The 72089-nt window shown below is 44.9% G+C and overlaps 1 protein-coding gene across 1 annotated transcript; it reads right to left on the reverse strand.

The window, feature by feature from the left end:
- Window positions 1–770: 770 nt before the first annotated feature.
- Window positions 771–36982, reverse strand: LOC126195762 (uncharacterized). Its single transcript, XM_049934389.1, has 3 exons — window positions 36856–36982; window positions 1069–1410; window positions 771–964 (listed from the first exon to the last, which is right to left on the reverse strand). Exons 1-3 carry the CDS (start codon window positions 36980–36982, stop codon window positions 771–773), a joined length of 663 nt encoding a protein of 220 aa, XP_049790346.1.
- Window positions 36983–72089: the final 35107 nt, after the last annotated feature.

Raw genomic sequence — 72089 nt, forward strand, 5'->3', positions numbered from 1 at the left:
TAATGTGTCGATACATTCGAAAAAAAGCCAGAGCTCAGAAATTCATGTGATGTGTGTTAATGCTGTCACATGGGTACCAAATATGACTAAAATTATGCTCATAGCTATTCGAAGAAATCTGAACGTATTTCGAAGCAAAAAAGGGTGATGACGCTTTTTCAGCCCTCCTGCTTCGCGCCCTCCTGTTATTGATCACGGGAAGGAGTGGGGGGTGACACTGCCTCACGGTTGAATAAAACGCCAATTGGAACACATCAGACCCCCAGCGCGCCAACTCCCCTTTTGTGGCGGCCTTCGTAGCGACAACACTTCGCTGTAGAAACGGCCTACGAAGTCACCGCCACACTTTTAATAGCGGGCCGACCGGTCCGCTGGAACAGTGAACAGAAAGATGATAACCCAAACACTCGGATTAAATGAAAGTCGGTACTTATCTTTATTAATGACGATACAGAACACAGTGGTGAACATGGTCTACAGAAATCTGTCTAGTTCGAGTCGGTGCGGCTAGGTCAGCGTCGGCTGACGACAAACAATAACTCTGCTGCGATGAACACACAACTGACTAGCAGGTACACAATTCGGTGGCGAGTATACAACTGAGCGGCGAATCCAGAACTGTCCTAGCGCTCGCGACTCCAGCGCTTAAGAAGCCAGAAGCCAGCGGTGGCGCGCGCAGACTTGCGGCGATTTCCTGTATCGCTGGCGCTTATGCGGACGGCGTCCGGACTTTGATGCTGCCAAACTTTTGGCAGCGGTCGCGGGTGGCATTACTGGCTAGGATATAACACTCCTCCCCCGCAAATCGCCGCACCGTCGCTGAATAATGACGTGGCGAGCGTCGACGGCGGGGGAGGGGTCTGGCCGCAGGCGTAGCAGAAGAGACCGGGGCGGAGACTGTTGTCGGTGGCAGTCCCCGGTCCGCACCCCAGCATTGGCTGCGCGGGGCCTCGGGAAACACCGACTGAAAACCGAGGTCAGGGTGCACGCCTGTGACCACGGGCGCAGCTTCTGGTACTGGACGCGACGGGGCGTCGGGACCCACGAAGAGAGGCAGCGTCTCCTGACGCTGTGTCGACGGCTGCTGAGTGGGCGCCGGACAAGGCGCTGCGGTGTCAGACTCCTTGGGGGTGCCCAAGGAAAGCGGCTGCAGTACAGGCTGCACAGCCACCGCTTGGGAAGGCGGCCCGGCTGAGGGGTCGACGTCCATCTGCTCCGAAGGCGGTGGCGACTGAAGAGGGACCGCAGGCGCCGGAGCGACCACCCGGGGCGCTCCCGTATGAAGCTGCGCGGGAGGCATCAACGGGACGGGCTGTCGGCGTGGTAGCGGCGACGGCTGCTGCTGCTGCTGCTGCCCTGGGGGCGGCAGCGAAGTCGGAAGGCGCGGCTGGAACCCGCCGCGGACCAAATCTGTGGACAAAGAACGAGCGGCAGAATCCGGGCGGCCAGCGCGGCGCAACTGGTTCTGATGCCTCCTGTGCACCCCAGTAGCACCTTGAACAGTATAAAAACCGCGACCCTGGACACTTATCACGGTACCACGTTCCCAACGACGGCGACCGTGATAAACTCTGAAAAAAACGGCGTCGTTGCGCTGAAAACGCGTGCGATGCTCAGAAGCGGCGGGTCGATCCGGGGGGTGCAACAACCGTAGTAGGGTGCGATGACGACGGCCGTGGAGAAGCTCCGCAGGCGAAGGGCCGTCGCGTGGCGTGGTCCGGTACGACGACAGGAACGTGATGAGAGCCTGCTGACGAGAGTGCGTAGCACGAAGGCGGTCCATATGATCCTTGAATGTGCGTACAAAACGTTCCGCTGCACCATTCGATTGAGGGTGGAACGGCGGAGTAAGAACATGGCGAATGCCATTGGCAGAACAAAAACTTTCAAATTCAGCAGAGGTAAATTGTGGACCATTGTCAGACACTAAAACTTCTGGAAGACCCTCAATACAAAAAATTGAAGTCAACGCCTGTATAGTTTGTGCAGACGTTGTAGACTGCATGGGCACAACAAACGGAAAATTACTAAATGCATCTATCACGATGAGCCAACGAGAATTCCAATATGGGCCAGCGAAATCAATATGTACTCGCTGCCAGGGACCGGCAGGGCGTGCCCACTCAAAATAGCGTTGACGCGGAGCAGCTTGGTGTTCGGCACACGTCGAACAATCTGTAGACATCTGCGTAATATGCTTATCAATGCCGATCCATGTACAATGACGGCGGGCAAGCTGCTTGGTGCGGACCACTCCCCAATGACCTTGATGCAACAAGTCGAGGACCTTGGATTGGAGCACTTGGGGAACCACTACACGAAGCTGGTCATGCTCGGTGCGTAACAGCAAAACTCCGTGCGAAACAGACAACAGATGACGTTGCGGAAAATAGCGACGAACCACAGGATCCGATATGTCCTTTGCCTTGGACGGCCAACCACGTTGAACAAAACGTAATAGTAAACTCAGATGAGGATCCGTAGCTGTCTCGCGTGCCACCTGACGATAATCAATCGGAAAATCCCGGAGGGATTGATGCTCATCGGCGTCAATCTGATGGCAAGAGTCGTCAGAGGAATCGAAGACCTCATCCGCAGCAATCGGCAATCGAGAAAGCGCGTCAGCGTTTGCATGCTGAGCTGTAGGGCGATACAGTATCTCATACTGGTGTTGTGATAACAAAAGAGCCCAACGTTGTAGTCTCTGAGCTGTCCGCTGAGGAACTGGTTTAGACGGATGAAACAGCGACGTCAGAGGCTTGTGATCTGTTACTAAATAGAATGGTCTACCATAGAGGTAGTGATGGAATTTTGTGACACCGAACACAATAGCCAACGCTTCCTTGTCCAATTGGCTATAATTACACTGAGATTTGTTTAGCAATTTAGAGGCGAACGCAATAGGACGTTCGGTGTTACCGACTCGGTGAGACAACACAGCACCGAGGCCGAAAGAAGAGGCATCACAAGCTAACACCAGAGGCTTGTTAGGGTCGTAATGGACCAGACAACGATCATTCAATAAAGCCTCTTTAAGCTGCTGAAAGGCTGATTGGCAATCAGCTGACCACACAAACGGAACATTCTTACGGCGGAGACGATGCAACGGTGCAGCAATCTGTGATGCATTAGGTATAAACCTAATATAATACGTCAATTTGCCAAGAACTGCTTGCAATTCATGCAGATTGCGAGGGGCGGGCAAATCACGAATAGCTGCTAAATGTGACTGGGAGGGATGAATGCCTTGAGCATTAATAACATGTCCCAGATACTCCAACTCCGTAAGGAAAAATGAACATTTATCGATGTTGCAACGTAGGCCTGCCTGAGACAACACTGTAAACAAACACTCCAAATTACGGAAATGTTCAGCACGCGTCCGACCGGACACAACAATATCGTCTAAATAGTTGCAACACGATGGCACATTAGCCAGAAGTTGTGACAAAAAACGCTGAAAAACAGCTGGAGCTGACGCACAACCAAAAGGCAAACGCAGAAAACGGAACAACCCCAACGACGTGTTTATGACAAAATACTGTTGTGATTGCTCGTCGAGGGGCAATTGCAAATATGCTTCACGGAGATCAATTTTGGAAAAGAAACGAGCTTCCCCTAACTTATCCATCAGCTCGTCCGGTCTAGGCAAAGGAAAAGAATCAATGACAGTCTGAGGATTAACTGTCGACTTAAAATCAGCACACAAACGTAACTTGCCAGACGGTTTCTTTATAATAACTAAGGGAGAAGCCCACTGGCTCGCTGAAACGGGTTGAATAACACCGTCGTTTTGCCAACGACGAAGTTCATCTTCTACAGGTGCCCGGAGGGCGTGAGGCACTGGACGAGCACGACAAAATCGAGGCTGAGCATTATCTTTTAACGTAATATGAGCGGCAAAGTTCGCAGCACAACCGAGTTCGTCTTTAAATATGTCACTGTATCGTTTACACAGATCGGTTATGCTGTCTTGAGGAACAACAACAGAATTAAGTTTCAACACATTGTCTTGGATAGACAGGCCAAACAAGTCAAAACAGTCTAATCCGAAAATGTTTACACTGTCTGTAGCGCGGAGCACTGTGAATGAAACTGTTTTTGTGTTGCCCCGGAATGTGGTTGGCACGCTACATACACCTAACACAGGAATTTGTTCTCCACTATAAGTAGCCAAAGAATGTTTTGCCGCTGAAAGTTTAGGGCGGCCGATAGCCGCATACGCAGCACTATTTATGAGAGTCACAGACGCACCAGTGTCTAATTGAAAATTGAAGGTCTTATCCTGGATGCGTAGCTTCACAAATAGTTTATTACACTGTCTCTAGATCGGTGCAGCGGAGGCGGAAGACACAAAATCAGCGCGTTTAGCGCGTGTTCGCTGCTTACGACAACTCGTGGGTTGGGCGGGTGGAACAACAACTCCCGCTTCACTTGCAGTCTGTACATTACTTTTTACAGCGTTTGAATTACGTTTGGGTCGCATAGCAGAGGGCTGGGTGGGTGGCTTATTGCGAACAAGTTTATTACCCACACGAACCGTGGAAGAGTCTTTAAACGCGACCTTCTGGGCGGGCTGGCTTTGAAGAACATGAATATCCATGGGCTGGGCAGCACTAGAATTGTTCTTGCGTTTACGCAAACAAACAGTCTGGATGTGTCCTTTCCTTTGACAAAAGTGACAAACCGCGTTTCTTAACGGGCAACGTTCACGAGGATGAGCAAGAACACACTTAGGGCAAGACTTAACTCTATCATTTTGCACACGCGGCTGACGAATGTGTTTAACATGACGCGGCCGGCTAGTGTTTACAGTCTGACTCTGCCGGTGGGGCCGCGGGCGTGACATAACTTGCTTAGCACAGGCAATTTGAGAAATACATGGCTGATCTAACTCACACTCAGCATAGTCAAAAGTATCTTGCGCTTCAATAATGTTCATCACAGTCTCTAATGACGGGTCAGGCAACTTTAAGATAGCAGCACGAATACGAGAATCTGCAATGTTTTGAGTAATAGCGTCTCGTAACATGACATCACTGTAGGAAGCTCCACACACACAATTAAATCGGCACTGACGTGTGAGGCCCCGTAAATCTGTTAACCACTGCTTATTAGATTGATGTGGCAGTTTCTTTAATCTGAAGAACTTGAATCTGGCCGCTGCCACATGAACTCGCGACTCGAAATACTCAGCAAGCTTTGTAACAACAACGTCATAATCTAAAGCTTCTGGCTTGGATTCCGGGAACAACTTACAAAGTAGTCTATAGACTTCCACGCCTGCAGTGGAAATTAAATAAAGCTGCCGCTCATTACCTGTGATTTTGTAGACTGACATGTGCGCCTGCAACTGCGCGAAATATTCTTGCCATTCTTCTCGTGATGCCTCAAAAGCACGAAAAGGCGGTGCTGCCTGTGCTTGTTCCTTGTGTGGTGGTGGATTAGCCGCTTGTTTGGCGATTGCTTCCACCAGACTTTGTATTTGCTGACTCTGTAACAAGATCAACTGTTGTAATTCGGCAGATATGGTGAACACAAATTAAACCAGCCCCCAAAATTCTATCTCAAGAAACAAGTTAAACCAGCCCTGCACACGAGTTCGGAAGTCCTCGTCGCCAGTTTTGTGGCGGCCTTCGTAGCGACAACACTTCGCTGTAGAAACGGCCTACGAAGTCACCGCCACACTTTTAATAGCGGGCCGACCGGTCCGCTGGAACAGTGAACAGAAAGATGATAACCCAAACACTCGGATTAAATGAAAGTCGGTACTTATCTATATTAATGACGATACAGAACACAGTGGTGAACATGGTCTACAGAAATCTGTCTAGTTCGAGTCGGTGCGGCTAGGTCAGCGTCGGCTGACGACAAACAATAACTCTGCTGCGATGAACACACAACTGACTAGCAGGTACACAATTCGGTGGCGAGTCTACAACTGAGCGGCGAATCCAGAACTGTCCTAGCGCTCGCGACTCCAGCGCTTAAGAAGCCAGAAGCCAGCGGTGGCGCGCGCAGACTTGCGGCGATTTCCTGTATCGCTGGCGCTTATGCGGACGGCGTCCGGACTTTGATGCTGCCAACCTTTTGGCAGCGGTCGCGGGTGGCATTACTGGCTAGGATATAACATCCCCCATCCGTAATTCTGAGTATTTCAAAAATGTAACTGTACAGAGAAAACCCGTTGTACAGGTGTAGACCCCCGCAGGCAGGCTACACCTATACACTAGCACCTGCTAGCAGACATGCCAGATCTGCAGTGTGTCAGGGAGCTGCCTGAGAGCAAGTGCTTAGGACTCCATTACAGGTTGTATCTGTGAGTCACAGAAATTCTCTCTAGATAATTTTGTAATTGGAATTGATCGTCTGATGAATGTACTAGACGGTAAATTACAGCGTCATCTACGAACAATCTAATGGGGCTGCTCAGATTATTTATGTAAATCAGGATCAGCACAGGGCCTATGACACTACCTTGCGGAACGCCAGATATCACTTCTGTTCTACTCGTTGATTTACTATCACTACGAACTGCGACCTCCCTGAGAAGAAATCACGAATCCAGTCACACAACTGAGACGATACTCCATATGCACGCAATAGTCTCTTGTGAGGAACGGTATCAAAAGCCTTCTGGAAATCTAGGAATATGGAATCGATCTGAGATCCCTTGTCGACAGCACTCATTAATTCATGGGAATAAAGAGCTAGCTGTGTTGCACAAGAACGATATTTTCTGAATCCGTGATGGTTATGTATCAATAAGTCATTTTCTTCAAAGTGATCCATAATGTTCGAGTACAGTAAATGCTCCAGAATCCTGCTGCAGATTGAGGTCAGTGTCATGGGTCTGTAATTCAATAGGTTACTTCTATTTCCTTTCTTGAATATTGGTGTGACCTGTGCTACTTTCCAGTCTTTATGAACAGACCTTTAGTAAATAAGGGGTTGTATATGATTGCTAAGGAAGGCGCTATTGTGTCTGCATACTCTGAAAGGAACCTGATTAATATACCATCTGGATCGGACGACTTGCATTTCTTAAGTGATTTAAGTTTTTTCGCAACACCTAAGATATCTCCTTTTATGTCAACCATGCTAACAGCTGTTCTGGTTTCGAATTATGGAATTTCGTGAAGAAATTACGGAAAACTGTATTTAGTAACTCCGCTTTAGTGGCGTCAAGATCGGTATCATTTCCATCGCTATCGCGCAGTGACGGTATTGACATGTTTTTTTGCCACTGGTGTACTTTCCATTCGACCAGATTCTCTGTGGGTTTTCTACCATCTTTTGAGAGAATGTTTCATTGTGGAAACTATTAAAAGCATCTCCCATTGACGTACGCAGTAAGTTTCGAAATTCCTTGAAACTTAGCCAGTCCTGTGGATTTTGTGTTCTTCTGAATTTGGCATGCTTTTTTCGTTGCTTCTGCAACAGTGTTCTGACGTGTTTTGTGTACCATGGTGGATCAGCCACTTCTCTTATTAACTTACGTTTTATCAATGTATCTATTGCTGTCGATACTGTATCATTGAATTTGAGCCACATCTGGTCTACACTTACATAATTAGCTTGGAGGGAATGGAGACTCTCTCTTTGGAAGGCACCAAGCGAATTTTTATCTGCTGTTTTAAATAGATATAATTTGCGTTTATTTTTTCTGGAAACAAAAAAGAGACAATCTTCATTTTAGTTCACTTCTTAAAGGAAACGACAGACTTCAGAGAAACAAGACGAAATACATTTTCTTAACAATATTGCAGGCTCTGTCTCTCGTTATATTAAACCTAATATTCTTTAAACGTATTCCTTAGCCCGGCACAACTATAAAAACATCAGCTTAGAACGACTGTGAAGAGTGAATAACACAATGTCTTCGTTGGCCTATTTCTATGAAATACCGAGAAGCTGTGAGTTCCGCGTCTCATACCCCTTTGTTTTGAGTTACACCACCACTCTGATCAGCGTTCTGGGTGCTGCATTACCCGATCTCGAAGCTGTGTGGCGCCTCGGGCGTTCTTAGACGTGATCGTGGAACTTTTTTTTTCCAAAACTGTTAGTGAAAGGATTTTTTCCAACTGACCGCGCTTTTCGTATCAGGCAGTTCGAAATTAATATTTTCCACTTTAGCAGCGATGAAACAAACGTATGTAACTGCACCGTTATAGTACCAGTTCCTTTCGACCAGCCCATATCCAGCGAGAGTAGACGGAAGTTTGGTACTGGCGCCAAATCGATTATGCGTATATCAGGAGAATATGAAACCTGCATTATAACATTAACAGATCGTTAACAACTTTGCTACCATCACCTAGCTGTTAAAGACAAATGACTGTTAGTATACTTTACCATACTTACTTCTTTTGCCATTATATGAGTATTTATCAATCTTTCGTTTTTGAGGATGTGATATCGGAATATATGTGTTCACTGATGTTAACCAATGTGGGGTGTTTATATGTTGTACTATCTGAGTACCTGGCATTGCCCAGGTACGTGTTTATTTCAATCTTGAATTAGTCCAGCCCGTCCTTCTCCCTCTCTTGTCCATTGCCTCCTTCACCCCCCTCTTTCTCCACCTCTTTACCCCCTCTCTCTGTTTGCCTCCTCCAACCCCAGTTCCCTGTCCTCCTTCTTCTGCCCCTCTCTGTCCTTCGCCTCCCTGTCGATCTGCCCCTCCCTCTGTCTCTGTATACCTGCCCCTAGAACCATTTGCTCACCTGTCCATTTACTTCTACTCTCTCTCCGTCTATATCCACACCCCGTCTCCCTGCCAATCTCCCAAATCCACTCTCCCTGCACATTTCCACCTTTTTCTTTCTTTTCCCATTTCTTTCTCTCCCCTCTCTCTGTCCGTTTGCCGTTCCCCTTCTGTCTGTCTATATTCTCCTCCTCCCATTTCGTTCCGCCTTATCACCTTTACCCCACCTATAATTAGGTGCTGGTCCGCCCTCTACAGTGTTTCTTTACGTATCGCTCCAGGGATTAAGCATGAATTTTTTACCCATGATATTGTATTTCCAGTGTACGCACATGTAAAATATATTTCACATCTATTTAATACACTATGTGATCAAAAGTATCCGGACACACCCAAAAACGTTCGTTTTTCACATTAGGTGCATTGTGCTGCCACCTACTGCCAGGTACTCCATATCAGCGCCCTCAGTAGTCATTAGACATCGTTAGAGACAAGAATGGGGCGTTCCGTGGAACTCACCGATTTCGTACATGATCAGGCGATTGGGTCTCACTTGTGTCATTTCTGAATAAGTGGGATTTCCACACCTCTAAACATCCCTAGGCCCAGTGTTTACGATGTGATAGTGAAGCGAAACCGTGAAGGCACACATGCAACATAAAAGCGTACGGGCCGACCTCGTCTGTTTACTGACAGAGACTGCCGACTGTTGAAGAGGGTCGAAATGTGTGATATGCAGACATCTGTCCAGACAGTCACACAGGAATTCCAAACTGCATCAGGATCCACTGCAAGTACTATGACCGTCAGGTGAGAAAACTTTAATTTCCTTGTCGCGCAGCTGCTCATAAGCCACACATCACACCGGTAAATGTCAAACGACGCCTCGCCTGGTGTAAAGAGCTTAAAAACTGGGGGATTGAACAGTGGACTAACGTTGTGCGGAGTGACGAATCACCGTACACAACGTGACGATCCCATGGCAGGGTGTGGATATGGAGAATGACCAGTGAACGTCACCTGCCAGCGTGTGTACTGCCAACAGTAAAATTCAGAGGTGGTGTTATGGTGTAGTCGTGTTTTTCATGGAGGGGGCTTGCAACCGTTGTTGTTTTGCATGGCACTATCACAACACAGGCCTACATTAATGTTTTAAGCACTTTCTTGCTTCCCACTGTTGAAGAGCAATTCGGGGACAGCGACTGCATCTTTCAACACGATCGAGCATAATGTACGGCCTGTGGCGGAGTTGTTACACGACAATAACATCCCTGTAATGGACTGGCCTGCACAGAGTCCTGACCTGAATCCTACAGAACATCTTTGTGATGTTTTGGAACGCCGACTTCGTGCCAAGCCTTGCCGACCGACATCGATACCTCTCCTCAGTGTAGAACTCCGTGAAGAATGGGCTGCCATTCCCCAAGAAACCTTCCAGTACCTGATTGAACTTATGTCTGCGAAAGTGGGAGATGTCATCAAGGCTACAGGTGGGCCAACACTATACTGAATTCCAATATTACCGAGGGCGCCTCGAACTTGTAAGTCTTTTTCAGCCAGGTGTTCGGATACTTTTGATCAGCTAGTGTATATTGCAAACTTATTTGTACACATATTTCATCTGTACATCTAGCAAATTTCGCGCCACTGTTTCATTTTCACAGAGCTCAGTGCGTATGACGTTGTAAATCCTGAACTGTGGGTCGTACACTGATACAATATAGCAGGTCATCCAGTGGCGTAACTTGATACTGACTACGAAAGGTGTCGTGAATACAGCTGGCGTGTCTTGAAAGCTTTCAGGCGCCGACACCACACTGCAACACATCACTGTCGGGCGTGTTGCCAGCTCCGCCCCTGCGTCTGCACGACGTTTCGGTACCGCCATTTGCAGCGCGACCTGCCGAGGGCTTTCGCGTACACCGGACCAAACCAGAGAGGGCGTGTAAATCAGCAAGACAGATCGCTCCTGCCACGAACCTTTTGCTGCATCCGTCAATATCTCGAACAGCCAATCAGAAGGTGAAGTACCTCCGCCGTACGCGTATTTAGGATCGTCCCCACGCCGATTACGGCAGTTCCGACGCAGCCAGTGAAAAGTTGAGGTCTGCTATGGCTCCAGTGCCGCTTCGATCGCACGCCAACTTCGACGCCAAGAGACCTCGGAAATACGCTTGCGGGCCTGTTGGTATTCTGTCAAACTCGTTTAGCAAGACTGTAAAAACTGTGACCTCGTACAGATCGTAACTTACATCTTAGTTTGTTCCAATGTTCTCCACTCAAAGAGAGCGTTGACTCAAACGTTTGGTAGTTAGACAAGCAGAGAACGCTGACTGTAGAAACTTCTATTGTGTTGTCTCCTTGACCAAGATTTCTATTCCAAGTACTTACGTTTAGTTCTGAACTTATTTTCCTGTTAGGTACTAGTTACGAAGTTTATTACTTGTTTTGACAGTCAATGAAGACCCTTTATGTCCTTATATATAGAGGATAAACTATATGCTCGTGTGTTTTTTGAGGAAGTCAAATATATTTCAAGAGTTAGTAGTACAGAATAATAAACTGAAGCGTCATACGCGATGCGGCTGTTTTTTACTCATCTCAGTTTTTATGACGTTATATATCCTGAACTATATGTCATACAGTCACATATTTTTGTAGGTACGTTCAACAGTATACGGAGATTCTCCTTGAGAAATGTGTCGTAAATACAGTTTGTAAGCCGGCCGTAGTGGCCGTGCGGTTCTAGGCGCTACAGTCTGGAACCGAGGAACCGCTATGGTCGCAGGTTCGAATCCTGCCTCGGGCATGGATGTGTGTGATGTCCTCAGGTTAGTTAGGTTTAATTAGTTCTAAGTTCTAGGGGACTGATGACCTCAGAAATTAAGTCCCATAGTGCTCAGAGCCATTTGAACCGTTTTGAACAGTTTGTAAAGAAATAATAAATTAAAATGTCATGCTTCATGAGGCGTTTTTACTGCATGAACAGCAAAAATGTAGTAAGCTATAACCTTTTTTCCTTCATCGTTGAAATTATGTGTAAAGTTTGTTGCAAGTCACTAACTGCTCTCATTCTCACATACTGTGTGATTAAAGTAAGGGTACTGGCGCTTCGTGGGCTACAATGCTTCATCACCCCAAAATCCATCCCATAGGAAGATAGTTGGTCCCCCCCCCCCCCACCCCATTCCCCACCATCAACAATGTGTGATTTGCGTACCAAGTTTAGTTGAAATCAGTCCGGTTGTTTAGGAGGAGATGAACAACATACATACATACATACGTACGTACATACATTATGATATATGTAAATGCATTTTATAATAGCCGCGACGGTTAGGTCCGCGCGGTGTGAGGGGCCCCCGCCCCCCCTCCCCCTTTCGGAGGTTCGAGTCCTCTCTCGAGCGTGGGTGTGTGTGTTGTACTTAGCGTAAGTTAGTCTAAGGTAGATTAAGTAGTATGTAAGCCTACGGACCGATGACCTCAGCAGTTTGGTCCCATAGGACCTTACCACAAATCTCCAAAATTTTATAATATGTATGGACTTTATGAAACAAATGTGAGATTCGCCGTCGTCTGCCATTATGTTTACGTATCTGACCAATCGGAATAAAACAAAATATTTCACCTTGCTGAAAGGCCCGAAACAAAATTCGAATTTTAAATATGTCAGCTGCACTATTACAAGTCCTTCTGTTTACTTTCGGGAACTCACCTTCTTGTAGCCTTCCCAGAGTCACGTGTAACTTCAATTACTTTTTCAGTCATCTTTGCGCAGTTATATGATGATTTTGGCTTATTTTACAGCGATATTCATAAGTTTTTCGCAATTTATATTTCTTGTGATTCAGTTTATTATTTGTGAACGTGAATTTTACAGTAACTTTGGTATCGAAACTGATTTTTTTACCTTTCAAGTGGCAAATATTACTTTATTGCGATCTGAGTTAAGTTATTCAGGAACATTCACTGTCAAAATTTTATAATTTAATTTAGCATGCAGTTTTCTAGTGATAGAATCTTAATAGGAATGTTGTTTGTCGCGTAGACTTGAAATAACTCCCCTTTCTTACATAATAATCCCGACTACGAGGCTTCGAATTGAATCTCACGGGAGGCAGTTGGGTTACAGCTGACATACCGTTTTAATTTGCGGTGAACGAAATTTGTGTCCAGTGTACCTAATGTTATGTTACAGCTGTTTTGTAAGTGATAAACCCTTACGTTACTACTACGTTAGGTGACACCAGTTAAGGGAAACTGTCGACTCCACAAATAATTCAGAATGCTTTATTACTGATGACGTGTTTCAACAGCTAAGACTGGCATCTTCTGAAATTATAAAATGCTGCTACCCGCCCAAGTCCATTATGAGTGTATCACACGTGCCATACTTACGTTATACTGGATAGTATGTAGCACATTACACACAGGTTTGGAAAAATTAAAACAAGTTAGACGCAAATAGAAACAATATAGCAAAAAAGCACCTCGCGTAACTGTATTGTTTTTCTGACAAACCTGGTTATATTTTCAACAACCGTGTACAGAATGTACTACATACTATCCACTATAATGTCAACAATAATGTTAATTGATGGAACCGGTCATCCGTAATGAATGCGTTCTTCAAAGTACGTAGAGATTGCGCCTTCCCGTCTCTGATTATCAGAAATTACAATTCGACTAAGAACTTGGTATGCTTGCCGGGTTTCTAATTTTCAGAGTTTCAGTCAATAGGACAGTCATGAAAAGTCCACGATTCTCTGTTCCTACATTTTTGTTCTGAACTAATATTGCCCTAAAAACAAATTAAAAATATTTGAGTTTCTCCAGCAGTAACAAAGGTTTATCGGAGACTGTCCTCAGTTATCAGATCAATTCTAAAACAGTAAATCCTTCCAGAATTTTCCGAATGAGGAATGCCCTCCCGTGCATTCTAGATCCTGCTGAGATCTGAATGAAAGAAGTGAGAGTTCAAGAATGGTCTGTGCTGCCCACCTGAGCCGGGAATAGATCTGTCAATAATTCTATGTGGAAGATATTAATGGGTACAGTGAAAAACATTATTCAGCAGGTAATAGTGTAAGAATATGGAAATATATTATCTCTAAATGTGAATATATTGATATCTATTTCTTGCATTTCAAAGATCTTGGGTGCTGGACGTTGTTACTTACCTCTGCTACAGTCTTGAGAGTTACCAGGTGTACCGGTATGAAATGAGCGTTAAGATACAAATGTGTCGATAAGGAACATTTGTTGTGAACGAGCCTTAATTTTTTTTTTGTTTGGTTGGTATGACATATGTCAATGATACCTAGTATACATCAAGTCATGGAACAAACAACATCATATGTTTTCATCGTGTTAACAATCTCGAATTTTGTACCAGAAAGTGATGATTTGCGGAAAGCATTAATTTTTTGTTTTCATTTGAAAAAAAGTGGTGCAGAGTCTCATCGAATGCTTGTCGAGGCTTCTATCAGAAGCAACATGCAAAAGATGGTTTCAACGGTTCAGAAATTATGATTTTTATGTAAGAATTGAAGAACGTGGAAGATCACCAAAAAAGTTCAAAGACGCCGAATTGGAAGCAATATTGGAGGAAAACGATACTTTGAGCCAGAAGCAAATGGCAGCAATGCTAAATGTTGCACAACAAACAATTTCTGACCGTTTGAAAGCTATGGGAAAGATCCAAATGTGTGGAAAATGGGTGCCACATTAATTGAATGAAAGAGCGATGGGAAGCCGAAAAACCATTAGTCAAATTTTGCATCAAAGACATGAAAGAAAATCAATTTTGCATCGAATTGTTACTGGCAATGAAAAATGGATTTATTTTAAGAATCCTAGACGGATAAATCATGGGTTAATCCGGGACAACCATCAACATCGACTGCAAAACCAGATCGATTCGGCAAGAAGACAATGCTCTGTGTGGGGTTGGAGCAGAAAGGTGTGGTGTATCATGAGCTTCTAAAACCCGGTGAAACTGTGAATACTAATCGATACAGACAACAAATTATCAATTTGAACTGTGCATTGATCGAAAAAACACCAGAATGGGCCAGAAGACATGGCAAAGTATTTTTTTTTTTTTACACGACAATGCACCTGGACACAAAGCAAAACTGGTTCAGGATACAATCATAACACTAGGCTGGTAGCTGCTACCCCACCCGCCGTATTCACCAGACTTGGCCCCTTCCGACTACCATTTGTTTTCATCAATGGGACACGCACTGGCTAAGGAACACTTCGATTCCTACGAAGAAGTCGAAAATTGGTTTGCTTCAAAAGACATTTCTATTGACATGGTGTCCACAAATTGCCAGAAAGGTGATCAAATTGTATAGAAAGCAATGGTCAGTACTTTGAATAAAATGTTTTTACTTTTCAATACAAAATTAGTGTTTCAATTTAACAAAAAAACTCTCATATCATACCGGCACACCTGGTACACTGATATAGAAAGTACAACAGTACATAGCACTCTGTAAATGGATTATATACCCTATCAACTTATAAGCTTGTTTAAAATATCCATATTTGTTTACCTGTGCTATTATATATGAGTGACGAAGGTTCTGATAAGCAATTATACTGCGGATAATTGTGACTTTCTAGTAGAATCTGCTGGCTATGGATGAGTATGGACAGCTACTACTTGTTATCAGCATCGTTAGCCTCCCTGTTTTATCTTTTATTGCAACTGTCATCCTATCGTTGGTTTGTTATACACTTACATAAAGTGGACAAAATAAAATTGGCCAAAAAGTGCATTCAGCTGTTAGGATATCATTAAAAGTTCTTCGTGAACCAACTGAAAGTGATTCTTTGAAAATAATAGTTCTTCCATACACAACCGTGAGTTTTATTGACGTGAAAAATTTATAGTTACTTATGAGACGCTGATAAATCGATATTTCACAGAACTCATTTCAAACAGTATGTAAATCGTAAACATATTATTATATAAAAAAAATGTTGTTTAAAACTTTCAGGCCAAGGTCAACAGAATACAGTTTTACGCTGTGTTACACACACACACACACACACACACACACACACACACACACACACACGTTAATGTGATTCTTCTAAATTTTTTTTGCATAGAGCGGTTGTCTTTTTTATGGATATATGTGATCTACACATATTCTAATGTAAGCTAATATGTGGTCTCTTATATTGCGTACTGCAAAAACCCATCTCCATTTTGTGATTTCTTACTTTATCTATTTTTCTTGTGTTTTCTTTTCCATTTCTATTCTTTCCTTTTCTTGTGCACATTATTGTTTCTAAAGAAATCTACTTTCTTTGCATGTAGTATTAATAACGTTGGTTGAGTAATTGTACTCCCTATTCTCATTTTAGCCAATTACATTATAAACCTTTAGTGTCATTCTCATTTTTACCAACCTTTAGTGGTCAGGCTGGGTGTTGATAACAGCCCAGTCATTCTTAACGATGTGTTATGGATGATCTTTGGTACCTCTCTAGAAAATAATTTGCGAGCTTCGGGTAAAAATAGAATGTACTGTGGAAGCCAGAGTCCCACAGAATACTCAATGTGGGCGACCATTTACGTTACTGTCAGCTGAGAAAGCTTAGAGTTCTATTCCGAAACGTCTCCTTGTTTGTGTGGTTAATTCAGCAATAGATTCAGGCAGAAGAGGGAACAGTGCAAGAGGTATTACATGAATGATTTAAAGGTGACGGAGATGGAGGAAAGCAAATGGACAGTTGTGAAGTTCTCTCTCATCAGAGCCACACGGAAACCAAGAGTGAAGACAACTAGTATCACAAGTAGGTACAGCAGATAATCAAAGCACACGTTATGTCTTTGTTGGAAAGGGTAAGATTATCAAATGGATGAAAAATTGCCTTACTCGCGAGGTTAGAGCTCGAAGTGTAGACTATGGAATTCACTTTCCTTGTGTGAAAGCTGCCCAAAAGCTGGTAAAACTGCTGTAGACTGTTTCTCACGAATTATAAATGATATAATCATGAAGGCAATCTTAATGTGCTAGAACATAACTTTGCATCATACTTCACAAGAGACCATGATTCCAGATCAACTAGTTCCGAGGAAATTAAATCTCTTCTTTGTCTGATGACATTTTCAAGGCATTAATGAGCAGGATACCAAAATCTGGAAGACTTTCGGGATATAAATAGCTCTGAAATTGCAATATTTCGTGGAACAACGTGTTTGCGGAGCTTCCGTATCTCATTTCGGTGTCTGAGATTCGGTGGTAGTCTAGAAAGACTGCAGCGTAGTGAGCTTCATCACCTAGCTGCATTCAGAGAAGTTTTTGAATTATTTTTGTCGAGCTCTGACAGTAATTATACTTTGTCTGAATAAACAACGGTGGGGGAACTACTGGTGGCATGGAGCGTGTCCCAGACATTTCAGCTTAAATTGAAACAGATAGTGGTGGGTCCACAACTGATAATGAGATGAGGAACCAGTAACCGAAAATACATATTTATTATGTTATGTGTATAATGGAGATACACAACGTACATCGCACATCAAGAACCTAGCTCATAGTACACACACCAAAGAAAGTATTGCATCACCCCAGTTCCCAGAACTCCTGAAGACAGAAGTTGACTGTGGATATTGCATCACAGATAGTCCCTTTGACCGTTCAGAGATGTCACTAAACCTGCCCAAAGATGTAAACAACCATGCATGACCAGCGCCTATTAGACGGAGGGGCTCCGACAGGCGACCAGTTCCAGTCATTCCACGAGGAAGGAGGTACACCACTCGTGTTGTCTGTAGTTCAACCATGCCTAGACGATCAATATAGCGGTTAGATCCCATCCGCATTGTTACTTTGTGCCAGAAAGGACTCTGAACAAGGGAACCGTCCAGGCGTCTCGGAGTGAACCAAAGCGATGTTGTTCGGATATGGAGGAGATAGAGAGACACAGGAACTGTGTATGATATGCCTCGCACAGACCGCCCAAGCGCTACTACTGCAGTGGATGACCGCTACCTTCGGATTATGGCTAGGAGGAACCCTGACAGCAACGCCACCATGTTGAATACTGCTTTTCGTGCAGCCACAGGACGTCGTGTTGCGACCCAAGCTGTGCGCAATAGGCTGCCTGATGCGCAGCATCATTCACGACGTCCATGGCGAGGTCCATCTTTGCAACCACGACACCATGCAGCGCGGTACAGTTCCACCCAACAACTTGCCGAATGGTCCGCCCAGGATTGGCATCACGTTCTATTCACCGATGAGTGTCGCATATATTTTCAACCTGACAATCGTAGGAGACGTGTTTGGAGGCGACCCGTTCAGGCTAAACGCCTTACACACACTGTCCAGCGAGTGCAGCAAGGTGGAGGTTCCGTGTTGTTTTGGGGTGGCATTATGTGCGACCGACGTACGCCGCTGGTGGTCATGGAAGGCGCCGTAACCGCTGCACGATACGTGAATGCCATCCTCCGACCGATAGTGCAACCACATCGGCAGCATATTAGCGAGGCATTCGTCTTCATGGACGACAGTTCGTGACCCAATCTTGCGCATCGTCTGAATAACTTCCTTCAGGATAACGACGTCGCTCGACTAGAGTGGCCAGCATGTTCTCCAGACATGAACCCTATCGAACATCCCGGGATTGATTGAAAAGCACTCTTTATGGATGACGTAACCCATCGACCCCATTGGGGGATCTACGCCGAATCGCCGTTGAGGAATGGGACAATCTGGACCCGCAGTGCCTTGATGAACTTGTGGATAGTACGCCAGGACGAATACAGGCATGCATCAGTGCAAGAGGAGAGTGCGGCAGAACATCAGCCTCGTTGCCATGCAAGCATTTAGACTGGCGGTAGTAACATTGAACAGTTAGTGACAGTTACGTTGTTGTGGAGTACGCTGTGTATGTTCGTAACACAATAAATATGCATTTCAGACCATTGGTTCCATATCTCCATATAATCGATTGCGAATTCATTGTCCCCTGTTTCAATTTGATGGTTGGTTGGTTGGTTGACTCGTGGGAGGGGACCAAGCAGCGAGGTCATCGGTCCCGTCAGATAGGGGAAGGATGGGGAAGGAAGTCGGCCGCGCCCTTTCACAGGAATCATCCCGGCATTAACTTGAAGGGATTTAGGGAAATCACGGAAAACCTAAATCAGGATGGCCCGACGCGAGTTTGGTAAGTCGTCCTCCCGACTGCGTGTCCAGTGTGCTGAGCTCTGCATCAACTCGTTCAGTTTCAGCCTATATAGAGGTTAATGCGTGGGGAATAATTAAGACCAATACGACTACACATTGGCACAGGACTAGTGAGGAATTGCGCAAACCACTCCTAAGGATGGGCCTCACAGCCCACGACCCATGCATGTGTCAATGTTAACACCACGTTATCGGCAACCGACTGAAATGGACAAGTGCCCGTCGGAACTGGACGTTTGCGCCGTGGCAAAGCGTTTCAGTATATACCACGCAAGTCAGCTCTTTTTGTAACACAACCGCTATCTTCCAGTATTTACGCGCGTATTTTACGTGTAAAAGTAGAGTAATAATTAACCTCTGTATCTCGAAAACATATAAAGATATGAAGAACATTTTGAAGACTGTTGGAGATTGGGCTCTAAAGAAAATATCTTAAAAATTTCAGCTACTTGCTGAGCACAGCCGTCTTTGAATTCTCTGTTGGATTCTGGTCTGATGATGACGGCGAAAATATAATTAAAAGTCCCTTTTCTGAGGAACCGCCCATGAACTAATGATGCCTACATAAGACCCATCAAGCCAAGCCAACCGTAGACTACACCAAAGGGAAAAAGGATCAACCGATTTGCTCCATTTACCTGAGGAAGTGTACATAATTTGGTCCTCTACCATAGAATATTAATACTAAAACGATCCTTTATTTGGTATAGAAATGGTCCCTAGCCCATGGGCTATCCAAAACACTGAACCCTATATGTTTATTACCATCAGAGGACGAGGTATGAGCACTAGAAAATCTGTTTCTTATACGCGGCGTTCTGCAACATATACTGAGAGCCAAACAAACTGGTAAACTTGCCTAATATCGTGTAGGGTCACCCAAGCACGCAGAAGTGCCGCAACACGTAGGGACTGGACTCGACTAATGTCTGAAGTAGAGCTGCAGGAAACTGATACCATGAATCCTGCAGGGCTGTTCCGTAAATCCGAGTACGACGGGGTGGATTTCTCTTCTGAACATCAAGAGATATGCTGAATAATGCTTTGTCTGGGGAGTTTGGTGGCCAGTGGAAGTGTTTAAACTCACAATAATGTTCCTGAAGCCACTCCGTAGGAGTTATGGACGTATGGACGTCGCATTGTCATTCTGGCATTGCCCAAGTCCGTCGGAATGCACAATGGACATGAATCGATGCGGGTGACGAAACAGGATGCTTACGTACGTGTCACCTGTCAGAGTCGTATTTAGACGTACCAGGGGTCCCATATCACCCCAACTGCACACACCTTACACCATTACAGAGCCTCCACCACCTTGAACATGGATTCATGAGGTTGTCTCCATACCTGTAGAGGTCCATCCGCTGGATACAAATTTAAACGAGATTAGTCCGACCAGACAACACCTTTCCAGTCATCAGCAGTCCAATGTCGGTGTGTGACATAAAGCGTAAGCATTGAAATCTGCTACAATTTGCGGAAGGGTCGCATTTCTGCCACGTTGAAAGATTCTCTTCAGTCGTCCTTGGTCCCGTTCTTGCAGGAACTTTTTCCGGCAGCAGCGATGCCACAGATTTGATGTTTTACCGGTTTCTTGATATTCACGGTATACTCGTGAAATGGTCGCACGGGTAAATTCCTACTTCATCGCTAACTTGGAGACGCTGTGTCCCATCGCTCGTGCGCCGACTATAACACCACGTTCAAACTCACTTAAATCTTGATAACCTGGCGTTGTAGCAGCAGTAAGCGATCTAACAACTGTGCCAGACATTTATTGTCTTTTATAGGCTTTGGTGACCGCAGCGCCGTGTTCTGCGTCTTTACATAACTCTGTATTTCAATACGCATGCCTATACCAGTTTTTTTGGCGCTGCTGTGTATTAGACACGCGTGCTGTCGCATGCATACCGATAAAGCTCCATTACTTAGGTGTGTAGGTTAAGAAATAATGTTTCACCAAGTAAAATGTCGGTAATTGTTCTAAATGCTTAGAAAACTGGATCTATGCTGTAAGATAAGACGTACTATATTTACAAGAATCAAAAGGAAATTAGTACACTCAGTAAAGGGGCACAGAATAAGAAATCTGCTTCTATACTGGTGAGACTGTACAAGCAGGAAGCGATGAAGGAAATAAGTGGAAGGTTCAGGAGTTGAAATAGAACTCAGGGTGGAAGGACGTTAATGCTGGTAACATTACTACCGACCCTGAAACGGAGGAAAAACTACGAAACATGTTTAATGCCATGAATTGTTCCTTCACGACAGATTGTGGCCCGACAGTAAAGCAAAGAAAGTCGATAGCGTTGAGTAGCAGCAGAAATGAGGTTACCGACAGAAATTACAACCAGTACTGGAAACAAAGGTCTAGAGAATTTGAATGAATTCTTTTGTCGTGGAAGCAAATTAATGCATGGTGGACGAAGGAAGAAAGATACGAGAAGCAGAATGGCATAGGCAAAGAGACATACATCGACGAAAGAAGTCTGCTGGCATCAAATATAAATATTAACTTGAGATAAGGCTCCACATCCGTAGCACCTCATCGTATAGAGGTGAATCTTGGCATCTGGGGAAGCCGGAAATGAAGAAGATCGGAACGTTGTGGACGTGGTACAACAGAAGGATGCTGTACATTTGATGAACTGAAAAGAAATTAGCGTATCCTCCAAAAAGTTGCCTAAGAAAGGAAAAATCGCATGAAACTAAGTAGTAAAAGCAGTAGGATGATTCGGAAAAATGAGGAAATGACACCAGAGATTCTAGAGGGAGCCGTAAAGGGAAATCAGAGGACAGAATATTTAATTACGCTATTGAGACTGTTTAGTGTAAGTATACGTCTGACCAGGGAAGACTGACAAAAAAGAGGAAGTCGTGACAACATGCTCCACACTAAACATAACAATTAATTCATTTTCTGGAGACTGATCGTTCTACGGCATCACACGTTACTGATTGTACATTGTTCTACATACCTTCCAAGTAGGGCATCTGTCGGGATATTCTTTCTGGATCTTGTAGTTTTCACAAACGCTAGTGTACTAAGATTTTCTGTTTAGCTACGACGTACCTGCTTACACTCAGTTTCTCTCGCTATCAGTAATTACCTGGTCGTCTCCAAACATAATATGCAGAATTTGATTCAGCCATCAAAGAATTGGAAACCAATGTAGCCATTATTTGCCACTATCGATTCAACACTGAAATGTGTCGATCCTATCAAAGTCATACCCTTATCCGAAATTGCACAGTCTGCCACAATACTTAGACACAAAATTCCAGATATTCTCCCAATAAGTATCGCAAAGCGTATCGCTTTCGTCCCCACCTTACTGTAAACCATGCCACCTGCGTCTACAAACGTAAGCTAGTCACCTTCTGGCAGACTTGAATTAACTGTTCCCCTCCGCCACGTCAACACATTACTACTTCAAAACAACCTCTAGAATCCTGTCCGCATCACTTAAAATGTTTGTAGTAACTGTTTCTCAAATATTCACCTCGAATCCAACACAAAACAACACTGGCTAACCACTTCGTACTTTGTTTAAATGATAGCGCTACAAACTCCCGCAACCCTTTGGAATTCATTTCCTCCTGCTCAGACACTATGGTTTATTCTCAGTTCTGTTTATTCTGACTGATGTTGTGCAGCATTTCCAGTGACTCTACAAAGGCTCTGAGGCAAACATCGCCACATGCTCCCCCATCGCCTCAACCATCTAATATCTCACCTCACAGTTCCTTCTCCAATTCACAACCCTTCAGCCGCGACCAATAATACCCCAACCCCATTGTCCTCCCAACACTTCCGTTCTGTTAGTCTGGACCTTATCATCCAGTTGTGAGAACACATTCGACAGTACCAAAGCAGTTGCAATTTCCTCTGATACACAATAACATTAATCCCAATAACCATCGCAGTCCATTATGTCACAAGAAGATGCCCTGTTTTAATTTACATGGGGTCTCAGGAGGAATAGTCATTACTGAGGAATATTACAGGTACATTCATTCGAAGCAAAAAAGTCAGGTCAACATGGGTGCTAAAATGCATACCTTAAGAGCTCTTCGTCTTCCATACTGTGAAGCAAGTCTCTTATACTCCAAGCTCTTTGCTTTCCATATTGTGCGGGTATGTAGTATGGAACAAAGCAAGAAAAATTATCTAGGAACAAGGGCCCTAAAATGCACAACGTATGAGGTATGTGCCTCTGGTCAGTAGAGAAGATATGTTTCATAGTAGCGACGATGAGCAATTGCTCTTAGGTCTTAAGGTATGCATTTTAGAGATAACATTTACTGCAATATTCTTCTTCATATAATTGTCTCTGTTATGTCTCTCAGTACTGACCATCCCTCCTGGGACACCAAGTATAATCTTCGGGCCATGTTACGGAGTGTGATACATGCCTTTAGGAGTAACTTACTGAGTTCTGTCTCAGAAAGTCCTGTGGTGGCACAATAATCTTTCCCTATCGCTAATGGTGGTTGGGGAGAGCTACTGTCGATAAACGTCATTGTGGACTCTAATTTCCTTTTTTCCCCTCAACCTTTCGCTAGACATTTGTAGAGGAAATAACATATTCCCCAGCTCTTCTTCGACTATACGCTCTCCTTATTTCAATAGTAACCCCCTCTTTGATGCACACTGGCACGGTTCTCTTGTAGCGAATGCCACTGTAGTTTATTGATCATATCAGTAACGTCTTGCGCCCACTAAGATGTGCCGAGATGGAGTGTAATGCTTTCCGTTGGATCTGCTCTATCTGTAATGTCAATCCTGCTTGGTATAGATCCCAGGCTGATAAACCGGTCGAACAACCGTTTCGTAAGGTAATTCGTCGGTGGGTGAATTACATTTCCCTAAGATTCTTCCAATACCTCTCACCCTGGTGTTTGCTTTTCTTATAGTTGGTTTTATGTGGAGTTTCCATTATAGGTCTCACCTGGCGGTTATTCTAAGAGTTTTTAAGGTTTTTGCTGTTTCCAGAATTTTTTTACAAATAACGGGATCGCCTACTTGCGCCCAGGACGATACATTTCTTTACGTTCAGGACAAACTGCAAGTGCCGGTAACTATCATCGGTCCTGCGCAGGTCTCTCTGTATTTCACTGCAGTCTCTTTTAGCGTAGCAGTATCGAATGTAAAAAGTCTCACAGACCTTCCACATATATACAGGATGTAAATTTTAAGTTGACAAACCAGAATAACTCCAAAAATAAGCTTCACACTAAAAAATGTGTAGAATCCAAGACTGATTATTTTCGAGGGTGACATAGGCTGGTGCTAAAATTAGCCCGCCACCCCCGCCCCCTGGGTGTGGGACGGGAGGCAGCTTTAAAATTTCAAATGGGAACCCCCATGTTTATTGCAGAATAAGATTCTACATAAAAAAACTACGTACATTTTGTCTTAAACACTTATTTTCTTTTTTGGTAGTTGGCACTGTCATTTAAGAAAATCCATGTTCTCATTTTTGCGTGGAAATGGTTACGGATAAATAAAAAATACTTATTTACTTCGTAAATTTTGATTCGCTAAAACTAACACTCTCACTCTCTTCCCAAAGGGTGGGGTTTGAGGGAGAGGATTTAGAGTATTACAGATGTTGACCCAAATATTAATTTTTTCCGCTGATTAGGATAAGTTTATTTTGTTTCATGGTCATGAAGCTACACAACTTTTAATTATCAACAAATCATCTGACTAGCTAACTAACTAACCAAACATCCTACACTACTGGCCGTTAAAACTGCTACAACAAGAAGAAATTCAGATGATAAACGGGTATTCAGTGGACAAATATATTATACTAGAACTGACATGTGATTACATTTTCACGCAATTAGGGTGCATAGATCCTGAGAAATCAGTACCCAGAACAACCAGAAATCAGTACCCAGAACAGCCATCTCTGGCTGTGATAACGGCCTTGATACGCCTGGGCATTGAGTCATACAGAGCTTGGATGACGTGTACAGGTACAGCTGCCCATGCAGCTTCAACACGATGCCACAGTTCATCAAGAGTAGTGACTGGCGTATTGTGACGAGCCAGTTGCTCGACCACCATTGACCAGACGTTTTCAGTTGGTGAGAGATCTGAAGAATGTGCTGGCCAGGGCAGCAGTCGAACATTTTCTGTATCCAGAAAGGTCCGTACAGGACCTGCAACATGCGGTCGTGCATTATCCTGCTGAAATGTAGGGTTTCGCAGGTATCGAATGAAGGGTAGAGCCACGGGTCGTAACACATCTGAAATGTAACGGCCACTGTTCAAAGTGCCGTCAATGCGAAAAAGAGGTGACAGAGACGTGTAACCAATGGCATCCCATACCATCACGCTGGGCGATACGCCAGTATGGCGATGTCGAATACACGCTTCAATGTGCGCTCACCGTGATGTCGCCAGACACGGACACGGCCATCTTGATGCTGTAAACAGAATCTGTATTCATCCGAAAAAAATGACGTTTTGCCATTCGTGCACCCAGGTTCGTCGTTGAGTACACCATCGCAGGCACTCCTGTCTGTGATGCAGCGACAAGGGTAACCGCGGCAGACCCAAACTTCGACTGTCGCCGTTCCTGCGTCACTATCTATACTCGTACACACATTATGACACTTCCGTGCAGGGGAGGTCATTTTTTTAAAATGAAAGTCGCTGCCTCGTATCGGCACAGACGTCACAGTCGTCATTCCGTTATGTAGCTGACGGCTGTTGGTATTCACAACTGCGAAAACATTTCCTATCTTTCATAACGGATATAGCAGCAGCAGCATCTGTTCCTTCGGACATGTATGCATGACCGAAGAAACACTGCATCGTTCTTATTGACAACACAGACACTGCAATATCGTTAAATTTGTAGTTGAAAATGAGATATTCACATGTAGCCAACCTGCCCCGCAGGCGAATGCAAAACAACGAAGGAAAAAATATATAAAAAAGACAGCTGTTATGCAGGGTGATTCACGAAGATATGCAAATATTTTAATATGTTATTCTACAAGTAAAACTAAACCAAAAATTCATATAAAGATAGGTCCACAAATTTTTAGTTACAGAGTTACGGCTAATAAAAGATTTTGCCTGAAATGTAGCGTCTTCGGTAATATGAAGCCATCGAAAAACTTACGAGATTATAGTAAAGCATTATTTCCATTTCTTTTGTTGTTATTGATCTGGTGCATCTCATAAAACATGTCCCAGACGTGTATCTGCAGCAGTTTTCCAGAACATCCAGAGAAGGTTAGAAGTAATTTCGTAAAATTTGTAATTTGTTAAAGAACTTGGCCAATTTGTTTTCTTTATGAAATTCCAGACAATTGCACAAAGTTTTCAACAGAATCCATACAGAATTTAATTTTGCAAAAATGATGGTAATAACGATAACTGAAAGTGTATGAATGTGTCGGACCACCTGCTTTTATTAATGAGTGTTAAACCGGAGAAAACAGAGCTCAGTGTGAAGGAAATTGTACAGTGTACATACAATTTCACAATACATTCACAATAAATGTTCAAAAATGTCTCCACCGAGTACAATGCATTTAGCTGCACGTGTATGAACAAACTTTGTTGCTCATTTCAGTTGCACAGGGTTGTTCCTTATTTCGTCTATTTAATTCATAATGCGAGCAAGTAAAGGCTCTCGTGTATTGACTTTGTCCTCATAAGCTATGTCTTTCATCCATACCCATGCACAAAAATCCATTGGTGTTAAAGAGAGCGATCTGGGTGCCCACAGACGTGTAACACCATGACCAATCGATTTAATCTTTGTTTCTCTAGATGTTCTGGAAAACAACGGCAGGTACACGTCTGGGACATGTTTTATTAGATTCTCCAAACCAATAAGAACAAAATTAAGTGGAAATATTGCTTTCCGTTAAACTCATACAGTTTTGCTATGGCTTCATACTAACGAAGTTGCTATATTTCAGACAAAATCCTTTATTACCCGTAACTAAACATTTGCATACCTATGTTTATATGAAATATTTTTTCTTTAGTTTTACTTGTAGAATGAAATATTAAAAAATTTGCATGTCTCTGTGACTCACCCTGTATCCGAGAGCTATCCAGAAATTGGATTAAGTTCTCATCTTCAGCTAAACTGGGCAAAGCTAGCGCGGCCATATTGTTGTCTGTTCAGTCGGCATCCAGCTCTGCAGACGTGAGGTCCGTTCTTTCAAAAAATGGTTCAGATGGCTCTGAGCACTATGGAATTTAATTTCTGAGGTCATCGGGCCCCTAGAACGTAGAACTACTTAAACCTAACTAACCTAAGGACATCACAGACGTCCATGCCCGAGGCAGGATTCGAACCTGCGACCGTAGCGATCGCGCGGTTTGAGACTGTAGCGCCTAGAACCGCTCGGCCACTCCGGCCGGCTCCGTTCATTCACAATAACAGTTTTAAATGTCCGTTGAAACTGAAAATCAAATTGTGAACTCCAGTTAGTAATAAGATTTTTGTCAAAAAATCAAAAACCGATTGAAATTTACGGGCAGCTGTGCTGTAACAACTATAACGGCTTCTGACATCAAATGTAACAATTGTGTTACTAAATGTGACACTTCTGTCACTAAATGTAACTGGGTTTTCTCTTTTGATGCAAGTCAATTGTCAGGATGAGCATTCTAAAGCATTCTGTCAGGGTGAAAATATTAAATAAATTAACTTTTCTCTCTTAACAACATGTGGGCAGGGTGGGTTCTTCCTTGGCTCGGGTATGAGGTCGAAGGAAACATCATTTTTACATAAGATAACTTTTATTGAAGATTCGTACAACTGTATCTTACGGGATGTTCTGGTTCGGAGAGCGGCAGCTGTGTCGTTTGTGAAGTCTTCTGCTGCGGCAGCGGCGGCGGCGGCGGCGGCGGCGTCAGATTACGCGTAGCGGTGTGTATCTCGTGTCGCAGTCTCGCCCAGCTGACGGGAGACGCGCAGCGCGAGGTGGCCGGTTTAATTATTGCGAGCGAAGTCGTGCGTCGGATGATACCTTGGGAGTGGCGTCCCAGTGTTTCTCTTCTCTATGCGGCCGCGTGTGTTGTGCGTCGACCAGCGGAGCGGCGCGGCGGGGGAAGGCCAGTGTCCCGGACTCGAACCACGGACTCCCGCTTGCCAGTCTTCGGCTGTCAGGTCTTCATCCCAGCCCACAGGTGACTACTGATGTGAGGCCGTCTCCTTCCCGTCCTCACGAGTCACCCGGGTATGTAAAAACCAGACTTCAAATACCTTTTAACTTCTGTTTTCTGGCGCTACGGCGGCTGCTTGCTATTCCATTACAGCGGCGGACTTGGTTCGTCTGTGCATGATGCAGACTCTTCTTGCATGACGGTCTTCAGCACCGAAACTGACTGAAAACTACTGCTACTCTTCTTTTCTTCCTTCGTCTCTCGTCTTCGTCTTCGTCTCCGTCTTCATCTGACTTCATCTGTCTGGCCCACTGCGTCTCGCGTATTTATTCACTTCAGTTTACTGGAGGTGAACGACTTCACGGTCACTGCCTCGTCTGTCACGTTGAAAAGCTTCTCGAAGAATCTTCTTAACTTCGGTCGTTGGCTCTTGGAATGTAGGTGAGGGCCTTTGATCACATGTGACGACTGAGAAACACGTGAGCCGGTCATTGCCTCTTCTGTCACGTTGAAAAGTTTCTCGAAGAATCTTCTTAACGTCGGTCATTGGCTCTTGGGATGTAGGCGAGGGCCTTTGCTCACATACGACAACTGAGAAACACGTGAGCCGTTCGGGCGATGCCCTGACGGCTGAATCGACAGCGCCCGCTTATGTGGAATTTGCTGACTTCAGGGTCATTGTCTCTTCTGTTCTGCTGTTCGGCCCGCTGCTTGCGAGTATGTAACTCTCTAAACTAAACCAAGTTTTTCATTTATATCCTAATTTCTAGTTCACTTTGATTTCACTGATTTATTTACTTAAGTACCACTCAACATTCCTCCACCCTTCGGAGAAATTCGCCCTCGAATTTACCACTCAACATTCCTCCACTCTTCACACGGCAAAAGCACTAACATAAGCAATGAAAACTCTCGTCTTAGAAGATTACACACGCTGCACATTAAGTATGTTGAAAATACTTTATCACTTTACTAAAGCACTGTACACTCATAAATCACATAGTTCACACATAAATGGTTGTAATAAGTGTAACAAATCTTTATGACAATGAATGAACAAAAATAGATTATTCACTTAGAAAGTAACATAGCAACACCTGTTTAATGTACCCTATACTAATGCAAGAATATCTATTCTACAGTATTGTTTATTTTAACATGAGACTGTTTAATAAAGAATGAAGTACAATAAACAAAATTAATACACTAGTGCTGAAAAGTAACTACTGAAGTACACCAGTTAAGAGTGTGGTATCCAGGTAACAGGGATTTGATGAAGTGGTATATTATTATTTGGCTTCTTTTTTGGTCTTAGATAAAAGAAAACTGTACAAAGTAGAAACACCAACACAAAGGTTCCAGATATACCCGTTCCTAGCATTATAATTTTAGTTTTGTGTTCACCTTTTAATTTTAAAACATGTTGCATCATAACATTGGCATCAATTTTGCCTTACTGTGAGTTTATGAACATATCTAATGACTTCAGAAGGGAACTGTCAAGGGAGTCATTGAGGTAGGACAGTTTTTGTGTAGGAAATGCTTTGCATGGCGTTTTCTGAAAAAAGCAAACAACATGGTTATGGACCTACCAACCTCGTAAAAACAAAAACAAAGAAATGAAGGAATACATTGTTAACTACAAGATCTACATGTTTCTACGTTCAACTTTTTGTTTTTCTTAAAAAAGAAACCATTATCATTTATTAATTATTTACATATGTATACTATCCACAGTCTACTGAGTTTCCACTAGGACATTCGCACTCTTGGTCGAAGATTGTATGGTGCCATGTCTGTATGTTGTGCTGGCGTGGCCACTCTTTTTCCTTTACGGGATCTTCCTCCACCCTTCGGAAAAGCAGACACTATTGTTGAAGGAATTACTTCTGGAGCGCCCTTAAAAGGTTTTAAACGACTTGCATTGACAATGGTAGTTCGGGTGGGCAGTTGCAATTTAACGTTGACTGGTGACGTGATCTCAATAATTTGATAAGGACCTCTGTAGTTTGTTACAAATTTCTTCGTTTTTCCTTTAGCAATGTAAGGAGTTGAAAGCATAACCCACTGACTTATTTTGTAATTTGGATATTTAGCTTGGGTATTACCTAATCTTTCCTGTCGTTCCAAAGCCTTTGTATTAGATTTTTGAACCTTTTTCCATACATCCTTCATCATTCGACTGAAATCTCTTACTGTTTCTCCGTCTTTTCCGTTTTTCTGCCTGATTACATCAAAAGGGGACGGCATTTTCCTGCCATAGACCACTTCATAAGGTGACATGCCAGTTGCTTCATGCGTTTTGGCGTTGTATACCGACACGATTATTGGTAAATACGTATCCCAATTAGAATGTTGTTCGTTAATATAATAACTAAGCATCTTGCCAATTGTCCGATGAACTCTTTCTGTGCGCCCGTTGCACTGAGGGTGTAACGGAGTTGTGCGTAATTTACGTATTTTTAGTAAGTGGCATAGCTGTTTCATTAATTCCGACATAAAATTAGATCCCTGATCTGTGATAATAGCTTCAGGTACGCCAAATTTAAGTATCCAGTTGTTAACTAAAGCTTGGGCAACTGTATTTGCTTGCTGATCTGGGAGACTCACCATAGCTAGATAGCGTGAAAAGTGATCTATAATTGTAAGGACATACTTATTACCAGCCGGTGTTTTATGAAATGGCCCGTAGAGATCGATTCCGCAGATTTGAAATGGACATGAAGCCTCGGGGAGCCTCTGTAAGGGTATTTTTGAACGAGCAACTTCTGCTCGTTGTGCGCACGCAATGCAATTACGAACGTACTGCGCAACATCCTGCTTCCTGGTTTGCCACCAAAATCGCTCTGCTACACGTCTTTCGGTTGTCCGCTGTCCACCGTGTCCTGAAAGGATATGGTCGTGGGCCTCTGCCATTATCTCTTGTCTAAGGTGTAGGGGAACAACAATTCGCGGTCCAAGTTTTGTTTTACGGCATAATACACCATCTTCAAAGCAAAATTGTTTTTGAGTTGCGAATTTTTTGCATTCTGTATCCTGATCTTGTGCCCTTCTCCAGTCCTCAGTATCTCGGCCTGTTGCTTCCAAAAGTGCTATTTTCCGACTTAGGCAATCTGCATTCGTGTGTTTTTTGCCTGGTTTATGGATAACTTCGAAATCCATTTCGGAAAGACATAGGGCCCAACGCGTGAGACGACTAGATGGATCCTTTAATCCAAGCAACCATTTTAAAGCTGCGTGGTCTGTAATGACCTTGAATTTCCTACCGTACAAGTAGCATTTAAAGTATTTGATACCATAAATAACACTTAACAATTCTTTCTCCGTTGTGGAATAATTTCTTTCTGCTGTTGTTAGTTGTCTCGAAGCGTAGGCTATGGGGTGTTCCGTGCCATTAATATTCTGACTCAAAACAACTCCTACTGAATGACCACTTGCGTCACAGGATAAAATAAATTCTTTATTATAATCTTGGTAGGCTAATACTGGACTGTGTGTTAACTTATCTTTAAGGGTTTGAAATGCTGATTCACAATCTTCAGACCAATGAAATTTTGCACCCTTTTTCAATAATTGGGTTAAGGGTCGGGCAATTTCAGCAAAATTTTGAACATATTTTCGGTAATACGATGCGAGACCAATGAAACTTTGTACTTCCTTAACGCGTTGTGGTGTTGGGAAGTCCTTAACTGCCGAAATTAATCGAGGATCTGTTTTAATTCCTTTTTCACTAATAACATGCCCTAGGTATGTAACCTCTGTCAATGCAAAAGTACATTTTTCCATATTTAATGTTAATTTAGCTTTTCTAAGTCTCTGAAAAACATTACGCAGACGCACAGCATGTTCATTAATGTCTTTGGAGAATACAATAATATCGTCTAGATATACACAACATTGCTGAGTTTTGAGTCCTCGCATTACTCCATCGAGTAGTCTTTGAAAAGTTGCTGGTGCATTTTTCAAACCGAAAGGCATTCTTTTAAATTGCCAATGGCCTCCAGGGGTAGAAAATGCTGTTTTATGCCTATCTTCAGGAGCAACTTCCAATTGATGATATCCGCTACGTAGATCGATTGTTGAAAAGTATTTACTGTTACCCAAACTGTCAATGATGTCTGTAATGTTGGGAAGAGGATAAACATCTGAGATAGTTTGTTTGTTAAGGTGTCTGTAGTCACAACAAAACCTATATCGTTTCGTACCGTCGGGAGACTTCTTTGGAATAATTACGATATTTGAATTATAAGGCGAATCAGAATATTCTATAATTCCATCTTTTAGATGCTGTTCTATAAATTCATCCAGTACTGGCTGTAAGTGATGCGCAACTCTATAAGGCTTCCTATAAACTGGGGGGCTATTTCCTGTTGGGATCCTATGCTGCGTGATATCTGTTGCTGGCAGTGGACCTTCTGCATTAAATAAATCTTGAAACTCAACTAAAACTGCTTCTATCGTGTCTCTATCATTTCCTTGCAAATGCTCAATCTTCTGGCGTAATGCGGTTTTATAGGCGTCTGGTTTCTGACCATCATTAATATCTGACCAAATGAAATCTTCTTCTTCAAAAGTACTGACTGTAGCTACTAATATACCCTTATGCAACTCTTTGTCCTCCACTCCGAAATTGTCAATATGTACCGGTACTTTTCTTTCTCCCTCAACGTCTTGAACCCGTACAACACTCCTACGTACAAAACAATGTGATACATCTAATTCCTCATTTTCCTCTAAAGGCTCTATTAGACACACTGTATCTGTAGGTACTTCGGGGTCAACTGTCAGAAAAGTTTTCCTGAGCCAGATGGTATCTGATCCCGCGAATCAACCTTCAAGGACGTTGCACGCAGTGTAGTTGATTTCGCCTTCCGGTTGGGGAAATCTTGCGGCAGCGGGCCCTTTGCAGCGGTGTCACCTAGCTGAAACACTATTCCGCTAAGTTCTACAATTTGCTGTCTGAGGTCGATTTTAGCGTGATGTTTATTCAGGAAATCTAGTCCTAGGATCGCGTCGTACCCGTCAGTTACTTTTGTTACCACTTCTACATCTTCTTGAAACTGTACACCCTGAATAGAGAAAATCAGTGATGTACATCCTAATGACTTCACTGTACCTCCTCCTACTCCACTCAATCTATACCTTGGAGGGTCATATTTCTTTTCTCCAATACATTTATTACTCACTATTGATACGTTTGCGCCTGTATCCACTAGTATCCTCGCCTCATTATCCTGTATGGTAGCAGATAACCAGCATTCCGCCTTCACATTAGCCTTAATGGCATGAAATTTTATTGGGAACGCCTGGCGGCGGTTCCGACATTCCCGTTTGAGTTTAACTGATTTCTGTTTCCAAAAACTTTCTTAGACCTGCATTCCTTGAATGTGTGACCTATTCTTTGACAATTAGTGCATTGAGGTTGTCTGCAGTTTTTTGCTATATGTCCCTGTCGATCGCACCTAAAACATCGTACTCCTGCTGAAAATACATTTCGCTTCTCCTTGTATCTGGTGGCAATGTCAATTTCTTCAAATCCGTCGCCACAGATACAGCTTCTGCTAAATTTTTAGGAAACTCTGCCCTGACACGACGGGACGTTTCAGGAGGCAACCCACGTAAAAATGTATCCAGAGCTCTATTTTCTGCCTCTTGTAAAATAACTTTATTTGCTTCATCACTAGTTGTCAACTGATAGGTGTTAATATTAACTTTTCTAATCCTATCTACAAAGCTTTCTAACGACTCGTTTTGCCTCTGAGTGATAGCGTTTAATTTTTCTCTATAAAATCTACAGCTGTTCTGTTTTTGAAAACGTTTAAACAATCCTTTCTTCAATTCCTCAAATGTTGGAGCATTCCGTAATTCTTCATGGTATAAGACGTGTGCTTTAGCCTCTCCTGTCAATCTTAAGTTTGTCATTTGTAAGAGCTGTTCATCTGACCATGATATTAACTTTGCAGCTGCTACTAAATCATCAAAAAATGCTGTTATGTCTTCGCCAGGTTTGCCTGAAAAAGGAGTTACTAAGGCTGCTGCTGAGGAATGTAGGGTGGGAGGGATTGAACTGGTTTGCCTAACCTCACTCAACTGTTTAAACAATGCATTATTATCACTTTTATGCTGTGCTATTTGATTAACTAAGCTCTGAATAGCTTCCTCAGTAGAAACCGCTTGTGGTGCTGACTCTGTATGATTTCGTGTCATCATTTTACAAACTATTAGTTACACAATATTACCACACTGAATTCAAAAGATGTTTAAATATTTTCGACAAACCCTTAAAATCATGAGAGAAAATACACTTCTAAATAAAGAAAATATTACGACTGCTATGCGCACCTCTATCCTTTCACACATTACACAATACTAACTGTGGACCTTTAGTGACTGTCATTCACACCTCATATTGAGCCAAGGGTTTTTTCTCTGACACCAAATGTAACAACTATAACGGCTTCTGACATCAAATGTAACAATTGTGTTACTAAATGTGACACTTCTGTCACTAAATGTTACTGGGTTTTCTCTTTTGATGCAAGTCAATTGTCAGTATGAGCATTCTAAAGCATTCTGTCAGGGTGAAAATATTAAATAAATTAACTTTTCTCTCTTAACAACATGTGGGCAGGGTGGGTTCTTCCTTGGCTCGGGTATGAGGTCGAATGAAACATCATTTTTACATAAGATAACTTTTATTGAAGATTCGTACAACTGTATCTTACGGGATGTTCTGGTTCGGAGAGCGGCAGCTGTGTCGTTTGTGAAGTCTTCTGCTGCGGCAGCGGCGGCGGCGGCGGCGGCGGCGTCTGATTACGCGTAGCGGTGTGTATCTCGTGTCGCAGTCTCGCCCAGCTGACGGGAGACGCGCAGCGCGAGGTGGCCGGTTTAATTATTGCGAGCGAAGTCGTGCGTCGGATGATACCTTGGGAGTGGCGTCCCAGTGTTTCTCTTCTCTATGCGGCCGCGTGTGTTGTGCGTCGACCAGCGGAGCGGCGCGGCGGGGGAAGGCCAGTGTCCCGGACTCGAACCACGGACTCCCGCTTGCCAGTCTTCGGCTGTCAGGTCTTCATCCCAGCTCACAGGTGACTACTGATGTGAGGCCGTCTCCTTCCCGTCCTCACGAGTCACCCGGGTATGTAAAAACCAGACTTCAAATACCTTTTAACTTCTGTCTTCTGGCGCTACGGCGGCTGCTTGCTATTCCATTACAGCGGCGGACTTGGTTCGTCTGTGCATGATGCAGACTCTTCTTGTATGACGGTCTTCAGCACCGAAACTGACTGAAAACTACTGCTACTCTTCTTTTCTTCCTTCGTCTCTCGTCTTCGTCTTCGTCTCCGTCTTCATCTGACTTCATCTGTCTGGCCCACTGCGTCTCGCGTATTTATTCACTTCAGTTTACTGGAGGTGAACGACTTCACGGTCACTGCCTCGTCTGTCACGTTGAAAAGCTTCTCGAAGAATCTTCTTAACTTCGGTCGTTGGCTCTTGGAATGTAGGTGAGAGCCTTTGATCACATGTGACGACTGAGAAACACGTGAGCCGGTCATTGCCTCTTCTGTCACGTTGAAAAGTTTCTCGAAGAATCTTCTTAACGTCGGTCATTGGCTCTTGGGATGTAGGCGAGGGCCTTTGCTCACATACGACAACTGAGAAACACGTGAGCCGTTCGGGCGATGCCCTGACGGCTGAATCGACAGCGCCCGCTTATGTGGAATTTGCTGACTTCAGGGTCATTGTCTCTTCTGTTCTGCTGTTCGGCCCGCTGCTTGCGAGTATGTAACTCTCTAAACTAAACCAAGTTTTTCATTTATATCCTAATTTCTAGTTCACTTTGATTTCACTGATTTATTTACTTAAGTACCACTCAACAGTGCGAAGTGTACAGAAACAACGTAATCATTGAAGGTGGTGTGCGCCAGTGGTACAATAGGTTTCAGACCGGCCCAACTGTTCGCAATGAACAGGAAAGTAAACAACTGGGATTGAAGAAATGGTCGCAAAAATGGATGACAAGGTTCACGAAAACCTCCGATTCACAGTGACGGAGCTCTGGTTTCCTGCTCCAGGAGTTTCACGAAGTTCATAGCAAAAAGTCGTTGTATAGAATTAGGGTACACAAACTTTGTGCAATACTGGTACCAAAAAGCTTGAAAGAAAACTACAGCAAGCAGCGTACGGCTGTGTCATTGATATTTCTGGATTCTTACGTAAAATGTGGTGACTCATTACCTGATCGAATCGGAGCTGGAGACGAGACACGTGGACTGCGAGACCAAATTGCAGTCTATGGATTGGGGCCACACAAGCTGTCCAAAAAGTCAGGAAAGTTCTCCCAAGAAAAATTAGGTCGAATGCTTTTCTTTCTTTTTTTTTGGTCAGGTAAGCAAATACTGCTCGAGTGGTAGTCGATGGTTTCATGTGGGCGGTGTTTCCATATACGCGGATCTTGCTCCCAGTGTTTACCATCTGTTGTTAGTAACGGTGAAGACCTGTCTCGCAACGCAGCGCATTGACGATGATGCGGAATTGCGGGAGGACGTGACTAACTGGTTGAAGTCTCGTGCTGAAGAATGTTATGACAATGGAATTACAAAGCTTACTCTCCTGTATGACAAGTGCCTAAATTAGTGAGGAGGCTGTACTGAAAAGCAGTCGGTTTTAAATGAATAAAATTTTTATGCGCGATTTTGTATCACCTAAGATGTATGCAAACCGACATGCTCAGGTGACGCAGTGCTCTACGTAGAAGTCACAGAAGGAGAGTTGTAGACAAGTACGGTGCATAAACCTGCACAGGGCGCCCCGCAAGCGCGGCGGCCGCATCGGCATTATCACTCGCACTGCGCCCTGGCAGTCGTCCAGGTCAGCTCCCACAACCACCGAGCGCTGAAAAGCTCTCAGCATCGCCTCTGCGGTGTTCTCGTTAATCGGAGCTGGTCACGGACGGCATTTCCTGGTCGATCGGCAAACAAACCAGCAAGAGCTCCGTGTAGCAGCCTCACACAGCGGCCGAAAAATACAGTTCGGAACTAAAGCTTTTCAGAAGCCCACAACAACACCTAGAACGAAAGACTGCTCAAATAACGCAATCACCTTCACAAAGATATCTTATTGTACACTTCTACTCTGAAATACGACGAGTAGATGTACGTGAATCAAACACACTAGCGATGCAAATGATGATAATGAAGTCCCATACTCCTTGACAGAGCGTAGGGGAAAGTGGAGGTGGTTTGCCATTGCCTTCCTCCGACTGTAATGGGGATGAATGATGATGGTAAAGACGACACAACAACACCCAGTCATTTCGAGGCAGGGATAAATCCCTGACCCCGCCGGGAATCGAACCCGGGACCCCGTGCTCGGGAAGCGACAACGCTACCGCAAGACCACGAGCTGTGGACCGCTGAGAATAGAAGTGCTTCATTAATGGGAGAAACATAATGAATCGCGATATACACTAAAGCGCCAACGAAACAGGTATAGGAATACGCATTCAAATACATAGTAAAACAGGCAGAATATGGCGCTGCGTTCGGAAACGCCTACATAAGCCAACAAGTGTCTGGTGCAGATGTTAGATCGGTTACTGCTGCTGCGGTGTCAGGTTATCAAGATTTAAGTGAGTTTGAACGTGGAGTTATAGTCGCCTCACGAGCGATGGGACACAGCATCTCCGACGTAGCGCTGGAATGGGGATTTTGCGTATGACCATTTCAAAAGTGTACCGTGAATATCCAGAATCTGGTAAAGCATCAAATCTGCAACATAGCTGTGGCCGGAAAAAATATCCTGCAACCAACGACCACTGAAAACAATCGTTCAACGTGATAAAAATGCTACCGTTCCGCAAATTGCTGCATATTTCAATGTTGGCCGGTCAACAAGTGTCAGTGTGTGAACCTTTCAACGAAACATCATCCATATGGGCTCTCGGAACCAAAAGCCTACTCGTTTACCCTTGATGACTGAACGATACAACGCTTCACGCCTCGTATGGGGCCGTCAACACCGATATTGTATTGCTGATGACTGTAAACATGTTGGCTGGTCGCACGAATCTCGTTTCAAATTGTGTGGTGCGAATGGCCGTGTACGGGTATGGAGACAATCTCAAGAATCCGTGTACCCTGCATGTCAGCAGGGGACTGTTCAAACTGGTGGAGGCTATGTACTTGTGTGGGGCGTGTCGAGCTGGAATGATATGGGACACCAGATACGTCTATATTCGACTCCGACAGGTGACACGTACGTTAGCATCGTGTCTGATCACCTGGATCCATTCATGTCCAATGTACATTCCGACGGACTTGGGCATCTCGAGCAGAAAAATGCGACACCCCACGCGTCCAGAATTGTACAGAGTGGCTCCAGGAACACTCTTCTTAGGTTAAACACTTAAGCTGGCCAGAAAAGTCCCCAAATATGAACATTAATGACTATATTTGGGATGCCTTGCAACGTGCTGTTCAGGAAAGATCTCCACCCTCTCGTACTTTTATAGGATTTATGGACAGCCCTGCACGATTCATGGTGTCAATTGTACTGAACCGCTAGTCTTCATAAATCAGAGATAGAAACAAGTTAACAATGCGTTGAACCACTCTCTCACTGGTACTAGAAAAGGTCCAACAAATGTCTTCTCTGTCTTGCCAGGTGTAAAGCAAACAAGTAACTTAGGCACGGCTCTAGTGGGGGTGTTTTTATGACTTATATGAGGTACTCTAAATGATGAATATGATAGTTCATGAAACGAACAGAAAAAAACAACATTCTGATTCTCATCGGGACTTAATGCAGTACAGGAATGCGTCACACGAAATTTCATGTCTTCGGATGCCATTGGTATTTTCTTGCAGACCTCTTCAAATGGTTCATATGGCTCTGAGCACTATGGGACTTAACTTCTGAGGTCATCAGTCCCCTAGAACTTAGAACTACTTAAACCTAACTAACCTAAGGACATCACACACATCCATGCCCGAGGCAGGATTCGAACCTGCGAACGTAGCGGTCGCGCGGTTCCAGACTGTAGCGCTTAGAAGCAGACCTCTTCCTTTAGTTGTCTCCAACAACAAATATCGAGAGCTGTTATGTCGAGTGAGAGGGTGTGTCTTTTTCTGACACCTGAGCGATGAACTCTACGATCTCGAAATGTTCCATCAAGAAGGTGAATAATTATTCAAGGGAGCCTTCATGTTGGTACCATACGGATAGTCTTTAAAAATGTGTCCCTGTTTAGAGAGACCCATCAGTAGAACAACAACACACTACCAAGTTTTTAAAAAGACAGCATCGTATGTCAACAGACGAAGGACTTTCCCCAGTTATCTCAGCCAACCTGTGGTTTCAGCTGATCATTAGTGTGCATTCGAAAGTTGATTTACCCTTGGTTTGTAAAAGATGTTCCACACCCAAATAAAATGTGGCATAGAATCGCCACATCACTATGCAGTTTTTCTAGACCCCGTTCGGAGAAACGTGACCAATTTCGAAATTCATAGCCCTGAAACCGTTGGAACTAAATGTGTAAAGGATGCAATGGTAAGGAATGCAGTAAACGAAGAAAATTTCCATGGCCGAACCCCACTTGCACGTTCAAGCTTTCTTGAAGTGACATGTGGATTTTGTGTTACTATTGTTAAAATGATTGTAATATTTCTTGCATCAGTAACTGTTCCTACTCTTCACACTTCCAGTCAGTGGGTGACTTTCTGTAAAGTTGGTTCTACCTTTCAGCATTCAACCACATCACTTCGCTGCTTGGAGATATTCAAAGCCAAAGAAACCTATACCTACTTTCCCAACTCTCGTATTTACTGAGAAAATATGAATAGGTTTATGATATTATTCCTGATGGCTAGTACAGTAGAGACTCGCAGGCTTCAACGGCACTTGTAAACACGCGAAGCGTAACTGAGTTTTGTACCCACTTGCATTTAGGACAGTAGAGAAGACGGTTATAGACCACCTTCAGCAGACAGCGGGACAGTGGTTTGCAGTTCTGCTGTCTTGTTACTAAGTTTGTGTAGTTAGTACTCCGTTTACGAGTGTAGACCGGTGCAACAAACCCGCAGGTCCTGTGGTCGATGACAGAGAGCTGAACGGTTAACAAGAAGCCAAGTCCGTACCATAGCAAAAGTCATCGCAAAGCAGTGAAGGGTAGTCCAAATCGAAAATGTAAACACAGGTGTATACCGACGGCTTCATAGAATCCCTAGAACTGGCGGGCAAGTGAGAGGCCACGGTGGTTACCTGCACTGTTCCATCAGTGGACGGGTCTCGGCGCCAACGAGATATACGGGCCCTGCGACGAATTTGTGACGTCACACTAGTCATCTTGTCCACCACACTTTGAGGACGCTGAGCCCCGTATAGGGCCCATGGGAAACCAATATTTAACTGAAAAAAATTCCCACAAACGTCTTAATTTTGGCGTATCCTATGGAGAATGCTTGCATTTAAACACTAAGTCAAGAATAGTCGAACTCTTACGAAATAATTACTCACATCCCGCTGGAAACGTCTGCTGACACCGTAAGACCTGCAGCGTCGCGTGCTGTTGTGTACGCGCCACGTCGTGTCTTCCTCGTGGGCCTCGACGGGCCTGCATGATGTGCCTGCAGCGGCAGCGTTCTCCACGGACTCAAGCTTTGGCTGAACTACAAATCTCCTGTATGTCTGAAGTTTCCTCCATTTCGCTACTCAGGATCGGCGGGGAATGAAAATCGCTGTCAGATATAAATATCTCGTTTTGAACGTTCTGTTCGAAGGCCAGTGTCACAAGAAAGTGTATGTTGTTGTTGTTGTGGTCTTCAGTCCTGAGACTGGTCTGATGCAGCTCTCCATGCTACTCTATCCTGTGCAAGCTTTTTCATCTCCCAGTACCTACTGCAACCTACATCCTTCTGAATCTGCTTAGTGTATTCATCTCATGGTCTCCCTCTACGATTTTTACCCTCCACGCTGCCCTCCAATACTAAATTGGTGATCCCTTGATGCCTCAGAACATGTCCTACCAACCGTTCCCTTCTTCTGGTCAAGTTGTGCCACAAACTTCTCTTCTCCCCAATCCTATTCAATACTTCCTCATTAGTTATGTGATCTACCCATCTAATCTTCAGCATTCTTCTGTAGCACCACATTTCGAAAGCTTCTATTCTCTTCTTGTCCAAACCATTTATCGTCCATGTTTCACTTCCATACATGGCTACACTCCATACAAATACTTTCAGAAATGACTTCCTGACACTTTAATCTATACTCGATGTTAACAAATTTCTCTTCTTCAGAAACGCTTTCCTTGCCATTGCCAGTCTACATTTTATATCCTCTCTACTTCGACCATCATCAGTTATTTTACTCCCCAAATAGCAAAACTCCTTTACTACTTTAAGTGTCTCATTTCCTAATCTAATTATAATTTCGTTAAAAAGTACTTGACTACTATTGACGGTAAACATTAGTTGCGTACGTCAGAAAACTAATCATCTTGTCTGTTACAACGCTGTGGTCACCGCATGCGCTACGGTCGCAGGTTCCAATCCTGCCTCGGGCATGGATGTGTGTGATGTCCTTAGGTTAGTTAGGTTTAATTAGTTCTAAGTTCTGGGCGACTGATGACCTCAGAAGTTAAGTCGCATAGTGCTCAGAGCCATTTGAACACCGCATGACGATATATTTACTCCGTCTGGACACATTTGGGTTTGCCTGTTGTACTGTCTGCCATCGGGTTCCCCTAAATAGCAGGCAGCACCGCATAACAGCCACGCTATGAGGGAAACAAATCAACAGCCAAACAGGCGAAGACATCAGGTAAACACGCCGAAGATTCCAGTCGATTAATAGGAACCTTTCCTTGCAGAGGTCGCCGCTACATATCCGGCACGGATTCCTATGCCGGGTTTCTATTGGCACCAGCTCACTATATAGGCCCGGCCAGTCGAAGGCAGACCAGTCTTCGTCCGCTGCTAATGGCAACCGCTATAGCAGAGTATCCGAGAAGATATCACTGAAGCCGTAGCACTGCACCGCCGATCGAAGTACCAGTCAACCGTGAGGAACCACATCTCCGGCTAGGTCGACGGACGTCTACATCTATTGTATAGCCAGGTATTGTATTGTAGAAGAAGTTACGTTCAATAAACTGTTGGAGAATACAACAGTGGCGACGAGTAAGGATTCGACAACACAAAGGAGATGGAACCACAACAACAACAAGCACAGCCACAACTGCAACAGCAGAATCTATCAGTGCAGCATGTACTGAATCAACTTTTTCAACAGTTCGCGATACTGCAGCAGCAACGGATTGCCGATATTCAAAGTCTTCACCGTCCACCGACACCGCCAGCGTCCCCGGCATTCGATGAAGACGCTTAAGATTGGGAAACATACGAAAAGAGGATTCGTCAACATTTACGGATTCATCAGGTATCCCAGGAAAATGATCGGAGAGCCTATTTTCTTTCTTGGAATGTCTCCCGTATGTACGTGCTTCTGACGAAACTCCAGCCAAGTGATCCTGCAGTCTTACCTTCACCGCCATATGTCAGTGTCTCACCTCCTACTATCGCCGCAGATATCACGTCATGGCAGCAAGAATGGAATTTCACCAGATTCGAAAGAAACCCGATCAGACGTACCGAGAGTGGGCTACTGAACTCCTAGGTCTCGCTCGGAAGTGCAACTTTGTCACCCGCATATCCCGGGAATCTTACGCAGATGACATGATCCGGGATCACCTGATCCAAGCAGCCCCAGACGCGGCTTTCCGCCACGACGCCTTAAAGTTGGAGGACCCGTCGTTAGATCAAATCATAGACCTTGCATTCAAGTTTGTAGTTTCCACTGCAGCTGACCGCAGATTGGAAACTTGGGCCGACGTCGCAGCCATCCGAGAAGAGGCTTCCGACGTCCAGGAGGACGTCGCGGCCATATACGCACCTTCACGTCGCACTCCCCAGCGCAACACCCCGGCATCTTCTCGGCGTACGCAAAAGAAAAAAAGACAGTCGTGTCAGGAAGACAAGCAGCAGCCGCCGCCGGGCCAGCAACGCCGCCGCAGGGAACCCCTGCGCCTTCCATCTTGTCCAGGGTGCTACTCCCCGCATGAACGCGAGGATTGTGCTGACCGCTGGGCGACGTGTCGCCGTTGCGGTTGGGACGGGCACATTGCATCTGTCTGTCGCTGTGCCACGGCGCCGATCTCCAGGCGCTCCGACACCGAGGCGTCCGTGGACATCAACCAAGTTGTGTCTGCGGCGTCCCCCAAACTGTACATTGATAGCACCATCTTGGTTAAGCCAGTTCGAATGCAGGTCGATACAGGTGCTGCGGTATCCCTGCTCAACTACACAACCTACACCGTTATAGGAGCGCTTTGTTGGGGCAGTCCACGGCGGTGGTTTCTTACAAATCATACGATTTCTTTTCTGGTAGTCAACAGTTACGATGCTACCGATCTGTTTGGGTTGGATGCTTTCCAAATGTTCGGATGCAAAATCGACGATCATGTACATCTGGTTTCTCCACAGGTGCCGTTTCCCGAAGTTGACTCTCTCTGCACCGAATTCCAGCATCTCTTCTCCCCCGGCATCGGGTGCGCCAAGGGGTTTGCAGCGACCCTCCACCTCCGGCCGTCAGCCCGCCCTCGACACATCCGTCGCTCTCCAGCAGCCACTGCGCGACGAATTGGACCATCTGCAACAGGAAGGGGTGCTACGGCCTGTTCAGTTCAGCCCCTGGGCCACGCATCTCGTCATCGCCCAGAATCCAGGCAGGCGTCTCCGTCTCTGTGGGGACTTTTCGGCGACCCTCAACCCCCAGCTCCAGGCGGATGACTTTCCGCTCCCTCGGCCTGATGATCTCTTCCGTAAATTGGCTGGTGGTCGGTACTTTACCAAAACTGATCTCGCTGAGGCGTACCTCCAGGTTCCTTTGAATGAAGCTTCTCAAGCCCTCACCGTTCTGAATACGCCTGCCGGCCTGTTCCAAGTCACACACCTCATGTTTGGCCTGACTAGCGCCCCGGCCATTTTCCAACGCTTCTTGGAACAACTTCTTCAGGAGATTCCCGGTTGCATTAATTACCTCGACGACATTGTCGTTACGGGCCCTACTGCTGCAGCTCATCTTACCAACTTGCGTCAGCTGTTTCTTCATCGCCGGCCGGTGTGGCCGAGTGGTTGGTTCTAGGCGCTTCAGTCTGGAACCGCGCGACCGCTACGGTCGCAGGTAAGAATCCTGCCTCGGGCATGGATATGTGTGATGTCCTTAGGTTAGTTAGGTTTAAGTAGTTTTAAGTTCTAGGGAACTGATGACCTCAGAAGTTAAGTCCCATAGTGCTCAGAGCCATTTGAACCATTTTTTTTTGTTTCTTCATCTCCGCCAGGCTGGGCTAAAATACAATAAGGAGAAGGGTTCCTTCTGTCGACCTTCTACTTCCTATTTAGGACATGTTATTTCACATAAAGGCATTTCTCGAAGTTTTCCTATGTGGACGCCATACACCGCCTGCCTTCCCCACGGGACGTCCATCAGCTGAAATCCTTCCTTGGAAAAATATCGTATTACCGGAAGCTCCTTCTGTCGGCCGCTCAGGTGGTAGCCCCCTTATATCACATATGCTGCAAAAATGTCCCCTTCAGGTGGTCCCCGGCCTGTCAGACGGCCTTTTCCACCCTCTAACGCCAGCTGCAATCGGCCTCCTGCCTGATGCCGTATGGCCCGTCTCTGCCGTTGCTCCTGGCCACGGACGCCTCTGATTACTGGGTCGGGACTGTCCTCTTCCACAAGCTTCCGGATGGGACAGAACGTCTGGTGGCTTTTCTATCCAAGACAGTAACTGCCACCCAGCTGAACTACTCTCAGATCGAAAAGGAGGCATTGCCTATCGTATTCGCCTGTTCCAAACTCATGCCTTTTTTATATGGACGGGCCTTTCATATTGTCACTGACCACAAGCCCCTCCTCTCCCTGTTTTCCCCAGAGGCCCGGCTTCCTACGAAGACGTCTCAGAGGCTTCAACGATGGGCCCTGTTCCTCTCGCAATTTCGTTACACCTCCCAGCACGCCAACGTGGATGCTCTTTCCCGCCTTCCTTTTGGTCCTGACCCTGCTTTGACTCTTCGGACGTCCTCGTGTTCCAGGTTGATGAAGCGATCCACGACACCCTGTGTGGGTTTCCGATCACGGCCTCCACGTTGGCAATTGCGACTATGTGTGACCCATTGTCGCTCCGTGTCCGCTCCTATGTTCAGCGCAGGTGGCCCAGCTGTATCCCCACCCACGACCAGCAGCACCTTCGGTTCTTTTTTTCTATCCGCCATCAGCTGCCGGCAGTGGATGGTGTCCTATTGTGGGTAGACCCTACGTCCACTCCGCGTGTGGTTGCTCCGCAGCATCTACGGACCGAAGTCTTGCGTCTCTTACATCAAGGCCATTGGGGAATCGCTCGCACCAAGGCGTTGGCCCGGCGTTACGTCTTTTGGTTCGGGCTTACCAGGGACGTCACTCACATGGTTCAGAATTGCTCCACGTGCGCCCAACAGCTGTCCCGGCCCCCACAAACCTTCGTCTCTTCGCCTAAGCCGGCGGGTTCCTGGGATCGCATTCATTTGGACTTCGCCGGCCCCTTCCTCCGCTACCAATGGCTTCTCGTCACCAATGCCTTTTCACGTTTTCCGTTCGTTGTCCGTTGTACCAGCACTACTTCAAAAGCGACCCTCGCTGCTCTCCAGAATGTTTTTTCCTTTGAGGGGTTGCCGCTAACAATTGTTACCGATAACGGCCCTCAATTTCGGAGCGAGGAATTCGTGACGTTTTGTTCTGGCAATGGCATCCAACACGTCCTCACTCCACCCTTTCACCCACAATCTAACGGCGAGGCCGAACGCCTCGTCCGGACATTTAAGGTCCAAATGACAAAATATGCCTCCGCCCACACTTTGGACGAGTCGCTGACGTTGTTCCTCAGTTACTATCGGTCGACGCCCATCGGCTCCAGTAGTCTGGCGGAACTTTTGCATAGCCGGCAACCTGGTACCCTTTTGCACCTCCTCTGGCCCGGATCCAAACAACGGGTTCCGCCTGCACAGGCTTCTATTGTTCCGGAATGCCTTATCTGAGCGCGAGGTTTCGGCCCGAGAGCCAGGTGGATACAGGGGGTGATCGTCCGGCCGCGAGGCCGTCAGCTCTTTGATGTCCGCGTCGCCGACACAGTGGTCCGCCGGCACTGCAACCAACTCCGGCGCCGGTATCAGAGTCTTCTGACCGCCTCTTCTTTCCGGCAAGCCGCTCCGCCGCCTTCTTCTGGCCACCCGGATGTGCTCCCTTCCACCCATGGTCGGCGTGCAGGGGCGCAAGACCCCGTCCAGCAACAACAGCAGTCGTCTCCACAGCGGCTGCTGGCTCCACCGGCTCCCCCGCTGGCCCGACCGGCTGCGCCATCCGCCATCGTTGACGATGCCCCCACGCCCCTGGCACCTCCGCCGCCGATGTCGCAGCCTAGCCAGCAACGCCCGCACGGTCCACTTTCCGGCAGCATCCCGCGGACGTCGATGAACCTATGCCCCTGGCGCCGTCGGGGCCGGCTTCCCCTCCTCTTCTGCGACGCAGCTCCGCCCGTCTGGCCCGCCACGCCGCGCCCTACTATGCGGGGGCGAGTTTTCACCGCCTCCTCCACGAGGCCGTCGAGGCCGAGCAGGACGACGTCGCCCTCCTCTCCTCCCCCTCTCCCCCCCCCCCCGGGAAGGGCGGTGTGTACTGTCTGCCATCGGGTTCCCCTAAATGACAGGCACCACCGCATAACAGCCACGCTATGAGGGAAACAAACCAACAGTCAAATAGGCGAAGACATCAGGTAAACACGCCGAAGATTCCAGTCGATTAATAGGAATCTTTCATTGCAGAGGTCGCCGCGACATTTCCGGCCACGGTTTCCTATGCCGGGTTTCTATTGGCTCCAGCTCACTATATAGGCCGGGCCGGTCGAAGGCAGACCAGTCTTCGTCCGCTGCTAATGGCAACCGCTATAGCAGAGTATCCGAGAAGATATCACCGAAGCCGCTGTACTGCACTGCCGATCGAAGTACCAGCCAACCGAGCGGAACCACAACTCCGGCTAGATCGACGGACGTCTACATCTATCGTAAAGCCATCTATCTTACATGCCTCACCTCGTATAGGTTATTGAGAAAGTTTATTATGTAACTTAACTGCTGTACTAAAGTTCTTGATAACGTTTTCTGTATCCATACCATTTGACTGTAGCAACAAACAACAAAATTAACACATGCAGTCATTAACCTGTCCAGCACTGTGTTTAGACACTTAACAGTTACGTTCCCAAACGACCAGTTTTCATTATGTCCAAAAGTATCAGACTTTGGTGAGTAGTAGGCCTTGATCGAACCAAATTACAGAGCCTAGGTTATCCCCTGGCTATGGAACGCCAATGTAGAAGAGTATACGGGTAGCGGTATTGATTTACCATATAGAAAAAGCTAAAATGGCCTTTGAAAGCCATCTTTCACTAAACCTTAAACATTTGAAATCCTTGTAAGCAACCGGGGTGGATTGCTACTCCAGGTCTTGATAGAGACCTGTATCATGTACAGCATGTGGATTATTTATAAAAGGGAAATGAGGTACCAACATCTGAATACAGAATTTTATGTACGTACGTATGTGTCTATGCACAATACGTATGTATGTAAGTATGTATACATTTTTCCACATCTCCTCCTAAACCACTAGACCGATTTAAACCACACTTGATACAAATAACAATTACTGTCAGTAAAGAATCGCTGTGGTGCTAAGAACCACCAACGTATCCAAGAGGAAGGGGTGGGGGGTGGGAGACGAAAAGCAGTATAGCTCGCGACGTGACAATATCCATACTTCCAGTATCTGAGAATGACAGCACTTAGTGACTTGTAACAAACTTTACACATAATTTCTAACATTTACAAAGTATTTCTCACTGAGAATCCCCAGAAATGATGAAAGCAAAATCGTTTAACGCTTCCTATGTTTCGCTGTTCATGCAGCAAACCTGGCTCATGAAGATGACGCTTTATTACTTCTTTACTACTAACTTTATTCACGACACATTCCCTAGACAGTGTTTACATATACCACTGAACGCACAACCGAAAGTATATTATTGTACTGCTCATAGTTCAGGTTATGTGACGTCGTAAACACTGCGATGCATGAGAGCTTCCACATCACGGACGACCATTTACCACTAACTGTATTCGCAACACATATCCCACACAATATCTACACACGTCGCTGAATGTACCCACAAAATTATCATTGTCGACACATAGTTCAGAATACCCGACGTCACAAACAGTGTGCTGCGTGAAAATGAAACTGCAGAGCGAAATTCGTTAGAGATACAGGTGAAATATATGCTCAAATATGTTAAATGTATGTGAAATTGACATGTGTACACGCCGGAAAAGCCAATAGTGAAGAGTTAATCTTAAACCTCTGGAATGATTTCACATAAAGTATGCACAGTAGTTACGATCTGAAATGAAATATTGTGGGGTTGGGAACTAACAGCCTGCTACTGAGGTAATGTGGAGAGAGAAGGGGGAAAAGGAGATGAACATAGAGTAGGGGAGGGTGAAATGAAAAGAAAGAGGGGAGGAGAGGAGATGGCCAGAGGAAGGAAAGACGAGGAGCGACACAGAGAGGTAAGATGAGAAGACGTCAGAGGAAGGAAACAGTGGGAGATGGACAGAGGCGGGAGGAGGAGGTACCTAGTGAAAGGGGGAGGATGAGATTGACAGGGAGAGGGGGAGAAGGAGGCGGACAGAAAGAGGAGGGAGAGGCAGTAGGGAAAAGAGAAGAGAAGAAGGAGATGGAATTAGAGGTGGAGCAGGAGATTGACAGTGGGGGAAGGAACAACAGGTGGACAGAGAGGGGGGATGGAGAAGGAGGATGGAGCAAGGGAAAAGAGGATATGGACAGAGAGAGAGGGAGATGAGCTAATAGCAGCTTGGAATGAATACATACAAAAAAAAAGTCGGGTACTCAGCTAGTAAACCTGATAAAGTAAATATAAAAGAAGTGATCGATATGGAAAACGAAAGGTAACTTTAAGCAATTCTGTCTAATGGACGAATCAACTTCAGTTACATATTTTAGATGTACAGCAGTTACAGGTTTTAGGTTGTAGTTTACAAAACAGTTCTCACCGAGCGAGGTGGCGCAGTGGTTAGCACACTGGACTCGCATTCGGGAGGACGACGGTTCAATCCCGTCTTCGGCCATCCTGATTTAGGTTTTCCGTGATTTCCCTAAATCGCTTCAGGCAAATGCCGGGATGGTTCCTTTGAAAGGGCACGGCCGATTTCCTTCCCCATCCTTCCCTCACCCGAGCTTGCGCTCCGTCTCTAATGACCTCATTGTCGACGGGACGTTAAACGCTAACCACCACCACCACCACAAGACAGTTCTCAGATTGGTTGCATTCCATCTGAGATTTATGCAGAGTGCGGCCACCTTATATTACACCCATATCCTGCTGAAAGAAGAATGGAAGTCCAAGAACGAACTACTTTGATTAAAAATGGTCTTTGACCGGGATATAGTCTTTCGCCCCTAATACTGAATCTGTACATCGAGGAAACAATGGTGAGAATGAAAGAAAGTGTCAGTAGAGGGATTTAACTTTAGGGTGAACTGATATTTGTGATGTGATTCACTGATGCAATTGTTCTCCTCACTGAAAGCGAAGAAGAATTAGAGGATCTGATGACTATAACGAACAGTCTAACGTACACAGAATGTGAATTGAGGGTAAAATGAAGACAAACTAAAGTAATAAGGAGAAGCAAAGAGACCAGCGTTAAACTTAACATTAGAATTGAGGACCACGAAGTAAACGAAATGAGGGAATTCTGCTGCCTTTTGAACAATACATCAGGTCGAGACAGGACACAAAAAGCAGATTGGCGTAGGAAAATAGGGCATTCACAGCACGAATAGTTTACCAGCATCAAACATTGATGTAAATCTGAGGAAGAATTTTCTGATAACAGTAATGGTAGTGAACCATGGACTCCTGGAAAACTGGAAAAGCCCGCATCTCGTGGTCGTGCGGTAGCGTTCTCGCTTCCCACGCCCGGGTTCCCGGGTTCGATTCCCGGCGGGGTCAGGGATTTTCTCTGCCTCGTGATGGCTGGGTGTTGTGTGCTGTCCTTAGGTTAGTTAGGTTTAAGTAGTTCTAAGTTCTAGGGGACTGATGACCATAGATGTTAAGTCCCATAGTGCTCAGAGCCATTTGAACCATTTTGAAAACTGGAAAAGAAGATTCTAAGAGTTCGAAAAGTAGTGCAATAAAAGGATAATGAAAACTGACTGATTTGATAATATAAGAATCGTGAAGAGTAATATAAGAATCTCGAAGAGAAATATGTATAAACATTGACAATAAGAAGTGGCAGAACATTAGGACATGTTAAGATACCAGAAATTAATTTCAATGCTACTAGACGAAAATGTATAGGGTAGATTTTATACGTCAAGGCAGAAATTAGAATATTTCCAAATGGTTACTCTAAGATGAAGAGTTTGGCAGAGGAGAGGAATTCGTGACAGGCCACATTTAAGCAGTCACAACATTGATGGAAAGAAAACAAAATTGCCAGTGGGTATGTTTCTGCGAAAATCTCAAAGTCTTTGTCGTTCGTAATAACTTTGCAAAAGCATACGTCAGACACGAAGGTAGAGAGTCTCCCAGTAACACTGCAGAACCAAGAGATGCAGTATAACGAAAGTCAGATATGCAGGGACCGTGTTCTTGGGTATGTGGATGATGGACATCACGATCCCATATAGTAGGTTGGAGAGGTACCATGTACATTCCATATTCTGTACGTAAGCCAAAAGTTATTTTCGAATAGTTTTTGTTTCGTCACATGTAAGACAGAGAAACGTGTATTAGCATATGTAGGAATTTGACAGGGGCTAACGTAACGTGACGGCTATTTACTTTTACGTGGTATTTCTACCCGCTTTGATCGGGATCCCATGAATGTAATGCAAATGCGATGGTTTAAAAAGGACAGTTCTCAGCACGCCATAGGACCAGAGTGTCCCACGCAACCAGCGCTCGAGAGAAGAGACGTACTGCACGCTTCGGCCTATACTATCGTACACTCAGAGCACGTACCTTGTCAGCAAATGGGTTTGTCTACAGCAAGACATGCGTCCTCAGGCGGCAGTGCCGTGATGTGTGATGTGCCACGGAATGTCAGCACGGAGACCATTGTTTGATTCGGTATCAGAGTCGGCAATAGTCGGGCGCCCCACGACAGAACTAAGATACAGGAGTGGCATCAAGTAGCCTTTTCTGGCGATTGCTTGTTCTGCTTAAAGCGTCTCAAGAAATGCATCTGCGAGTGTGTAGTTGCTGATGAGAAAAAAGCCCTTTGCGAACTGCATTCGCAACCTTTGTAATGGGCTGCCATTAGGTACCTAACACGATAGTCTGTGGCTCACAAATTCGCTGATCTGAACATCAGTCCATACAGGACGTTTCAAAACTCGCCGGAAAAACTTCGGGAGTGGATTCCTCATATAACAAGAGGAAGATAAAACGCTATGTCAACTTCGACCCAGGTATTCACAGCTACCGACTTATTGAAGCATATTACTGTCACACAGTGCACAGAAAAAAGTGCTTTTTGCCGTTGGAAAATGTATGACGGCTTTTACGAGTGTTACACATGTAAAGAGACAGTGAATCAGAATGATATGGTCCTGCATATTCTTCATTACGCGCGAATGAAATACAGAGATGGCCAGCTAAATACGTGGCTGTCGGATTGTCCGTGCAGATGGAATCTGCTCTGAAATGACACTTAAGTACCAGTAACATTAAATGTTTCCTTAACTATTCGCAAAGTTGTGTATGGGGTGGTTTGTAATTACCTGTGCCCTAGTCTGCAGTCTGGAAATGTACACAAACCACGCGCTCGTCACCCTACAGTAGATGTACAGTACTGCGGATGGTAAAGCACTGCAAGAACATCGCTTGTACCAGTAACGCTAGCCCTAGCGCAGATTACCGGACCGAAAGACAGTGAATTTGGGAGTTTCAGACGGGGGTCGTCCAAGACGTACAACACCAGAGGACGAGGAAGATATGCTCAACTCTGTGGAGTAACGTCTTTGAATCAGCAAAAAGCCGTTAGACTTGCAGAGGAATGTGCCACACGTGAGGAATTGGAGACGTTAACATGAAAACGTGCTGTGTCAGTATGATATGCAGCGCGTACAAGCCATGTCTCCTGCGGATTATTCTCCGAGAGTAACTTTCTGCCAGTGGTTCCTGCAGCAGTCTGTTATGATGCCAACTTTGTAGCTTTTGCTTTATTCACAGACGAAGCGACATTCGCAATGACAGAAATCCAGAATTTGCATGAACAACATGTTTGGGCGGGCACAAATCCTCATGAAACTGTCCAATCGCCTCAGTTAGCATATGGGCAGTCATTGTTGGCTGACTACTTGTTGTCCTTCCAGGGCGACTGGCTGGACAGAACTACACTGATTTCTTGCGTACTGATTTGCCTGAGTACTGAGACATGTCTCTTGCATTCCGTCGACTATTGTATTTCATGCACAGCAGTGTTCTCGCAGATTTATGCCTGTCTGTCCGAAGGCACCTGAATGTACATTTTCCTGAGCGCTGGACAGGAAAAGGTGTACCGATTGCTTTGCCATTCCATTCTATTACTTATGCCCCCTGGACTTCCACCTGTGAGGACACATAAAGCCTTTCGTGTATTCCACTGCTGTGTTACGGATGACCTACTCTCGAAGCACGCATTGTGGCAGCCTCTCAGCCAGCACGAACTACACTCCTGGAAATTGAAATAAGAACACCGTGAATTCATTGTCCCAGGAAGGGGAAACTTTATTGACACATTCCTGGGGTCAGATACATCACATGATCACACTGACAGAACCACAGGCACATAGACACAGGCAACAGAGCATGCACAATGTCGGCACTAGTACGGTGTATATCCACCTTTCGCAGCAATGCAGGCTGCTATTCTCCCATGGAGACGATCGAAGAGATGCTGGATGTAGTCCTGTGGAACGGCTTGCCATGCCATTTCCACCTGGCGCCTCAGTTGGACCAGCGTTCGTGCTGGACGTGCAGACCGCGTGAGACGACGCTTCATCCAGTCCCAAACATGCTCAATGGGGGACAGATCCGGAGATCTTGCTGGCCAGGGTAGTTGACTTACACCTTCTAGAGCACGTTGGGTGGCACGGGATACATGCGGACGTGCATTGTCCTGTTGGAACAGCAAGTTCCCTTGCCGGTCTAGGAATGGTAGAACGATGGGTTCGATGACGGTTTGGATGTACCGTGCACTATTCAGTGTCCCCTCGACGATCACCAGTGGTGTACGGCCAGTGTAGGAGATCGCTCCCCACACCATGATGCCGGGTGTTGGCCCTGTGTGCCTCGGTCGTATGCAGTCCTGATTGTGGCGCTCACCTGCACGGCGCCAAACACGCATACGACCATCATTGGCACCATGGCAGAAGCGACTCTCATCGCTGAAGACGACACGTCTCCATTCGTCCCTCCATTCACGCCTGTCGCGACACCACTGGAGGCGGGCTGCACGATGTTGGGGCGTGAGCGGAAGACGGCCTAACGGTGTGCGGGACCGTAGCCCAGCTTCATGGAGACGGTTGCGAATGGTCCTCGCCGATACCCCAGGAGCAACAGTGTCCCTAATTTGCTGGGAAGTGGCGGTGCGGTCCCCTACGGCACTGCGTAGGATCCTACGGTCTTGGCGTGCATCCGTGCGTCGCTGCGGTCCGGTCCCAGGTCGACGGGCACGTGCACCTTCCGCCGACCACTGGCGACAACATCGATGTACTGTGGAGACCTCACGCCCCACGTGTTGAGCAACTCGGCGGTACGTCCACCCGGCCTCCCGCATGCCCACTATACGCCCTCGCTCAAAGTCCGTCAACTGCACATACGGTTCACGTCCACCCTGTCGCGGCATGCTACCAGTGTTAAAGACTGCGATGGAGCTCCGTATGCCACGGCAAACTGGCTGACACTGACGGCGGCGATGCACAAATGCTGCGCAGCTAGCGCCATTCGACGGCCAACACCGCGGTTCCTGGTGTGTCCGCTGTGCCGTGCGTGTGATCATTGCTTGTACAGCCCTCTCGCAGTGTCCGGAGCAAGTATGGTGGGTCTGACACAGCGGTGTCAATGTGTTCTTTTTTCCATTTCCAGGAGTGTACATCAGGCATTTCCGATTGCTTCCTAAATTCAGTGCCGCTATGAACGGAAGACTGCATCCGACGTGAGGAGGTCAGTTTGAATACTTCCTCTTATGCGTAACCAGAACGTACTGGCGTTACGGACGTACAGTGCAGTTTGTGGGAACTCAAGGTCGAATAAATGTGTTGTGATACATTCCCGACTCATGATGACTTAGACTTTTTTTCTTCCTGTTATGTTGGGGATCTATTCCTACATTATTGCTGTCGAGTTTCAAACTTCCTATAAATTCCTTGCGTGTTAAGGCCGCTAACTGTGCCCTACTATACGTTCGAACAGGTAAACGCAATTCCGCAAGCTGCGACTGCTACCCATTCCTATTTCGTCATAGAGAGGAAATTCGACTCTTATCCTGGGCAGCATGCACTCACTCGAAACACCGGGTGGCGGGTACACCACCATACACTAACCACTACTATTGATTAGTTCTAACACGGAGCTGAAGCAGAATTAAATAATGTAACCATACCTGTGTTCAAAGCTCACTTTGATTGTTCAGATGGCTCTAAGCACTATGGGACTTAACATCTAAGATCATCAGTCCCCTAGACTTAGAACTACTTAAACCTAACTAACATTACACAGATCCATGCCCGAGGCAGGATTCGAACCTGCTACCGTAGCAGCAGCGCGGTTCAGGACTGAAGTACCTAGAACCGCTCGGCCACAGCAGCCGGGAAGCTCACTTTGACACGGTGTCCTGCTGAGCTAGACCCATTGTTACTGCTATAAAAGGCAACACCGCGTAAATCCCTAAATCATTTACTAATTTAATCACATATTCTTCGTGCTGCAGTGTACTGTACTCTTCTACCTCTGGTTGCAACCTTAATGATCAGCAGTTCAGTTCATAGGAAAGTGACATTATCATGTACTATTAAGTGCTGTTTTCTGCAGAAATTGTTATGAGGAGAGTATACAAGTACTTCCGATTTATAGTGTTCCTTCGAGTAAACCCGTTTCGGTAGTGGAACAGATTCTCGTCGCCCCTAACACGGTATAACAAAAATTACTAAACATCATACAACATACCGCTTCTTCCCTGCATGACAATTCGTCCGACAGGTGAGCGATTACGTATGTATGGGATATTCTGCCTCAGCAGGTGGCCCATCAATACCGGAAGCTGCCAGCTCCACTGGGCTATCGGCTCTCATCGGGGCGGGCAGAACCTCTGGAACCTGTCCAACACATTCAGGGGCCATGACCAACTGCGAATTTTATGACAAGTTACAGTGGCTTTATAACATGATTTTCGTGTATGTAACATGCTGCATATTTTATTAAAAATTTCGATAGATGTCAAGTATAACATTAATATTAGGGCCAATCACCTCGGCGACTCGACCCGTTCATAGAGTCGGCGCTGCTAAGTCGCATTCTCACAGCCGCGATGTGGAATGGGGCAATAGCCGGCTATAGACATCTTGCGAAGCGAGCCTACGAGTTCCCATTAATGTACACTAAACGTGGAGGAGGGAGAAAGGAAAGGGAAGGAACTGAATATAGCAACTTCGTCGGGATCTTATGGTGAATCAGCGGCGACGAATGAAACTCTGTGCCTGACAGGGTCGCGAACCCAGGATCTCCTGTTTACTACGCTGTTGCGTTAACCACCGCACCACCCGGACACAGTGTTTATCGCAAATGCACGGTCCTCAGCCGTACCACATTCCCATCCAGGGCAACTAATTATCCGCGGTCACCGTCCATGTACTCCTTCTCGGTAATTTTAGTTCTCACTGTTCTTTCTCGCATGACAGAAAGAACAGACACCACGCATTCAGGTAAGTTCGCATTGAAGTCGTACCGCTCTTAATGGTCCGTTTGTGTTGCAGCCCCGCTGCATCTCGGTGCTCGCTGGAAGCCTCGCTACATTTACACTGCATATTCGCTGGCGCGCTACATCCCTCGTTCTGCACACGTCTCGCCTCTCGCCGGAAGTCTTTTCCCTGACCCTGCAGCTGCTCATCTCGCTAATTTACGTCATTACTTGCAGAGTGCGAAGCAAAAACATCGCCGCACCCCCTGAATGTCGACCATCTGCACTGCATATATTTACACCAGTTCTGACAACAGCTCAAAAACTATACGAAGCCCTCTCTCAGACACCTGCGAACGTCGCAACAAGTTGTTCGGCTTATTTGAACTACCGATCTGCCGTTGCTTCGTATGGGTAGACTATTCGACGAGCGACTTGGCCGTCAGAGTGCTAATAAATTAGACCCACAAAACTAGCTCGTACGTCAGTCTATTGGCAAAACTCCTACAGCAGTTCCTGAAATTCACTATCACATGCAGAGAGAAATACACAACCGACGACTTAAATTAAAAATGTTTATACAGGGTGGTCCTTTGACAATCGACGACTTAAATTTAAAATGTGTATACAGGGTGGTCCATTGATAGTGACCGGGCCAAATATCTCACGAAATAAGCATCAAACTAAAAAAACAACAAAGAACGATACTCGTCTACCTTGAAAGGGGAAACAAGATGGCGCTTTGGTTGGCCCGCTAGATGGCTCTACCATAGGTGAAACGGATATCAACTGCGTTTTTTAAAATAGGAACCACCATTTTTTTATTACATATTCGTGTAGTACTTAAAGAAATATCAATCTTTTACTTGGAGCACTTTTTTCGCTTTGTGATAGATGGCGCTGTAATAGTCACAAACGTATAAGTACGTGGCATCACGTAACATTCCACCAGTGCGGACGGTATATGCTTCGTGATAGTCCCTAAGCTTACACACTACTCAACCTAAACTATCCCAAGGACAAACACACACACCCTTGGCCGAGGGAGGACTCGGACCTCCACCGGAACCAGCCGCACAGTCCATGACTGCAGCGCCAAAGACCGCTCCGCTAATCCCGCACGCACTTCCTGATAAAAAAAAATGGCTCTGAGCACTATGGGACTTAACTTCTATGGTCATCAGTCCCCTAGAACTTAGAACTACTTAAACCTAACTAACCTAAGGACATCACGCACATCCATGCCCGAGGCAGGGTTCGAACCTGCGACCGTAGCGGTCGCGCGGCTCCAGACTGTAGCGCCAAGAACCGCTCGACCACTCCGGCCGGCGCACTTCGTGATACATTACCCGTGTTAAAATGGACCGTTTACTAATTGCGGTAAAGGTCGATGTGTTCATGTATGGCTATTGTGATCAAAATGCCCAACGGGCGTGTGCTATGTATGCTGCTCGGTATCCTGGACGAAATCATTCAAGTGCCCGGACCGTTCGCCGGATAGTTACGTTATTTAAGGAAACAGGAAGTGTTCAGCCACATGTGAAACGCCAACCACGACCTGCAACAAATGATGATGCCCAAGTAGGTGTTTTAGCTGCTGTCGCGGCTAATCCGCACATCAGTGACAGACAAACTGCGTGAGAATCGGGAATCTCAAAAACGTCGGCGTTGAGAATGCTACCCGTACCATATTTCTATGCACCAGGAATTGCATGGCGACAACTCTGAACGTCGTGTACAGTTCTGCAACTGGGCACAAGAGAAATTACGGGACGATGACAGATTTTTTGAACGCGTTCTATTTAGCGACGAAGAGTAATTCACTAACAGCGGTAACGTAAACCGGCATAATACGCACTATTGGGCAACGGAAAATCCACGATGGCTGCAAGAAGTGGAGCATCAGCGACCTTGGCGGATTAATGTATGGTGCGGCGTTATGGGGGAAAGATAATTGGCCCCCATTTTATAGATGGCAATCTAAATGGTGCAATGTATGCTGATTTCCTACGTAATATTCTACCGATGTTACTATAAGATGTTTCACTTCATGGCAGAATGGCAATGTACTTCCAACATGATGGATATCAGGCACATAGCTCGCGTGCGGTTGGAGCGGTATTGAATAGCATATTTCATGACATGTGGATTGGTCGTCGAAGCACCATACCATGGCCCTCACGTACACCGGATCTGAGGTCCTCAGATTTCATTATGTGGGGAAAGTTGAAGGATATTTGCTATCGTGATCCACCGACAACGCCTGACAACATGCGTCAGCGCATTGTCAATGCATGTGCGAATATTACGGAAGGCTAACTACTCGCTGTTGAGAGGAATGTTGTTACACGTATTGCCAAATACACTGATTTTGACGGACATCATTTTGAGCAATTATTGCATTAATGTGGTATTTACAGGTAATCACGCTGTAACAGCACGCGTTCTCAGAAATGATAAGTTCACAAAGGTACATGTATTACATTGGAGCAACCGAAATAAACTGCTCAAACGTACCTACGTTCTCTATTTTAATTTAATAAACCTACCTATTACCAACTGTTCGTCTACAACTGTGAGGCATATGTTTTTGACTATTACAGCGCCATCTATCACAAAGCAAAAAATGTGGTCCAACTAAAACATTCATATTTCTTTACGTACTACACGAATAAGTAATAAAAATGGGAGTTCCTATTTTTAAAAAAAGCAGTTGATATCCGTTTGATCTATGGCAGCGCCATCTAGCGGGCCAACCATAGTGCCACCAGGTTTCCCCCTCCAAACTAGACAAGTTTTGTTCTCTGTAGTGTTTTCGTCTGACGCTTATTTCGTTAGATATTTGGCCCGATCACATTCAATGGACCACCCTACTTACAGTAATTTGTTATGACTTGATGACCTGCTGAAACTCTTTCAACTGGACTCCACATCGGCGACGTGTGTCTCTAACCTACACCATTTATCTAAATGGGCAAGCGGGACGTGCATTTGAACGTGAAATTCGAACATAGTGCTGTCTCTGGCGCACCAGCGACAGGTGAGTGATAGGTCGAAAGGAAGACTGCAAATACACTGCTGGCCACCGTAAATGCAACACCCTGAAGGAAGCATTCGAATCAAGTGAAATTTACACCATGGGTTTGCAGCGATGAGATATGCAACTGATTAGAATTTCAGCGCAGACGCACATCACGCGCGGCTGTGGCGCCACCTCATAGCGCCATTTAAGGCTTGGCGATTTCGACGAGTGTACGTTCGGCACGTGTGTTTACCTTGTGGTTGTTTCACAAGACGATCAGTTATGCCTCGTAGACAACAGCGAACATCGTTTGATCAAATATCCGAGTACGACAGAGGAAGGATAGTGGCTTACCGAGATTGCGGATTATCATACAGAGAAATCGCTAGTCGTGTTGGACGAAACCAAAAAACTGTAATGCGAATATGTGACCGTTGGATGCAGGAGGGTACGATGGACCGACGTGGTCGATCGCATTCACCTCGGTGCACCACTGCACGTGCTGATAGGCAAATTGTGCGCATGGCAGTGACGGATCGCTCAGTGACATCCCGAACCGTAGCACAGCACATTGCATCTGTAACGCATCATCCAGTGTCTGCGCGTACCATTCGACGCCGTTTACAGCAGAGTGGTCTGTCCGCAAGACGTCCATTGCTTCGTCTACCATTGACGCAGAACCACAGACGTCTCCGTCGCAAATGGTGTGATGACAGACGGATGTGGACGGCAGAATGGAATGACGTTGTCTTTACTGACGAGGCACGCTTCTGTCTGCAGCACCACAATGGTCGGATTCGAGTGTGGAGACACCGTGGAGAGAGGATGCTGGACAGCTGCATTATGCACCGCCACACTGGTCTTGCACCGGGTATTATGGTATGGGGCGGTATTGGATATTACTCTCGCACGCCTCTAGTACGCATTGCCGGTACTTTAAATAGCCGGCGCTACATATCCGAGGTGCTGCAGCCAGTTGTCCTTCCTTACCTTCAGGGCTCGGCCACAGCCATATTTCAACAGGATAATGCGCGACCACACGTGGTACGCATTCTCCAAAGGTTCTTCGTCAATAACCAGATTGAATTGCTTCCCTGGCCGGCTCGCTCTCCAGATCTTCCGCCGATAGAAAACATGTGGTCCATGGTTGCTCAACGAGTGACCCAGATTACATCCCCAGCTGCCACACCAGATGATCTTTGGCAACGTGTGGAAGCTGCTTGGGCTGCTGTACCCCAGGAACACATCCAACGTCTCTTTGACTCAATGCCGAGACGTGTGGCAGCGGTGATCTCCAACAATGGCGGCTACTCTGGCTACTGATTGTGGCAGGAACCACGTGTCACAGACGTCTGTAAACGTAATCAGTTGATACTTGGTCAACATGTTATCTACAAAAAAAATTTTGTTGTGCTACCTCTTGTCTTTCTTGGTGTTGCATTTACGGTGGCCAGCAGTGTATTTATTGTCCATTTCGAGTGCGATGCTGTGACCTTTAACTTTCTAGACTTGCACTTTACCACCAGAACTCCGGGCCAAACGATGATGGGAATCAATCTTCGTCGGTCTGTTTACTTTCATGCTCTTCTAGTCAAATACCGCCTCTTCCGTAGCTGGCCATCATTGCCACGAGACGTCACACCAAACTCCAACTGAAGAAGAAGCAGATAAAAATACCACAGAGGGCTTCTACGATTGTCTGGATAGCGTAGAACGGACTGCGGCACTGAAAAGTTATGAGGCATCCGAAGCCAAAAAAATGTTCAATTGTGTGTGAAATCTTATGAGACTTAACTGCTAAGGTCATCAGTCCCTAAGCTTACACACTACTTAACCTAAATTATACTAAGGACAAACACACACACCCATGCCCGAGGGAGGACTCGAACCATCTGACTTGCAACGCGTTCTTAAAAACATTCAGTACAGTCGATGGAACAAAACAACCAACAGTTATATCTTGGATGTGATATCTGAATATACTCGCAGCACACGCACGGACAGGACGATCCAATTGTTGTGGGTACCTTCTGACTCTGGTATCCTCTATAATGATGAAGTTGATGCATTAGCCAAACAAGCGGCAACCTTAGGCACCGTCCTGGATCTGCACCTTCCTTATAGAGACTACTTACGTGAAGTCAAGGACCACGCAAGACAACAATGGCAGGAAATGTGGAACGTTTCTCAACAGACAAAAGGCGCTTATTACACAGTGCTACAACCTCGGATTCCTTCACAGCCGTGGTTCATGAGGACACATCTGGACCGATCGACGATTTCTACCACCATAAGACTCCGCTTCAATCATGCCTCTTTCCCACAACATCTACATCGGATCAACGTTTACAGTTCACCAGCATGTGAGTGTGATCCTGAGTCTGAAGCTGATGTCAACCACATCTTATTTATGTGCCCCAAATTTGACCGTGAACGGTTGGTCTTTTTGAAGATATTGCTGAGTATGGGCTACCATCTTCCTCAATCAGCTTCTTCTCTTTTGTGCACTAAAGACGTTCCTCTATATAAAGTGATCGTTAACTTCATCAAGAGTACTGGTCACAATCTGTGGGTTTTAATGGTGTACGTCAATTATAAATATTTCAGAATTTGTGTGAATTGTAAGCCAAGACACTTTTAATTATTTTCCAATTCAATTCAATTCAATTTTTAAAACAGTATGTACAAAACTGTAACAGTTAAGCTTTTTATTCTTGTAAATATGCATTCCTGTATTTGTTTATTCAATTATGTGCACATTGTCACTATGTATTGCCGATGGCTAAATAGAGTACACACTCAAAGGCCAAATAAAAAAATAAAAAAAATTAAAAAAATCTCCGCCGGGACCAGCCGCACAGTCCATGACTGCAGCGCCCTAAACCGCTCCCGAAGCCGATTATGTAGCATCACACTGAGGAAGCAGCGCATAGGAGAAGTTTAGAGCAGACTGCTCATAGATTGATGCTCTTGCTTTATACATGTTTCTTACGCTGTTATCAAGATGAGACAGTCATGTGTGTAACAGATGATCAAGAACATTTCTGACATAACGATAGAGGTAAAAGAACGTAATTTACCATTACATCTGTAAATGTTATTAAGAAATGGGCAGATAAGAATTTGAGATATATTTGATATAATTATAGATATCATTAGAATGTAGATTAGAATCTTCTGCATGAGGACGTAGTGATGTAATATGTGATTAATTGGAGCAATTTAGCTGTCACTGCTACGGATGTACTCATCTGAGTCGGCTCTTGCTAGAACGCATTAGATACAGGAAGTGTTATTAGATACTTGATGTATTCTAACTTTAATTTCATGTAAACAATATATACGGTATACTTTGAAGTTGATAAACGAAGTGAAGCACATGAAGATTTGGTCGAATGTCAATGTAACTTCGTACACATGCAAACCATCGGCGTGTGTGTAGATGATTGCAGTTGTAATTCTCTATGGAAGGTACAATGCCGAACAGAATGCATCAGTGTTTCTCGTGTTCACGGTTGTTATCTGGCCTGGCAGGATGCATATCGTGAAGAGAATTACATGTTGAGTGTACTATTGGAGGAACGTCACGTGTGAGATACCGTTATTAACACCTGACAAAGTATGAAAGGGGTATCATTCTGGGTCTCCATTTAGCCATCTGCAAGAATGGTGCAAAATATAGATTTTTGGGACATTGGGATGTGACAGCGGCGCAATATTGGACAGCATTGGAAAGCGTGGGGTGGCGCACACATTATCAAGGTTCCACTCGATCATGTCTGGCTACCACGAGGTAGGATCGCGGTATAAGGCATGGAGAGCATCGTAGCCCCTTCATATGTGTGCTTGTCACCCGAGAAGAAGTAATAGACTCACTTCAAAATTCTCTGAAATACGACACACTGGACCGAGGCTAGCGGCATTCGAACTAAAAAATTAACGTCCTATGCGTAGGCTGTCGTTAACACTGCTATACAAAGGGCTGCGACTGGAGAGGTGTCATGACTGAGAAACATAGACTGCTGACGAATGGTGTCGCATTTAGTTCATCGACGAATCACAGTTCTGCAGTACCCAGGATGATCATCACCAGAGACTGCAGCGGCGACCTGTGGAGACAGTTTAATTTTTAGGGAGGGTAGGGCAAGGGCATCTGTCTGGTGTCTCTAGCATTTTATGGCTGGCCGTGGTAGGTGTTTATTCAGTAATTTTGCAATCCATATAACGCCTTCTGTTCTCAGTTCGGTCCGGTGGGAGAACCCTCACGTCCGCCTGGTGCCATGGTCCTCCCAGCGGATCTCCGTGGGGCTCCAGGAATGCTCACACTTTGCCGGGGCTCCTCTCGCCTTCCCACACCGCATTGTGCAGTTGCTGGATGCCGTGATGCCCGACGCTGTTGCCCTACCAGGCACTGCATGTTGCGGTGTTGTCGTGGTGACCGACTCTACTACCCGTCAGGTGACGGCGCTCTCACGAACATCCAGTCAGCCGCGCCCAACTGCGTAGCGGAGATTCATCTGAAAAATGGAAAAGTCTTGCAGAAACTATTATCTAATAGCAAGCAGAGAATCGAGTGCAAACTAGGGATGGCGGTTATCGCTGAAACAACCGGTTCCTGTTCTATAAGTTTTTCTCAAAATCAGTTTAATGTGACTGTTAAAACCGCTCAAAATTACTGGCTTCTGAAGTAAACGATTTTCGACATTTTATTCCTATTATTTCCTGTAGTAGAATAAGGAACCGAAGAAAGATTGAAAAATTTTGACTCCTTCAGCTTCAAGATACACAGAATCAAAATGTAAAATTAAATAGATGAATCAAAGGAAGCTTAGTGTGTCCACCGTCTGCTGCGTTTCCCACCAAGTGATACGTGTTTGAATACTACAAAGAAATCGCTGGTATTCGCCTACTGATTCCAATTTTTTAAAACTGCTCAAAAACCATGTTGAAACTGAGGATCATACCACTACTTGGACATTACCAATACACAGTGCTAAAGGTTGAAAACTTACATTGAAGAAATACTTTTCGTGTTAATTTGTCCATTCTCAAGGTCTAAAAACAGATAAAGACACATTGTGCTGACACAGACAGCAGCTCAGTTACCTTCCATTTTTATTGAAAACTATCAATCAACTGTTAAGTTTTAAGTTTTCTCCTCATACACTGTCACAAGTTAATTGTAGCTCCTCCCGTTTTGAATTTTTTAAAGCAAATGAAGTATTGTACTTCATTGACACTGCACTTCATAAGATACTTCCAAACTAAAGTCCGCTTCACGTAAGAAGGCGCTTCCACACATAGAGGTGGAGCGATAGGGAGCCGTGGAGGCATGTGTGGCAGCAGACAGCGGGCAAACCAAGTCCGTGTTGCTGAACTGTGTTGCTGCGGACAACAATCACGTTCATTCGCCTTAAGTACATCGTATTATACGATCAAATCTATGAGGGAATAACACATTCTAAAACCGATTGTGATCATTCGTCTACATGAGAGGAACCCTTACTTTTGAGAATTGAGGTTGTGTCCACTGCTCCACAGCAATTGTCTGTGCGACGTCGGAAGGCGAAAACAGCTGATACAGCTTTGTGAAGACGTCAAGGACAATTTTTCTCGAAACGACGATTTCGTAACGGCAAGATCATCGAAAATAGTTGTGATAATTACAATTTATTGCGATTTGGACTTTATTGTAACTAAAAATGTAATATACGAGGGCAGTTCAATAAGTATTGCAACACATTTTTTTTCTGAAACAGGGGTTGTTTTATTCAGCATTGAAATACACCAGGTTATTCCCCAAACTTTTAGCTACACAACACTATTTTTCAACGTAATCTCCATTCAATGCTACGGCCTTAAGCCACCTTGAAATGAGGGCCTGTATGCCTGCACGGTACCATTCCACTGGTCGATGTTGGAGCCAACGTCGTACTGCATCAATAACTTCTTCATCATCCGCGTAGTGCGTCCCACGGATTGCGTCCTTCATTGGGCCAAACATATATGGAAATCCGACGGTGCGAGATCGGGGCTGTAGGGTGCATGAGGAAGAACAGTCCACTGAAGTTTTGTGAGCTCCTCTCGGGTGCGAAGACTTGTGTGAGGTCTTGCGTTGTCATGAAGAAGGAGAAGTCCGTTCAGATTTTTGTGCCTACGAACACGCTGAAGTCGTTTCTTCAATTTCTGAAGAGTAGCACAATACACTTCAGAGTTGATCGTTTGACCATGGGGAAGGACATCGAACAGAATAACCCCTTCAGCGTCCCAGAAGACTGTAACCATGACTTCACCGGCTGAGGGTATGGCTTTAAACTTTTTCTTGGTAGGGGAGTGGGTGTGGCGCCACTCCATTGATTGCCGTTTTGTTTCAGGTTCGAAGTGATGAACCCATGTTTCATCGCCTGTAACAATCTTTGACAAGAAATTGTCACCCTCAGCCACATGACGAGCAAGCAATTCCGCACAGATGGTTCTCCTTTGCTCTTTATGGTGTTCGGTTAGACAACGAGGGACCCAGCGGGAACAAACCTTTGAATATCCCTACTGGTGAACAATTGTGACAGCACTACCAACAGAGATGTCAAGTTGAGCACTGAGTTGTTTGATGGTGATCCGTCGATCATCTCGAACGAGTGTGTTCGCACGCTCCGCCATTGCAGGAGTCACAGCTGTGCACGGCCGGCCCGCACGCGGGAGATCAGACAGTCTTGCTTGACCTTGCGGCGATGATGACACACGCGTTGCCCAACGACTCACCGTGCTTTTGTCCACTGCCAGATCACCGTAGACATTCTGCAAGCGCCTATGAATATCTGAGATGCCCTGGTTTTCCGCCAAAAGAAACTCGATCACTGCCCGTTGTTTGCAACGCACATCCGTTGCAGACGCCATTCTAACAGCTCCGTACAGCGCTGCCACCTGTCGGAAGTCAATGAAACTATACGAGACGAAGCGGGAATGTTTGAAAATATTCCACAAGAAATTTCCGGTTTTTTCAACCAAAATTGGCCGAGAAAAAAATATGTTGCATTACTTATTGAACTGCCCTCGTATAACTAAACAAACTTCAAACTCACACCGAAATCGTTACATTTCTTTGAGAACTGCTTCTACTGCATATAATTTTTTAAATGTGTAAAATATGTGTATGGGTGTGTTTCATTGCTGTCCAGTGTAAATAACTATGTATTGAAAAGAATTACTGGAAGCAAACACTAGTGTAAAAGACTATCGTAAAAATTGTCAGTATGCTATCATATTTTTCGGGGTCAACAGGCAATATGAGTTTAAACTAACTCGTTCGACATTACAGTGGGAGAACGCATTTATTATCCATTGAAAAAGCTAACAATTAATCATCTTCGGTTTATAACTCGACGGAATGCTGACCGATAACGTCGAAAACCACCGATATATCGACAGGTAATCCTTTCTTTCTAAGGCATTTTCCAATTCTTGCCATGCAAATGACAAGGTTTTACGTGCCGAAATATAGGCGTTAGTGACGAATTTATTCAGCCGAATTCTAGCAAATAATACATCTGGCTGGGAAAATCTTAACCTCTCATTGGGGAATGTGTTGAACACTATAGTCTGAATGCTTCACAGGCTACATATTCCTAATCACCAAAAGCTAGGAAGTTCTCATGTGCAGTAAATGCAACTAATATGTTGAAAAAACGTTTTTAAACCATGAGTCTTTAAAACCAAAAAACGATAATTGCTTTGTTTCGAAGTCTACATTGTAAATCCATCCATTATCTGAGTCCATGTGCGAACCATCTGATTGTAAATTTAGGATGATACGCTCAAGGCTTTTATCCATCTTCACCTCCCTGTGAAAGTCTTATCTTTGAAACTTTTCATCGTGACACACGCAGTATGCCGATGCTGAAGGGGGATGCTGTCTAATGCTCCAAGCACATGCCTTTAGTATCTGTCGTTTCGAATGTTTTGTTTTTTTCCTCACATAGCTTGTAACCTGTGCACAAATTAATTATATCGGATTATACTGACAGTAACATGTGGGTAAGTGAAAAATGTGTGATTATAATCACATACTAGAAAGTCAGATTTGTACATTCTGTGAGGTAAATTTTATAAATTAACGAGCTGCAAGAGCTCTGCAAGACTCTGGCTTATATTGCCTATAATATTTTTATTTTTCAGCCAGATCGCAATATACCGTTTCTGGTGCTCATACTTGGTCATTTCTCTGTAACGGCTGAATGACAACTGGCATGATAATTACAATGACGGCCTCGAAGCTAAGTATGCCAAGTGTTTTTTAGTGAATCACTTCTTGAAAGTTAGAGTGTTTATTTCTGAATAGTAGTCACTACTGTTTTTCTGACATCTAAACACAAATGCAAGTTTACTCTCAGGAACCAAATCAGAAGAGAAGCATGAGTAGTGGAGCAAAGTATGTGTTACCACACTCTCCATTGTTGCCAGATATATCTAAAATGGCGGCGATTACTTTATACAAGATGGCGACCTGTAGACTTGACAACAGTACATGACGTAATCCAAGATGATGGTCGTGATATCAGCTGATGATGCATGTACTGTTATCCAAGATGGCGGCTTTTGGAGGGAAAGAGCCATGCCCCCTGGTGGGAAGTTTGATTTTTGGCAGGAAATTGAATTATGTGCTTCTATAGGTCATCTGGAAGACCCCTGCCCCCCCCCCCTTTCCGAGTTTTTGCATTATGGTATGTCATCCTCGTGGAAAATGAGTGGGAATTTCGAATTTTGGAGGGAATTTTGCTTTAAGAGCTTACTCCTGCAGCTGAGGGGAGTTAGTATGGGGTTGCTCTCACTAGAGACTGCTCATGATGTCATTCAATCCAAATGCAATTTGTTTAGATTTGTTTAAATTTGTATGCCAGCTGAGGTGGCTGAGCGGCTCTAGGCACTTCAGTCTCGAACCATGCAACTGCTATGGTCGTAGGTCCGAATCCTACCTCGCGATGGATGTGTGTATTGTCCTTAGGTTAGTTAGGTTTAAGTAGTTCTAAGTTTTAGGAGACTGATGACCTCAGATGTTAAAGCCCATAGTGCTCACAGCCATTTGAACCATTTTAAATTTGTACAAAGTTTGGCAAAATTCCCTCCAAAATTCGAAATTCCCGCCAATTTTCCATGAGGATAACACACCATCACTCAAAAAGTCGGAAAGGGGGCGGCAGACTGCCAGGTGGAAGCAAGTAATCCCATTTCTCGCCAAAAGTCATATTTCCCACTTATTTTCCAAGAAGATAACATGCCATGATGCAAAAAGTCGGAAATGAGGGAGCCGGTGACTGCCAGGTGACCCATAGAAACACATAGTTCAATTTCCCGCCAAAATTCAAACTTCCCACCAGGAAGGCATGGCCCTTTCCCGCCAAAAGCCGCCATCTTGAATAACCGTACTCGCGTCATCAGCTGGTGTCACGACCGCCATTTGGGATTACGTCATGCGCAGTTGCCAAATCTCCAGGACGCCATCCCGGATGGCTTCATTGCTGCCATCTTGGAAACATCTGGCAACAATGGAGAGTGGGGTGACAAATACTTTGCTCCACTACTAGCATGCTGAATAAGAATCTGAGAACATTTTTCTAAGGGACATTTAAAACTGCTGGTACCATCACTCATTTTCCAGCGGGTATTCATGGAATGATTCACCTATGTTTCATCAAGATAATCCACTGTAGAACTTCTTCCTCGTCTTGTATCGTGTATCTTCGTAACAGATGTGCTTCGTGCTGCTTCTATGTAACTTCTTTCACTTAAAAACTCTCTTCTAACTACGTTTTAAACCAATGTATTTTTAAATTCTTTACATAGACGTAGTGATACCTTTGCAACGACTTTCTGAGGCATAATTTGCAACAATTTTTTTGTGATTTTGGGTATTCCCTCCTTACATACATTTCAAACACGGGGCGCTTTAAAACATCGTTGTCAAAACCATTTATTTATGTCACAGGTTCCTTGCGATTTCGATGATTTTCCTGCGACACGAAAACAAAACTTCTTGAGTTTTCTACAGCTCAGACACTTTTGTTTACTATTCTCTGTACAGCTCCGACACTTCTGTTTACTGTTCTCTGTACAGCTCCGACACTTTTGTTTACTATCCTCTGTACAGTTCTCTTGCTGACACGGGCTTCAGCAGTTCGTTTTTGAGTCTTGAAAATGTCAATAATAGAAGTATCGGTTTCAGATTCAAATTTGAAGATGTTGTAAATGATGTACATAAACCTCCTCGACTGCTTGTGAAGCATCTATATCTACATGATTACTCAGCAGTTCACAATTAAGTGCCTCGCAGAGCTTTCATGGAACCACCTTCAGTCTGTGTCTCTGCCGTCCCCCTCTCGAACAGCGCGCAGAGAAACACGAACGCTTTTATCTTTCCAGCGAATTTTAATTTCTCTTATTTTATTGTGATGAACATTCCTCCCTAAGTAGATGGGCGCCAACAAAGTATTTTCGCATTCTGAGAAGAAAGTTGGAGACTGAAATTTCATGAGAAAATGCTCCCACAACAAAAACGACTTTGTTTTGGTAATTGCCATCCCAATTCGCGTATCATAACCGTGACAGCCTCTCCCTTATTTCGCTAAAATTCAAAACTAGCTGCGCTTCTCTGAACTTTTTCAATCAATTCTATCTGCTGTGGATTCCACACCTAACAGCAATACTCTAAAGGTAGGCAGAAAAGCATAGTGTAAGTAGTCTAAAGGCCTTGTTGGCATTTTCTAAGTGTTCTACCAGTAAATTGCAGTCTTTGGTTTGCTTTCCACGCAATGTTATCTATGTAATAGTTGCATTTTAAGTTATTTGTAATTGTAATCCCTAAGTGTTTATTTGAATTTACATCCTTCAGAATCGTATGTTTTATCCTGTAAAACTAATTTAACGGATTGCGGATGACTTCAGATTTTTTATTAGTTACAATCAATTGCCACTTTTCTCACCATACAGGTATCTTGTCTAAGTTGCAATCTATTTTAATCTACGATGACTTATAAGACGGTAAATCACAGCAGCATCTGAAAACTGTCCAAGACGGCTGCTCATATTGTCTCTTAAATCCTTTACTCTATGATTTTCCGTCGATTACCTTTCTGACATGAAGTCACGAACTAAGTTACACAACTAAGACAATACTCGATAGACATTCAATTTAATTAAAGTTGCTTGTGAGGAACATCACATTTATTGCGGTAGCATGACATATTCATTTGGAAACCACACTAAAACGTTTACAGATGCCCATTCACTGCTACTGCTACTGTATCGACATCTGAAAGAATACTTCGGTCGCTCTGAGAATGAAACTGCATTGTCACAAAATACGGCAACAGCGCAGCACTTGGAAAAGAGGTTCGCGCAGTCCAGTTTGTAACTCGCGACTAGCCGCTGGGAAAGAGAATGAATCTTATTAGCTACTAGCAGTTAATGGTGGGGGATGCGCAGAATAGTTGAAAATATGGGCGCCTACCAACATGACGCGAGCTGTACGAGTAGTGATTTCTGTAATTAAACTGATGTCCAACAAGAGCAGCGAGAAGCTACCATACAGCCCAGACGCAACAATTCTTCCACACTACATGCACACGCATATCATCGAACAGGCCACACAACACAGGATAAGGGCATTGTAATGTCAGCAACACTGTACAAAATTCCTATGCCATGCGTTTTTTGCTCGTTTCTGTGGCCATTGTTGCTAAAATAGCACTGATCACTTTTGCCATTTTCCATTATGATGCAATATTCCATAGCAATGGAAACCTATAAGAAAAACATAACGCATTCATTAATACAATGTTCATTTAAAAACAAAAAAGCGCTGCTATGAGTAATTTATCTTTCGGATTTTTAACCACTCGCAGGTATAGAAGTGTGAAACCGGAATTTGGCTGCAATAATTCAATGCCTGTTGTTTGAAACTGATAAACAATATTTTATTCAAAATAATCTCCATTGCTATTTGTACATTTCTCCCTCCTCTCCGGCAGGTTGTGAATGCAATGCCAAAAAAACAGTTCTTCTTTTGAAGTGAACCAGTCAGCGAGCCATTTTCGTACGTTTTCATACGAACTGAAGCGTTGTTCAGCGAGACCATGTCGCAGTAATGCAAACAGATGATAACAGGACGGAGCCAAGTGTGGAGAATAAGCTGCATGCTCTAGTATTTCTCAACTGGTGCTTTTTGCCGTGTGTGATTCGGCGTTATCACGGAGCAATCTGACTTTGTGTTGCCTCTTTCCATACTGCGGTCGTTTTTCACGTAATGCTCGATTTAAATCAACCATTTTCTGCTGGTAGCGATCAACGTTAACGATTTCAACAGATTTTAGCAGCTCATAGTAGGTGAGACCCTTCTGATCCCACCAAACAGAGCATTTTTTTCTTTCCAAAGCGATTTGGTCTTCCAGTAGATGTCGATGGTTCGCCTGGATACACCCATGATTTACGACGCTTAAGATTCTGAAAATATATCCATTTTTTATCACCTGTCACTATTCGATGGAGAAAGGACTTCCTTTTGTATCTGGCGAGCAGCATTTCACATATGGTCTTTCGATTTGCTTGCCGTCTTTAATTGGTTACATGCGGAACCCATTTTCCCACTTTCTGCACCTTTCCCATAGCTTTCAACCGAAGAGAAACGGCATTCTGCATCCAGTTGCTCCGCGAGTTCCTGTTGATTTTAAGTATCATCTTCACCCAATAAGGCCTACAATTCGATGCCTTCGAACTTTTTCTGTGGTTTCCCATGCTCATCATTTCTCATGTCAAAATCAGCACATTTGAATTTTTTTAAGCACTCGAAACATTGTGTTTTCCTAAGAGCATGTCCACCGAAAGC

The sequence above is a fragment of the Schistocerca nitens genome, chromosome 7 (genome assembly GCF_023898315.1).
Source record: "Schistocerca nitens isolate TAMUIC-IGC-003100 chromosome 7, iqSchNite1.1, whole genome shotgun sequence".
Classification (NCBI taxonomy): domain Eukaryota; kingdom Metazoa; phylum Arthropoda; class Insecta; order Orthoptera; family Acrididae; genus Schistocerca; species Schistocerca nitens.

Excerpts from the sequence above, each read along its gene's own strand:
- LOC126195762 (XM_049934389.1), bottom strand. The coding sequence starts at position 36,982 with ATGCTGAGAGCTTTTCAGCGCTCGGTGGTTGTGGGAGCTGACCTGGAC. Across the intron at positions 1,411-36,855 it reads CCTGTGCAGGTTTATGCACC|ATTTGGTCCGCGGCGGGTTC; the intron begins GTACTTGTCTAC and ends CTTTGTCCACAG. Across the intron at positions 965-1,068 it reads TCAGCAGCCGTCGACACAGC|TCGGTGTTTCCCGAGGCCCC; the intron begins GTCAGGAGACGC and ends CTCGGTTTTCAG.